Below are 69,824 nucleotides of genomic sequence, written 5' to 3' on the forward strand. Positions count from 1 at the left end.
GCACTTTCCCCCGAGAAACCGGGTTCCTGCCACGCTGGAGGAGAGATAATCCCGCAGACCCCGTTCAGCCTGGGAAAGCGCAAGGCCACCCTGAGCCTCAGGGTAGTGTCTAAGTTTTCACCTGGTAAGCTCTGCGTGCCTCACTTTCCATGAGGTCTCCACCGTTGTTGTGCTTCAGTGGAACGAGAGGATAGCTTTCAGGACTCCAAGCACTCTGGCCACCGCACCGTTTGCCTTGTAAGAAAACGGAGCCCCTCCACGTCTCCTCTCTGCCTCCTGAGCAACAAGCAGCCGTGTAGGCCCTTCAAAACACGTCTTGGCATGCAGAGCCCAGGCGGCACACTGCTCTCTCTCTTCTTGGAAACCTAGGTTGCCGCAGCTTGCCCCAGCTCACGAAGACAGTCCGAGCTGGTCTCATATGCTGGGCAACTTGGACTCAGTGAGGACAAGGGCCCTACCTGCACTGACACAAACACTCTGCTCAGCGTTCCTTCCAGGAGCTCACACCTGCCGGCTCGCTAGGTTAAGCAGGACGTCGATGGGAGATCCAAACTGAGCAAAAAGCACAATTCCTCACTTTACACTGCTAGGCCCCCGGAAGAGGCACTGCCAACCAGGCCTTGCTCAGGTCAGCCCTCCGTCAGGGATCTTGCCACACTTCGAGGCCTGCACAGTAAATGTACTTAAGGAAGTTCCCAGGGTTTCCCCATGCTCTCCCTCGGCAGCTCTACTAGCGCAGGGACTCATGTTTGCTGTGAACTAGGATAGGTGGATCTGCTTCGAAAAGCAGTCTTTTCCCCTTTGGATATCTAGATTCTTGTAGACTCGGAGCTGTTTGTGAAACCCTAGGAAGACCCAGCTTCTACTCACTGCAGGCACACCCGGGGAGGAAACGAGTATGTTCCCCCAGAGAAACAGGCTGCTTGCAAGTGTAGAGGAGAGCTTCTCAGGTGCCCAGTGTGTCCCATTTCTCTCCCTTCGCAGCTCCCATACTGCAGTAACTTACGCTGGCTGCTGACAAGGGTAGGTGGCTCTGCTGACAAAAGCAGCCTTTTCCCTTTGGAAGGTTGGATTCTAGTGTCCCAGGACCTGCCTGCCAAACCCTGAAGTTGCCCTGCTTCTAGCCTTGGCAGGTACGCTTGCGTAGGAAACGAGCACTTTCCCCCGAGAAACCGGGTCCCTGCCACGCTGGAGGAGAGATAATCCGGCAGACCTCGATCCGCCTCGGAAAGCGCAAGGCCACCCTGAGCCTCAGGGTAGTGTCTAAGTTTCCTAGGGGCAAGCTCTCCGTGCCTTGGTTTCCATGAGGTCTCCACCGTTGCTGTGCTTCAGTGGAACGCGAGGATAGCTTTCAGGACTCCAAGCACTCTGGCCAGCGTACCGTTTCCCTTGAAAGAAAACGAAGCCCCTCCATGTCTCCTCTCTGCCTCCTGACCAACAAGCAGCCGTGTAGGCCCTTCAAAACACGTCTTGGCATACAGAGCCCAGGCGGCACACTGCTCTCTCTCTTCTTGGAAAAATAGGTTGCCGCAGCTTGCCCCACCTCACGAAGACAGTCCGAGCCGGTCTCATGTGCTGGGCATTTTGGCCTCAGTGAGGACAAGGGCCCTACCTGCACTGAGACAAACACTCTGCTCAGCGTTCCTTCCGGGAGCTCACACATGCCAGCTCGCTAGGTTAAGCAGAACGTCGATGGGAGATCCAAACTGAGCAAAAAGCACAATTCCTCACTTTACACTGCTAGGCCCCCGGAAGAGGCACTGCCAACCAGGCCTTGCTCAGGTCAGCCCTCCGTCAGGAATCTTGCCACACTTCGACGTCTGCACAGTGAAAGGTACTTAGCGAAGTTCCCAGGGTTTCGCCATGCTCTCCCTCGGCAGCTCCACTAGCGCAGGGACTCATGTTTGCTGTGAACTAGGATAGGTGGATCTGCTTCGAAAAGCAGTCTTTTCCCCTTTGGATATCTAGATTCTTGGAGACTCGGAGCTGTTTGTGAAACCCTAGGAATGCCCAGCTTCTACTCACTGTAGGCACACCCGGGGAGGAAACGAGTATGTTCCCCCAGAGAAGCAGGCTGCTTGCAAGTGTCGAGGAGAGCTTCTCAGGTGCCCAGTGTGTCCCATTTCTCTCCCTTCGCAGCTCCCATACTGGAGTAACTTATGCTGGCTGCTGACAAGAGTAGGTGGCTCTGCTGAGAAAAGCAGCCTTTTCCCTTTGGAAAGTTGGATTCTAGTGTCCCAGGGCCTGCCTGCCAAACCCTGAAGTTGCCCTGCTTCTAGCCTCCGCAGGTACGCTTGCGTAGGAAACGAGCACTTTCCCCCGAGAAACCGGGTTCCTGCCACGCTGGAGGAGAGGTAATCCCGCAGACCCCGTTCAGCCTGGGAAAGCGCAAGGCCACCCTGGGCCTCAGGGTAGTGTCTAAGTTTCCACCGGGTAAGCTCTGCGTGCCTCACTTTCCATGAGGTCTCCACCGTTGTTGTGCTTCAGTGGAACGAGAGGATAGCTTTCAGGACTCCAAGCACTCTGGCCATGGCACCGTTTCCCTTGAAAGAAAACGAGGCCCTCCACGTCTCCTCTCTGCCTCCTGAGCAACAAGCAGCCGTGTAGGCCCTTCAAAACACGTCTTGGCATGCATAGCCCAGGCGGCACACTGCTCTCTCTCTTCTTGGAATCCTAGGTTGCTGCAGCTTGCCCCAGCTCACGAAGACAGTCCGAGCTGGTCTCATATGCTGGGCAACTTGGACTCAGTGAGGACAAGGGCCCTACCTGCAGTGAGACAAACACTCTGCTCAGTGTTCCTTCCGGGAGCTCACACCTGCCGTCTCGCTATGTTAAGCAGAACGACGACGTGAGATCCAAGCTGAGCAAAGAGCACAATTGCTCACTTTACACTGCTAGGCGCCCGGAAGAGGCACGGACAACTACGCCTCTCTCAGGCAAGCCCTCCGTCAGGAATCTTGCCACACTTCGACGCCTGCACAGTCAAAGATACTTAGCGAAGTTCCTAGGATTTCGCCATGCTCTCCCTCGGCAGCTCCACTAGCGCAGGGACTAATGTTTGCTGTGAACTAGGACAGGTGGATCTGCTTCGAAAAGCAGTCTTTTCCCCTTTGGATATCTGGATTCTTGTAGCCTCGGAGCTGTTTGTGAAAACCTAGGAAGGCCCAGCTTCTACTCACTGCAGGCACGCCCGGGGAGGAAACGAGTATGTTCCCCAAGAGAAACACGCTGCTTGCAGGTGTGGAGGGGAGCTTCTCAGGTACCCAGTGTGTCCCATTTCTCTCCCTTCGTAGCTCCCATACTGCAGTAACTTATTCTGGGTGCTGACAAGGGTTGGTGGCTCTGCTGACAAAAGCAGCCTTTTCCCTTTAGAAGGCTGGATTCTACTGTCCCAGGGCCTGCCTGCCAAACCCTGAAGGTGCCCTGCTTCTAGCCTCCGCAGGTACGCTTGCGTAGGAAACGAGCACTTTCCCCCGAGAAACCGGGTTCCTGCCACGCTGGAGGAGAGATAATCCCGCAGACCCCGTTCAGCCTGGGAAAGCGCAAGGCCACCCTGAGCCTCAGGGTAGTGTCTAAGTTTTCACCTGGTAAGCTCTGCATGCCTCACTTTCCATGAGGTCTCCACCGTTGTTGTGCTTCAGTGGAACGAGAGGATAGCTTTCAGGACTCCAAGCACTCTGGCCACCGCACCGTTTGCCTTGTAAGAAAACGGAGCCCCTCCACGTCTCCTCTCTGCCTCCTGAGCAACAAGCAGCCGTGTAGGCCCTTCAAAACACGTCTTGGCATGCAGAGCCCAGGCGGCACACTGCTCTCTCTCTTCTTGGAAACCTAGGTTGCCGCAGCTTGCCCCAGCTCACGAAGACAGTCCGAGCTGGTCTCATATGCTGGGCAACTTGGACTCAGTGAGGACAAGGGCCCTACCTGCACTGACACAAACACTCTGCTCAGCGTTCCTTCCAGGAGCTCACACCTGCCGGCTCGCTAGGTTAAGCAGGACGTCGATGGGAGATCCAAACTGAGCAAAAAGCACAATTCCTCACTTTACACTGCTAGGCCCCCGGAAGAGGCACTGCCAACCAGGCCTTGCTCAGGTCAGCCCTCCGTCAGGGATCTTGCCACACTTCGAGGCCTGCACAGTAAATGTACTTAAGGAAGTTCCCAGGGTTTCCCCATGCTCTCCCTCGGCAGCTCTACTAGCGCAGGGACTCATGTTTGCTGTGAACTAGGATAGGTGGATCTGCTTCGAAAAGCAGTCTTTTCCCCTTTGGATATCTAGATTCTTGTAGACTCGGAGCTGTTTGTGAAACCCTAGGAAGACCCAGCTTCTACTCACTGCAGGCACACCCGGGGAGGAAACGAGTATGTTCCCCCAGAGAAACAGGCTGCTTGCAAGTGTAGAGGAGAGCTTCTCAGGTGCCCAGTGTGTCCCATTTCTCTCCCTTCGCAGCTCCCATACTGCAGTAACTTACGCTGGCTGCTGACAAGGGTAGGTGGCTCTGCTGACAAAAGCAGCCTTTTCCCTTTGGAAGGTTGGATTCTAGTGTCCCAGGACCTGCTTGCCAAACCCTGAAGTTGCCCTGCTTCTAGCCTCGGCAGGTACGCTTGCGTAGGAAACGAGCACTTTCCCCCGAGAAACCGGGTCCCTGCCACGCTGGAGGAGAGATAATCCGGCAGACCTCGATCCGCCTCGGAAAGCGCAAGGCCACCCTGAGCCTCAGGGTAGTGTCTAAGTTTCCTAGGGGCAAGCTCTCCGTGCCTTGGTTTCCATGAGGTCTCCACCGTTGCTGTGCTTCAGTGGAACGCGAGGATAGCTTTCAGGACTCCAAGCACTCTGGCCAGCGTACCGTTTCCCTTGAAAGAAAACGAAGCCCCTCCATGTCTCCTCTCTGCCTCCTGACCAACAAGCAGCCGTGTAGGCCCTTCAAAACACGTCTTGGCATACAGAGCCCAGGCGGCACACTGCTCTCTCTCTTCTTGGAAAAATAGGTTGCCGCAGCTTGCCCCACCTCACGAAGACAGTCCGAGCCGGTCTCATGTGCTGGGCATTTTGGCCTCAGTGAGGACAAGGGCCCTACCTGCACTGAGACAAACACTCTGCTCAGCGTTCCTTCCGGGAGCTCACACATGCCAGCTCGCTAGGTTAAGCAGAACGTCGATGGGAGATCCAAACTGAGCAAAAAGCACAATTCCTCACTTTACACTGCTAGGCCCCCGGAAGAGGCACTGCCAACCAGGCCTTGCTCAGGTCAGCCCTCCGTCAGGAATCTTGCCACACTTCGACGTCTGCACAGTGAAAGGTACTTAGCGAAGTTCCCAGGGTTTCGCCATGCTCTCCCTCGGCAGCTCCACTAGCGCAGGGACTCATGTTTGCTGTGAACTAGGATAGGTGGATCTGCTTCGAAAAGCAGTCTTTTCCCCTTTGGATATCTAGATTCTTGGAGACTCGGAGCTGTTTGTGAAACCCTAGGAATGCCCAGCTTCTACTCACTGTAGGCACACCCGGGGAGGAAACGAGTATGTTCCCCCAGAGAAGCAGGCTGCTTGCAAGTGTCGAGGAGAGCTTCTCAGGTGCCCAGTGTGTCCCATTTCTCTCCCTTCGCAGCTCCCATACTGGAGTAACTTATGCTGGCTGCTGACAAGAGTAGGTGGCTCTGCTGAGAAAAGCAGCCTTTTCCCTTTGGAAAGTTGGATTCTAGTGTCCCAGGGCCTGCCTGCCAAACCCTGAAGTTGCCCTGCTTCTAGCCTCCGCAGGTACGCTTGCGTAGGAAACGAGCACTTTCCCCCGAGAAACCGGGTTCCTGCCACGCTGGAGGAGAGGTAATCCCGCAGACCCCGTTCAGCCTGGGAAAGCGCAAGGCCACCCTGGGCCTCAGGGTAGTGTCTAAGTTTCCACCGGGTAAGCTCTGCGTGCCTCACTTTCCATGAGGTCTCCACCGTTGTTGTGCTTCAGTGGAACGAGAGGATAGCTTTCAGGACTCCAAGCACTCTGGCCATGGCACCGTTTCCCTTGAAAGAAAACGAGGCCCTCCACGTCTCCTCTCTGCCTCCTGAGCAACAAGCAGCCGTGTAGGCCCTTCAAAACACGTCTTGGCATGCATAGCCCAGGCGGCACACTGCTCTCTCTCTTCTTGGAATCCTAGGTTGCTGCAGCTTGCCCCAGCTCACGAAGACAGTCCGAGCTGGTCTCATATGCTGGGCAACTTGGACTCAGTGAGGACAAGGGCCCTACCTGCAGTGAGACAAACACTCTGCTCAGTGTTCCTTCCGGGAGCTCACACCCGCCGTCTCGCTATGTTAAGCAGAACGTCGATGTTAGATCCAAGCTGAGCAAAGAGCACAATTGCTCACTTTACACTGCAAGGCACCCGGAAGAGGCACTGACAACTAGGCCTCGCTCAGGCAAGCCTTCCGTCAGGAATCTTGCCACACTTCGACGCCTGCACAGTCAAAGATACTTAGCGAAGTTCCTAGGATTTCGCCATGCTCTCCCTCGGCAGTTCCACTACTGCAGGGACTCATGTTTGCTTTGAACTAGGATAGGTGGATCTGCTTCGAAAAGCAGTCTTTTCCCCTTTGGATATCTGGATTCTTGTAGCCTCGGAGCTGTTTGTGAAAACCTAGGAAGGCCCAGCTTCTACTCACTGCAGGCACGCCCGGGGAGGAAACGAGTATGTTCCCCTAGAGAAACAGGCTGCTTGCAGGTGTCGAGGGGAGCTTCTCAGGTACCCAGTGTGTCCCATTTCTCTCCCTTCGTAGCTCCCATACTGCAGTAACTTATTCTGGGTGCTGACAAGGGTTGGTGGCTCTGCTGACAAAAGCAGCCTTTTCCCTTTAGAAGGCTGGATTCTACTGTCCCAGGGCCTGCCTGCCAAACCCTGAAGGTGCCCTGCTTCTAGCCTCCGCAGGTACGCTTGCGTAGGAAACGAGCACTTTCCCCCGAGAAACCGGGTCCCTGCCACGCTGGAGGAGAGATAACCCGGCAGACCTCGATCCGCCTCGGAAAGCGCAAGGCCACCCTGAGCCTCAGGGTAGTGTCTAAGTTTCCTAGGGGCAAGCTCTCCGTGCCTTGGTTTCCATGAGGTCTCCACAGTTGCTGTGCTTCAGAGGAACGCGAGGATAGCTTTCAGGACTCCAAGCACTCTGGCCAGCGTACCGTTTCCCTTGAAAGAAAACGAAGCCCCTCCATGTCTCCTCTCTGCCTCCTGACCAACAAGCAGCCGTGTAGGCCCTTCAAAACACGTCTTGGCATACAGAGCCCAGGCGGCACACTGCTCTCTCTCTTCTTGGAAAAATAGGTTGCCGCAGTTTGCCCCAGCTCACGAAGACAGTCCGAGCCAGTCTCATGTGCTGGGCATTTTGGCCTCAGTGAGGACAAGGGCCCTACCTGCACTGAGACAAACACTCTGCTCAGCGTTCCTTCCGGGAACTCACACCTGCCGGCTCGCTAGGTTAAGCAGAACGTCGATGGGAGATCCAAACTGAGCAAAAAGCACAATTCCTCACTTTACACTGCTAGGCTCCCGGAAGAGGCACTGCCAACCAGGCCTTGCTCAGGTCAGCCCTCCGTCAGGAATCTTGCCACACTTCGACACCTGCACAGTGAAAGGTACTTAGCGAAGTTCCCAGGGTTTCGCCATGCTCTCCCTCGGCAGCTCCACTAGCGCAGGGACTCATGTTTGCTGTGAACTAGGATAGGTGGATCTGCTTCGAAAAGCAGTCTTTTCCCCTTTGGATATCTAGATTCTTGGAGACTCGGAGCTGTTTGTGAAACCCTAGGAAGGCCCAGCTTCTACTCACTGCAGGCACGCCCGGGGAGGAAACGAGTATGTTCCCCCAGAGAAGCAGGCTGCTTGCAAGTGTCGAGGAGAGCTTCTCAGGTCCCCAGTGTGTCCCATTTCTCTCACTTCGCAGCTCCCATACTGCAGTAACTTATGCTGTCTGCTGACAAGAGTAGGTGGCTCTGCTGACAAAAGCAGCCTTTTCCCTTTGGAAAGTTGGATTCTAGTGTCCCAGGGCCTGCCTGCCAAACCCTGAAGTTGCCCTGCTTCTAGCCTCCGCAGGTACGCTTGCGTAGGAAACGAGCACTTTCCCCCGAGAAACCGGGTTCCTGCCACGCTGGCGGAGAGGTAATCCCGCAGACCCCGTTCAGCCTGGGAAAGCGCAAGGCCACCCTGAGCCTCAGGGTAGTGTCTAAGTTTCCATCGGGTAAGCTCTGCGTGCCTCACTTTCCATGAGGTCTCCACCGTTGTTGTGCTTCAGTGGAACGAGAGGATCGCTTTCAGGACTCCAAGCATTCTGGCCACCGCACCGTTTCCCTTGAAAGAAAACGGAGCCCCTCCACGTCTCCTCTCTGCCTCCTGAGCAACAAGCAGCAGTGTAGGCCCTTCAACACACGTCTTGGCATGCAGAGCCCAGGCGGCACAATGCTCTCTCTCTTCTTGGAAACCTAGATTGCCGCAGCTTGCCCCAGATCACGGAGACACTCCGAGCTGGTCTCATGTGCTGGGCAACTTGGACTCAGTGAGGATAAGGGCCCTACCTGCACTGAGACGAACACTCTGCTCAGCGTTCCTTCCGGGAGCTCACCCCTGCCGTCTCGCTATGTTAAGCAGAACGACGACGTGAGATCCAAGCTGAGCAAAGAGCAGAATTGCTCACTTTACACTGCTAGGCGCCCGGAAGAGGCACGGACAACTACGCCTCTCTCAGGCAAGCCCTCCGTCAGGAATCTTGCCACACTTCGACGCCTGCACAGTCAAAGATACTTAGCGAAGTTCCTAGGATTTCGCCATGCTCTCCCTCGGCAGCTCCACTAGCGCAGGGACTAATGTTTGCTGTGAACTAGGACAGGTGGATCTGCTTCGAAAAGCAGTCTTTTCCCCTTTGGATATCTGGATTCTTGTAGCCTCGGAGCTGTTTGTGAAAACCTAGGAAGGCCCAGCTTCTACTCACTGCAGGCACGCCCGGGGAGGAAACGAGTATGTTCCCCAAGAGAAACACGCTGCTTGCAGGTGTGGAGGGGAGCTTCTCAGGTACCCAGTGTGTCCCATTTCTCTCCCTTCGTAGCTCCCATACTGCAGGTACTTATGCTGGCTGCTGACAAGTGTAGGTGGCTCTGCTGACAAAAGCAGCCTTTTCCCTTTGGAAGGGTGGATTCTAGTGTCCCAGGGCCTGCCTGCCAAACCCTGAAGTTGCCCTGCTTCTAGCCTCCGCAGGTACGCTTGCGTAGGAAACGAGCACTTTCCCCCGAGCAACCGGGTTCCTGCCACGCTGGAGGAGAGATAATCCCGCAGACCCCGTTCAGCCTGGAAAGCGCAAGGCCACCCTGAGCCTCAGGGTAGTGTCTAAGTTTTCACCTGGTAAGCTCTGCGTGCCTCACTTTCCATGAGGTCTCCACCGTTGTTGTGCTTCAGTGGAACGAGAGGATAGCTTTCAGGACCCCAAGCACTCTGGCCTCCGCACCGTTTCCCTTGAAAGCAAACGGAGCCCCTCCACGTCTCTCTGCCTGCTGAGCAACAAGCAGCCGTGTAGGCCCTTCAACACACTTCTTGGCATGCAGAGACTAGGCGGCACACTGCTCTCTCTCTTCTTGGAAACCTATGTTGCCGCAGCTTACCCCAGTTCACGAAGACAGTCCGAGCTGGTCTCATGTGCTGGGCAAATTGGACTCAGTGAGGACAAGGGCCCTACCTGCACTGAGACAAACACTCTGCTCAGCGTTCCTTCCGGGAGCTCACACCTGCCGCCTCGCTAGGATAAGCAGAACGTCGATGTGAGACCCAAGCTGAGCAAAGAGCACAATTCCTCACTTTACACTGCTAGGCCCCCGGTAGAGGCACTGACAACTAGGCCTCGCTCAGGCAAGCCCTCCGTCAGGAATCTTGCCACACTTCGACGCCTGCACAAAGGTACTTATCGAAGTTCTTAGGGTTTCGCCATGCTGTCCCTCGGCTGCTCCACTACTGCAGGGACTCATGTTTGCTGTGAACTAGGATAGGTGGCCCTGCTTCGAAAAGCAGTCTTTTCCATTTTTATATCTGGATTCTTGTAGCCTCGGAGTTGTTTGTGAAAACCTAGGAAGGCCCAGTTTCTACTCTCTGCAGCCACGCCCGTGGAGGAAACGAGTATGTTCCCCCAGGGAAACAGGCTGCTTGCAGGTGTCCAGGGGAGTTTCTCAGGAACCCAGTGTGTCCATTTCGCTCCCTTCGTAGCTCCTATACTGCAGGTAGTTATGCTGGGTGCTGACAAGGGTAGGTGGCTGTGCTGACAAAAGCAGCCTTTTCTCTTTGGAAGTTTGGATTCTAGTGTCCCAGGGCCTGCCTACCAAACCCTGAAGTTGCCCTGCTTCTAGCCTCCGCAGGTACGCTTGCGTAGGAAACGAGCACTTTCCCCCGAGAAACCGGGTTCCTGCCACGCTGGAGGAGAGATCATCCCGCAGACCTCGTTCAGCCTGGGAAAGCGCAAGGCCACCCTGAGCCTCAGGGTAGTGTCTAAGTTTCCACCGGGCAAGCTCTGCGTGCCTCGCTTTCCATGAAGTCTTCATCGTTGTTACGCTTCAGTGGAACGAGAGGATAGCTTTTAGGACTCCAAGCACTCTGGCCTCCGCACCGTTTCCCTTGAAAGGAAACGGAGCCCCTCCACGTCTCCTCTCTGCCTGCTGAGCAACAAGCAGCCGTGTAGGCCCTTCAACACACGTCTTGGCATGCAGAGCCCAGGCGGCACAATGCTCTCTCTCTTCTTGGAAACCTAGGTTGCCGCAGCTTGCCCCAGATCACGGAGACCGTCCGAGCCCGTCTCATGTGCTGGGCAATTTGGGCTCAGTGAGGACAAGGGCCCTACCTGCAGTGAGACAAACACTCTGCTCAGCGTTCCTTCCGGGAGCTCACACCCGCCGTCTCGCTATGTTAAGCAGAACGTCGATGTGAGATCCAAGCTGAGCAAAGAGCACAATTGCTCACTTTACACTGCTAGGCGCCCGGAAGAGGCAGTGACAACTAGGCCTCGCTCAGGCAAGCCCTCCGTCAGGAATCTTGCCACACTTCGACGCCTGCACAGTCAAAGATACTTAGCGAAGTTCCTAGGATTTCGCCATGCTCTCCCTCGGCAGTTCCACTACTGCAGGGACTCATGTTTGCTTTGAACTAGGATAGGTGGATCTGCTTCGAAAAGCAGTCTTTTCCCCTTTGGATATCTGGATTCTTGTAGCCTCGGAGCTGTTTGTGAAAAAATAGGAAGGCCCAGCTTCTACTCACTGCAGGCACGGCCGGGGAGGAAACGAGTATGTTTCCCCAGAGAAACAGGCTGCTTGCAGGTGTCGAGGGGAGCTTCTCAGGTACCCAGTGTGTCCCATTTCTCTCCCTTCGTAGCTCCCATACTGCAGTAACTTATTCTGGGTGCTGACAAGGGTAGGTGGCTCTGCTGACAAAAGCAGCCTTTTCCCTTTAGAAGGTTGGATTCTACTGTCCCAGGGCCTGCCTGCCAAACCCTGAAGTTGCCCTGCTTCTAGCCTCCGCAGGTACGCTTGCGTAGGAAACGAGCACTTTCCCCCGAGAAACCGCGTTCCTGCCACGCTGGAGGAGAGATCATCCCGCAGACCCCGTTCAGCCTGGGAAAGCGCAAGGCCACCCTGAGCCTCAGGGTAGTGTCTAAGTTTTCACCTGGTAAGCTCTGCGTGCCTCACTTTCCATGAGGTCTCCACCGTTGTTGTGCTTCAGTGGAACGAGAGGATAGCTTTCAGGACTCCAAGCACTCTGGCCACCGCACCGTTTGCTTGAAAGAAAACGGAGCCCCTCCAGGTCTCCTCTCTGCCTCCTGAGCAACAAGCAGCCGTGTAGGCCCTTCAAAACACGTCTTGGCATGCAGAGCCCAGGCGGCACACTGCTCTCTCTCTTCTTGGAAACCTAGGTTGCCGCAGCTTGCCCCAGCTCACGAAGACAGTCCGAGCTGGTCTCATATGCTGGGCAACTTGGACTCAATGAGGACAAGGGCCCTACCTGCACTGAGACAAACACTCTGCTCAGTGTTCCTTCCGGGAGCTCACACCTGCCGGCTCGCTAGGTTAAGCAGGACGTCGATGGGAGATCCAAACTGAGCAAAAAGCACAATTCCTCACTTTACACTGCTAGGCCCCTGGAAGAGGCACTGCCAACCAGGCCTTGCTCAGGTCAGCCCTCCGTCAGGGATCTTGCCACACTTCGAGGCCTGCACAGTAAAGGTACTTAAGGAAGTTCCCAGGGTTTCCCCATGCTCTCCCTCGGCAGCTCCACTAGCGCAGGGACTCATGTTTGCTGTGAACTAGGATAGGTGGATCTGCTTCGAAAAGCAGTCTTTTCCCCTTTGGATATTTAGATTCTTGTAGACTCGGAGTTGTTCGTGAAACCCTAGGAAGGCCCAGCTTCTACTCACAGCAGGCACACCTGGGGAGGAAACGAGTATGTTCCCCCAGAGAAACAGGCTGCTTGCAAGTGTCGAGGAGAGCTTCTCAGGTGCCCAGTGTGTCCCATTTCTCTCCCTTCGCAGCTCCCATACTGCAGTAACTTATGCTGGCTGCTGACAAGGGTAGGTGGCTCTGCTGACAAAAACAGCCTTTTCCCTTTGAAAGGTTGGATTCTAGTGTCCCAGGGCCTGCCTGCCAAACCCTGAAGTTGCCGTGCTTCTAGCCTCCGCAGGTACGCTTGCGTAGGAAACGAGCACTTTCCCCCGAGAAACCGGGTTCCTGCCACGCTGGAGGAGAGATAATCCCGCAGACCTCGATCCGCCTCGGAAAGCACAAGGCCACCCTGAGCCTCAGGCTAGTGTCTAAGTTTCCACCGGGCAAGCTCTGCGTGCCTCGCTTTCCATGAGGTCTCCATCGTTGTTTGCTTCAGTGGTATGAGAGGATAGCTCTTAGGACTCCAAGCACACTGGCCTCCGCACCGTTTCCCTTGAAAGGAAACGGAGCCCCTCCTCGTCTCCTCTCTGCCTCCTGAGCAACAAGCAGCAGTGTAGGCCCTTCAACACACGTCTTGGCATGCAGAGCCCAGGCGGCACAATGCTCTCTCTCTTCTTGGAAACCTAGATTGCCGCAGCTTGCCCCAGATCACGGAGACACTCCGAGCTGGTCTCATGTGCTGGGCAACTTGGACTCAGTGAGGATAAGGGCCCTACCTGCACTGAGACGAACACTCTGCTCAGCGTTCCTTCCGGGAGCTCACACCTGCCGTCTCGCTATGTTAAGCAGAACGACGACGTGAGATCCAAGCTGAGCAAAGAGCACAATTGCTCACTTTACACTGCTAGTCGCCCGGAAGAGGCACGGACAACTACGCCTCTCTCAGGCAAGCCCTCCGTCAGGAATCTTGCCACACTTCGACGCCTGCACAGTCAAAGATACTTAGCGAAGTTCCTAGGATTTCGCCATGCTCTCCCTCGGCAGCTCCACTAGCGCAGGGACTAATGTTTGCTGTGAACTAGGACAGGTGGATCTGCTTCGAAAAGCAGTCTTTTCCCCTTTGGATATCTGGATTCTTGTAGCCTCGGAGCTGTTTGTGAAAACCTAGGAAGGCCCAGCTTCTACTCACTGCAGGCACGCCCGGGGAGGAAACGAGTATGTTCCCCAAGAGAAACACGCTGCTTGCAGGTGTGGAGGGGAGCTTCTCAGGTACCCAGTGTGTCCCATTTCTCTCCCTTCGTAGCTCCCATACTGCAGGTACTTATGCTGGCTGCTGACAAGTGTAGGTGGCTCTGCTGACAAAAGCAGCCTTTTCCCTTTGGAAGGGTGGATTCTAGTGTCCCAGGGCCTGCCTGCCAAACCCTGAAGTTGCCCTGCTTCTAGCCTCTGCAGGTACGCTTGCGTAGGAAACGAGCACTTTCCCCCGAGCAACCGGGTTCCTGCCACGCTGGAGGAGAGATAATCCCGCAGACCCCGTTCAGCCTGGAAAGCGCAAGGCCACCCTGAGCCTCAGGGTAGTGTCTAAGTTTTCACCTGGTAAGCTCTGCGTGCCTCACTTTCCATGAGGTCTCCACCGTTGTTGTGCTTCAGTGGAACGAGAGGATAGCTTTCAGGACCCCAAGCACTCTGGCCTCCGCACCGTTTCCCTTGAAAGCAAACGGAGCCCCTCCACGTCTCTCTGCCTGCTGAGCAACAAGCAGCCGTGTAGGCCCTTCAACACACTTCTTGGCATGCAGAGACTAGGCGGCACACTGCTCTCTCTCTTCTTGGAAACCTATGTTGCCGCAGCTTACCCCAGTTCACGAAGACAGTCCGAGCTGGTCTCATGTGCTGGGCAAATTGGACTCAGTGAGGACAAGGGCCCTACCTGCACTGAGACAAACACTCTGCTCAGCGTTCCTTCCGGGAGCTCACACCTGCCGCCTCGCTAGGATAAGCAGAACGTCGATGTGAGACCCAAGCTGAGCAAAGAGCACAATTCCTCACTTTACACTGCTAGGCCCCCGGTAGAGGCACTGACAACTAGGCCTCGCTCAGGCAAGCCCTCCGTCAGGAATCTTGCCACACTTCGACGCCTGCACAGTCAAAGATACTTAGCGAAGTTCCTAGGATTTCGCCATGCTCTCCCTCGGCAGTTCCACTACTGCAGGGACTCATGTTTGCTTTGAACTAGGATAGGTGGATCTGCTTCGAAAAGCAGTCTTTTCCCCTTTGGATATCTGGATTCTTGTAGCCTCGGAGCTGTTTGTGAAAAAATAGGAAGGCCCAGCTTCTACTCACTGCAGGCACGGCCGGGGAGGAAACGAGTATGTTTCCCCAGAGAAACAGGCTGCTTGCAGGTGTCGAGGGGAGCTTCTCAGGTACCCAGTGTGTCCCATTTCTCTCCCTTCGTAGCTCCCATACTGCAGTAACTTATTCTGGGTGCTGACAAGGGTAGGTGGCTCTGCTGACAAAAGCAGCCTTTTCCCTTTAGAAGGTTGGATTCTACTGTCCCAGGGCCTGCCTGCCAAACCCTGAAGTTGCCCTGCTTCTAGCCTCCGCAGGTACGCTTGCGTAGGAAACGAGCACTTTCCCCCGAGAAACCGCGTTCCTGCCACGCTGGAGGAGAGATCATCCCGCAGACCCCGTTCAGCCTGGGAAAGCGCAAGGCCACCCTGAGCCTCAGGGTAGTGTCTAAGTTTTCACCTGGTAAGCTCTGCGTGCCTCACTTTCCATGAGGTCTCCACCGTTGTTGTGCTTCAGTGGAACGAGAGGATAGCTTTCAGGACTCCAAGCACTCTGGCCACCGCACCGTTTGCTTGAAAGAAAACGGAGCCCCTCCAGGTCTCCTCTCTGCCTCCTGAGCAACAAGCAGCCGTGTAGGCCCTTCAAAACACGTCTTGGCATGCAGAGCCCAGGCGGCACACTGCTCTCTCTCTTCTTGGAAACCTAGGTTGCCGCAGCTTGCCCCAGCTCACGAAGACAGTCCGAGCTGGTCTCATATGCTGGGCAACTTGGACTCAATGAGGACAAGGGCCCTACCTGCACTGAGACAAACACTCTGCTCAGTGTTCCTTCCGGGAGCTCACACCTGCCGGCTCGCTAGGTTAAGCAGGACGTCGATGGGAGATCCAAACTGAGCAAAAAGCACAATTCCTCACTTTACACTGCTAGGCCCCTGGAAGAGGCACTGCCAACCAGGCCTTGCTCAGGTCAGCCCTCCGTCAGGGATCTTGCCACACTTCGAGGCCTGCACAGTAAAGGTACTTAAGGAAGTTCCCAGGGTTTCCCCATGCTCTCCCTCGGCAGCTCCACTAGCGCAGGGACTCATGTTTGCTGTGAACTAGGATAGGTGGATCTGCTTCGAAAAGCAGTCTTTTCCCCTTTGGATATTTAGATTCTTGTAGACTCGGAGTTGTTCGTGAAACCCTAGGAAGGCCCAGCTTCTACTCACAGCAGGCACACCTGGGGAGGAAACGAGTATGTTCCCCCAGAGAAACAGGCTGCTTGCAAGTGTCGAGGAGAGCTTCTCAGGTGCCCAGTGTGTCCCATTTCTCTCCCTTCGCAGCTCCCATACTGCAGTAACTTATGCTGGCTGCTGACAAGGGTAGGTGGCTCTGCTGACAAAAACAGCCTTTTCCCTTTGAAAGGTTGGATTCTAGTGTCCCAGGGCCTGCCTGCCAAACCCTGAAGTTGCCGTGCTTCTAGCCTCCGCAGGTACGCTTGCGTAGGAAACGAGCACTTTCCCCCGAGAAACCGGGTTCCTGCCACGCTGGAGGAGAGATAATCCCGCAGACCTCGATCCGCCTCGGAAAGCACAAGGCCACCCTGAGCCTCAGGGTAGTGTCTAAGTTTCCACCGGGCAAGCTCTGCGTGCCTCGCTTTCCATGAGGTCTCCATCGTTGTTTGCTTCAGTGGTATGAGAGGATAGCTCTTAGGACTCCAAGCACACTGGCCTCCGCACCGTTTCCCTTGAAAGGAAACGGAGCCCCTCCTCGTCTCCTCTCTGCCTGCTGAGCAACAAGCAGCCGTGTAGGCCCTTCAACACACGTCTTGGCATGCAGAGCCCAGGTGGCACAATGCTCTCTCTCTTCTTGGAAACCTAGGTTGCCGCAGCTTGCCCCAGATCACGGAGACACTCCGAGCTGGTCTCATGTGCTGGGCAACTTGGACTCAGTGAGGATAAGGGCCCTACCTGCACTGAGACTAACACTCTGCTCAGCGTTCCTTCCGGGAGCTCACACCTGCCGTCTCGCTATGTTAAGCAGAACGACGACGTGAGATCCAAGCTGAGCAAAGAGCACAATTGCTCACTTTAAACTGCTAGGCGCCCGGAAGAGGCACGGACAACTACGCCTCTGTCAGGCAAGCCCTCCGTCAGGAATCTTGCCACACTTCGACGCCTGCACAGTCAAAGATACTTAGCGAAGTTCCTAGGATTTCGCCATGCTCTCCCTCGGCAGCTCCACTAGCGCAGGGACTCATGTTTGCTGTGAACTAGGATAGGTGGATCTGCTTCGAAAAGCAGTCTTTTCCCCTTTGGATATCTGGATTCTTGTAGCCTCGGAGCTGTTTGTGAAAACCTAGGAAGGCCCAGCTTCTACTCACTGCAGGCACGCCCGGGGAGGAAACGAGTATGTTCCCAAAAGAGAAACACGCTGCTTGCAGGTGTCGAGGGGAGCTTCTCAGGTACCCAGTGTGTCCCATTTCTCTCCCTTCGTAGCTCCCATACTGCAGGTACTTATGCTGGCTGCTGACAAGTGTAGGTGGCTCTGCTGACAAAAGCAGCCTTTTCCCTTTGGAAGGGTGGATTCTAGTGTCCCAGGGCCTGCCTGCCAAACCCTGAAGTTGCCCTGCTTCTAGCCTCCGCAGGTACGCTTGCGTAGGAAACGAGCACTTTCCCCCGAGCAACCGGGTTCCTGCCACGCTGGAGGAGAGATAATCCCGCAGACCCCGTTCAGCCTGGAAAGCGCAAGGCCACCCTGAGCCTCAGGGTAGTGTCTAAGTTTTCACCTGGTAAGCTCTGCGTGCCTCACTTTCCATGAGGTCTCCACCGTTGTTGTGCTTCAGTGGAACGAGAGGATAGCTTTCAGGACCCCAAGCACTCTGGCCTCCGCACCGTTTCCCTTGAAAGCAAACGGAGCCCCTCCACGTCTCCTCTCTGCCTGCTGAGCATCAAGCAGCCGTGTAGGCCCTTCAACACACTTCTTGGCATGCAGAGACTAGGCGGCACACTGCTCTCTCTCTTCTTGGAAACCTATGTTGCCGCAGCTTACCCCAGTTCACGAAGACAGTCCGAGCTGGTCTCATGTGCTGGGCAAATTGGACTCAGTGAGGACAAGGGCCCTACCTGCAGTGAGACAAACACTCTGCTCAGCGTTCCTTCCGGGAGCTCACACCTGCCGCCTCGCTAGGATAAGCAGAACGTCGATGTGAGACCCAAGCTGAGCAAAGAGCACAATTCCTCACTTTACACTGCTAGGCCCCCGGTAGAGGCACTGACAACTAGGCCTCGCTCAGGCAAGCCCTCCGTCAGGAATCTTGCCACACTTCGACGCCTGCACAAAGGTACTTATCGAAGTTCTTAGGGTTTCGCCATGCTGTCCCTCGGCTGCTCCACTACTGCAGGGACTCATGTTTGCTGTGAACTAGGATAGGTGGCCCTGCTTCGAAAAGCAGTCTTTTCCATTTTTATATCTGGATTCTTGTAGCCTCGGAGTTGTTTGTGAAAACCTAGGAAGGCCCAATTTCTACTCTCTGCAGCCACGCCCGTGGAGGAAACGAGTATGTTCCCCCAGGGAAACAGGCTGCTTGCAGGTGTCCAGGGGAGTTTCTCAGGAACCCAGTGTGTCCATTTCGCTCCCTTCGTAGCTCCTATACTGCAGGTAGTTATGCTGGGTGCTGACAAGGGTAGGTGGCTGTGCTGACAAAAGCAGCCTTTTCTCTTTGGAAGTTTGGATTCTAGTGTCCCAGGGCCTGCCTACCAAACCCTGAAGTTGCCCTGCTTCTAGCCTCCGCAGGTACGCTTGCGTAGGAAACGAGCACTTTCCCCCGAGAAAACGGGTTCCTGCCACGCTGGAGGAGAGATCATCCCGCAGACCTCGTTCAGCCTGGGAAAGCGCAAGGCCACCCTGAGCCTCAGGGTAGTGTCTAAGTTTCCACCGGGCAAGCTCTGCGTGCCTCGCTTTCCATGAAGTCTTCATCGTTGTTACGCTTCAGTGGAACGAGAGGATAGCTTTTAGGACTCCAAGCACTCTGGCCTCCGCACCGTTTCCCTTGAAAGGAAACGGAGCCCCTCCACGTCTCCTCTCTGCCTGCTGAGCAACAAGCAGCCGTGTAGGCCCTTCAACACACGTCTTGGCATGCAGAGCCCAGGCGGCACACTGCTCTCTCTCTTCTTGGAAACCTAGGTTGCCGCAGCTTGCCCCAGATCACGGAGACCGTCCGAGCCCGTCTCATGTGCTGGGCAATTTGGGCTCAGTGAGGACAAGGGCCCTACCTGCAGTGAGACAAACACTCTGCTCAGCGTTCCTTCCGGGAGCTCACACCCGCCGTCTCGCTATGTTAAGCAGAACGTCGATGTGAGATCCAAGCTGAGCAAAGAGCACAATTGCTCACTTTACACTGCTAGGCGCCCGGAAGAGGCAGTGACAACTAGGCCTCGCTCAGGCAAGCCCTCCGTCAGGAATCTTGCCACACTTCGACGCCTGCACAGTCAAAGATACTTAGCGAAGTTCCTAGGATTTCGCCATGCTCTCCCTCGGCAGTTCCACTACTGCAGGGACTCATGTTTGCTTTGAACTAGGATAGGTGGATCTGCTTCGAAAAGCAGTCTTTTCCCCTTTGGATATCTGGATTCTTGTAGCCTCGGAGCTGTTTGTGAAAAAATAGGAAGGCCCAGCTTCTACTCACTGCAGGCACGGCCGGGGAGGAAACGAGTATGTTTCCCCAGAGAAACAGGCTGCTTGCAGGTGTCGAGGGGAGCTTCTCAGGTACCCAGTGTGTCCCATTTCTCTCCCTTCGTAGCTCCCATACTGCAGTAACTTATTCTGGGTGCTGACAAGGGTAGGTGGCTCTGCTGACAAAAGCAGCCTTTTCCCTTTAGAAGGTTGGATTCTACTGTCCCAGGGCCTGCCTGCCAAACCCTGAAGTTGCCCTGCTTCTAGCCTCCGCAGGTACGCTTGCGTAGGAAACGAGCACTTTCCCCCGAGAAACCGCGTTCCTGCCACGCTGGAGGAGAGATCATCCCGCAGACCCCGTTCAGCCGGGGAAAGCGCAAGGCCACCCTGAGCCTCAGGGTAGTGTCTAAGTTTTCACCTGGTAAGCTCTGCGTGCCTCACTTTCCATGAGGTCTCCACCGTTGTTGTGCTTCAGTGGAACGAGAGGATAGCTTTCAGGACTCCAAGCACTCTGGCCACCGCACCGTTTGCTTGAAAGAAAACGGAGCCCCTCCACGTCTCCTCTCTGCCTCCTGAGCAACAAGCAGCCGTGTAGGCCCTTCAAAACACGTCTTGGCATGCAGAGCCCAGGCGGCACACTGCTCTCTCTCTTCTTGGAAACCTAGGTTGCCGCAGCTTGCCCCAGCTCACGAAGACAGTCCGAGCTGGTCTCATATGCTGGGCAACTTGGACTCAATGAGGACAAGGGCCCTACCTGCACTGAGACAAACACTCTGCTCAGTGTTCCTTCCGGGAGCTCACACCTGCCGGCTCGCTAGGTTAAGCAGGACGTCGATGGGAGATCCAAACTGAGCAAAAAGCACAATTCCTCACTTTACACTGCAAGGCCCCTGGAAGAGGCACTGCCAACCAGGCCTTGCTCAGGTCAGCCCTCCGTCAGGGATCTTGCCACACTTCGAGGCCTGCACAGTAAAGGTACTTAAGGAAGTTCCCAGGGTTTCCCCATGCTCTCCCTCGGCAGCTCCACTAGCGCAGGGACTCATGTTTGCTGTGAACTAGGATAGGTGGATCTGCTTCGAAAAGCAGTCTTTTCCCCTTTGGATATTTAGATTCTTGTAGACTCGGAGTTGTTCGTGAAACCCTAGGAAGGCCCAGCTTCTACTCACAGCAGGCACACCTGGGGAGGAAACGAGTATGTTCCCCCAGAGAAACAGGCTGCTTGCAAGTGTCGAGGAGAGCTTCTCAGGTGCCCAGTGTGTCCCATTTCTCTCCCTTCGCAGCTCCCATACTGCAGTAACTTATGCTGGCTGCTGACAAGGGTAGGTGGCTCTGCTGACAAAAACAGCCTTTTCCCTTTGAAAGGTTGGATTCTAGTGTCCCAGGGCCTGCCTGCCAAACCCTGAAGTTGCCGTGCTTCTAGCCTCCGCAGGTACACTTGCGTAGGAAACGAGCACTTTCCCCCGAGAAACCGGGTTCCTGCCACGCTGGAGGAGAGATAATCCCGCAGACCTCGATCCGCCTCGGAAAGCACAAGGCCACCCTGAGCCTCAGGGTAGTGTCTAAGTTTCCACCGGGCAAGCTCTGCGTGCCTCGCTTTCCATGAGGTCTCCATCGTTGTTTGCTTCAGTGGTATGAGAGGATAGCTCTTAGGACTCCAAGCACACTGGCCTCCGCACCGTTTCCCTTGAAAGGAAACGGAGCCCCTCCTCGTCTCCTCTCTGCCTGCTGAGCAACAAGCAGCCGTGTAGGCCCTTCAACACACGTCTTGGCATGCAGAGCCCAGGTGGCACAATGCTCTCTCTCTTCTTGGAAACCTAGGTTGCCGCAGCTTGCCCCAGATCACGGAGACACTCCGAGCTGGTCTCATGTGCTGGGCAACTTGGACTCAGTGAGGATAAGGGCCCTACCTGCACTGAGACTAACACTCTGCTCAGCGTTCCTTCCGGGAGCTCACACCTGCCGTCTCGCTATGTTAAGCAGAACGACGACGTGAGATCCAAGCTGAGCAAAGAGCACAATTGCTCACTTTAAACTGCTAGGCGCCCGGAAGAGGCACGGACAACTACGCCTCTGTCAGGCAAGCCCTCCGTCAGGAATCTTGCCACACTTCGACGCCTGCACAGTCAAAGATACTTAGCGAAGTTCCTAGGATTTCGCCATGCTCTCCCTCGGCAGCTCCACTAGCGCAGGGACTCATGTTTGCTGTGAACTAGGATAGGTGGATCTGCTTCGAAAAGCAGTCTTTTCCCCTTTGGATATCTGGATTCTTGTAGCCTCGGAGCTGTTTGTGAAAACCTAGGAAGGCCCAGCTTCTACTCACTGCAGGCACGCCCGGGGAGGAAACGAGTATGTTCCCAAAGAGAAACACGCTGCTTGCAGGTGTCGAGGGGAGCTTCTCAGGTACCCAGTGTGTCCCATTTCTCTCCCTTCGTAGCTCCCATACTGCAGGTACTTATGCTGGCTGCTGACAAGTGTAGGTGGCTCTGCTGACAAAAGCAGCCTTTTCCCTTTGGAAGGGTGGATTCTAGTGTCCCAGGGCCTGCCTGCCAAACCCTGAAGTTGCCCTGCTTCTAGCCTCCGCAGGTACGCTTGCGTAGGAAACGAGCACTTTCCCCCGAGCAACCGGGTTCCTGCCACGCTGGAGGAGAGATAATCCCGCAGACCCCGTTCAGCCTGGAAAGCGCAAGGCCACCCTGAGCCTCAGGGTAGTGTCTAAGTTTTCACCTGGTAAGCTCTGCGTGCCTCACTTTCCATGAGGTCTCCACCGTTGTTGTGCTTCAGTGGAACGAGAGGATAGCTTTCAGGACCCCAAGCACTCTGGCCTCCGCACCGTTTCCCTTGAAAGCAAACGGAGCCCCTCCACGTCTCCTCTCTGCCTGCTGAGCATCAAGCAGCCGTGTAGGCCCTTCAACACACTTCTTGGCATGCAGAGACTAGGCGGCACACTGCTCTCTCTCTTCTTGGAAACCTATGTTGCCGCAGCTTACCCCAGTTCACGAAGACAGTCCGAGCTGGTCTCATGTGCTGGGCAAATTGGACTCAGTGAGGACAAGGGCCCTACCTGCAGTGAGACAAACACTCTGCTCAGCGTTCCTTCCGGGAGCTCACACCTGCCGCCTCGCTAGGATAAGCAGAACGTCGATGTGAGACCCAAGCTGAGCAAAGAGCACAATTCCTCACTTTACACTGCTAGGCCCCCGGTAGAGGCACTGACAACTAGGCCTCGCTCAGGCAAGCCCTCCGTCAGGAATCTTGCCACACTTCGACGCCTGCACAAAGGTACTTATCGAAGTTCTTAGGGTTTCGCCATGCTGTCCCTCGGCTGCTCCACTACTGCAGGGACTCATGTTTGCTGTGAACTAGGATAGGTGGCCCTGCTTCGAAAAGCAGTCTTTTCCCTTTGGATATCTGGATTCTTGTAGCTTCGGAGCTGTTTGTGAAAACCTAGGAAGGCCCAGTTTCTACTCTCTGCAGCCACGCCCGTGGAGGAAACGAGTATGTTCCCCCAGAGAAACAGGCTGCTTGCAGGTGTCCAGGGGAGCTTCTCAGGAACCCAGTGTGTCCATTTCGCTCCCTTCATAGCTCCTATACTGCAGGTAGTTATGCTGGGTGCTGACAAGGGTAGGTGGCTGTGCTGAAAAAAGCAGCCTTTTCTCTTTGGAAGTTTTGATTCTAGTGTCCCAGGGCCTGCCTACCAAACCCTGAAGTTGCCCTGCTTCTAGCCTCCGCAGGTACGCTTGCGTAGGAAACGAGCACTTTCCCCCGAGCAACCGGGTTCCTGCCACGCTGGAGGAGAGATAATCCCGCAGACCCCGTTCAGCCTGGGAAAGCGCAAGGCCACCATGAGCCTCAGGGTAGTGTCCAAGTTTCCACCGGGTAAACTCTGCGTGCCTCGCTTTCCATGAGGTCTCCACCGTTGTTGTGCTTCAGTGGAACGAGAGGATAGCTTTCAGGACTCCAAGCACTCTGGCCAGCGCACCGTTTCCCTTGAAAGAAAACGGAGCCCCTCCACGTCTCCTCTCTGCCTCCTGAGCAACAAGCAGCCGTGTAGGCCCTTCAAAACACGTCTTGGCATGCAGAGCCCAGGCGGCACACTGCTCTCTCTCTTCTTGGAAACCTAGGTTACCGCAGCTTGCCCCAGCTCACGAGGACATTCCGAGCTGGTCTCATATCCTGGGAAACTTGGACTCAGTGAGGACAAGGGCCCTACCTGCACTGAGACAAACACTCTGCTCAGCGTTCCTTCCGGGAGCTCACACCTGACGGCTCGCTAGGTTAAGCGGGACGTCGATGGGAGATCCAAACTGAGCAAAAAGCACAATTCCTCACTTTACACTGCTAGGCCCACGGAAGAGGCACTGCCAACCAGGCCTTGCTCAGGTCAGCCCTCCGTCAGGGATCTGGCCACACTTCGACGCCTGCACAGTGAAAGGTACTCAGCCAAGTTCCCAGGGTTTCGCCATGCTCTCCCTCGGCAGCTCCACTAGCGCGGGACTCATGTTTGCTGTGAACTAGGATAGGTGGATCTGCTTCGAAAAGCAGTCTTTTCCCCTTTGGATATCTAGATTCTTGTAGACTCGGAGCTGTTTGTGAAACCCTAGGAAGGCCCAGCTTCTACTCACTGCAGGCACACCCGGGGAGGAAACGAGTATGTTCCCCCAGAGAAACAGGCTGCTTGCAGGTTTCGAGGAGAGCTTCTCAGGTGCCCAGTGTGTCCCATTTCTCTCCCTTCGTAGCTCCCATACTGCAGGTATTTATGCAGGCTGCTGACAAGTGTAGGTGGCTCTGCTGACAAAAGCAGCCTTTTCCCTTTGGAAGGGTGGATTCTAGTGTCCCAGGGCCTGCCTGCCAAACCCTGAAGTTGCCCTGCTTCTAGCCTCCGCAGGTACGCTTGCGTAGGAAACGAGCACTTTCCCCCGAGCAACCGGGTTCCTGCCACGCTGGAGGAGAGATCATCCCGCTGACCCCGTTCAGCCTGGGAAAGCGCAAGGCCCCCCTGAGCCTCAGGGTAGTGTCTAAGTTTTCACCTGGTAAGCTCTGCGTGCCTCACTTTCCATGAGGTCTCCACCGTTGTTGTGCTTCAGTGGAACGAGAGGATAGCTTTCAGGACTCCAAGCACTCTGGCCACTGCACCGTTTGCCTTGAAAGAAAACGGAGCCCCTCCACGTCTCCTCTCTGCCTCCTGAGCAACAAGCAGCCGTGTAGGCCCTTCAAAACACGTCTTGGCATGCAGAGCCCAGGCGGCACACTGCTCTCTCTCTTCTTGGAAACCTAGGTTGCCGCAGCTTGCCCAGCTCAAGAAGACAGTCCGAGCTGGTCTCATATGCTGGGCAACTTGGACTCAGTGAGGACAAGGGCCCTACCTGCACTGACCAAACACTCTGCTCAGCGTTCCTTCCGGGAGCTCACACCTGCCGGCTCGCTAGGTTAAGCAGGACGTCGATGGGAGATCCAAACTGAGCAAAAAGCACAATTCCTCACTTTACACTCCTAGGCCCCTGGAAGAGGCACTGCCAACCAGGCCTTGCTCAGGTCAGCCCTCCGTCAGGGATCTTGCCACACTTCGAGGCCTGCACAGTAAAGGTACTTAAGGAAGTTCCCAGGGTTTCCCCATGCTCTCCCTCGGCAGCTCCACTAGCGCAGGGACTCATGTTTGCTGTGAACTAGGATAGGTGGATCTGCTTCGAAAAGCAGTCTTTTCCCCTTTGGATATCTAGATTCTTGGAGACTCGGAGCTGTTTGTGAAACCCTAGGAAGGCCCAGCTTCTACTCACTGCAGGCACACCCGGGGAGGAAACGAGTATGTTCCCCCAGAGAAACAGGCTGCTTGCAAGTGTCGAGGAGAGCTTCTCAGGTGCCCAGTGTGTCCCATTTCTCTCCCTTCGCAGCTCCCATACTGCAGTAACTTATGCTGGCTGCTGACAAGGGTAGGTGGCTCTGCTGAGAAAAGCAGCCTTGTCCTTTGGAAGGTTAGATTCTAGTGTCCCAGGACCTGCCTGCCAAACCCTGAAGTTGCCCTGCTTCTAGCCTCGGCAGGTACGCTTGCGTAGGAAACGAGCACTTTCCCCCGAGAAACCGGGTCCCTGCCACGCTGGAGGAGAGATAATCCGGCAGACCTCGATCCGCCTCGGAAAGCGCAAGGCCACCCTGAGCCTCAGGGTAGTGTCTAAGTTTCCTAGGGGCAAGCTCTCCGTGCCGTGGTTTCCAAGAGGTCTCCACCGTTGCTGTGCTTCAGTGGAACGCGAGGATAGCTTTCAGGACTCCAAGCACTCTGGCCAGCGTACCGTTTCCCTTGAAAGAAAACGAAGCCCCTCCATGTCTCCTCTCTGCCTCCTGACCAACAAGCAGCCGTGTAGGCCCTTCAAAACACGTCTTGGCATACAGAGCCCAGGCGGCACACTGCTCTCTCTCTTCTTGGAAAAATAGGTTGCCGCAGCTTGCCCCAGCTCACGAAGACAGTCCGAGCCGGTCTCATGTGCTACGCATTTTGGCCTCAGTGAGGACAAGGGCCCTACCTGCACTGAGACAAACACTCTGCTCAGCGTTCCTTCCGGGAGCTCACACCTGCCGGCTCGCTAGGTTAAGCAGAACGTCGATGGGAGATCCAAACTGAGCAAAAAGCACAATTCCTCACTTTACACTGCTAGGCCCCCGGAAGAGGCACTGCCAACCAGGCCTTGCTCAGGTCAGCCCTCCGTCAGGAATCTTGCCACACTTCGACGCCTGCACAGTGAAAGGTACTTAGCGAAGTTCCCAGGGTTTCGCCATGCTCTCCCTCGGCAGCCCCACTAGCGCAGGGACTCATGTTTGCTGTGAACTAGGATAGGTGGATCTGCTTCGAAAAGCAGTCTTTTCCCCTTTGGATATCTAGATTCTTGGAGACTCGGAGCTGTTTGTGAAACCCTAGGAAGGCCCAGCTTCTACTCACTGCAGGCACACCCGGGGAGGAAACGAGTATGTTCCCCCAGAGAAGCAGGCTGCTTGCAAGTGTCGAGGAGAGCTTCTCAGGTGCCCAGTGTGTCCCATTTCTCTCCCTTCGCAGCTCCCATACTGGAGTAACTTATGCTGGCTGCTGACAAGAGTAGGTGGCTCTGCTGACAAAAGCAGCCTTTCCCCTTTGGAAAGTTGGATTCTCGTGTCCCAGGGCCTGCCTGCCAAACCCTGAAGTTGCCCTGCTTCCAGCCTCTGCAGGTACGCTTGCGTAGGAAACGAGCACTTTCCCCCGAGAAACCGGGTTCCTGCCACGCTGGAGGAGAGGTAATCCCGCAGACCCCGTTCAGCCTGGGAAAGCGCAAGGCCACCCTGAGCCTCAGGGTAGTGTCTAATTTTCCACCGGGTAAGCTCTGCGTGCGTCACTTTCCATGAGGTCTCCACCGTTGTTGTGCTTCAGTGGAACGAGAGGATAGCTTTCAGGACCCCAAGCACTCTGGCCTCCGCACCGTTTCCCTTGAAAGCAAACGGAGCCCCTCCACGTCTCCTCTCTGCCTGCTGAGCATCAAGCAGCCGTGTAGGCCCTTCAACACACTTCTTGGCATGCAGAGACTAGGCGGCACACTGCTCTCTCTCTTCTTGGAAACCTATGTTGCCGCAGCTTACCCCAGTTCACGAAGACAGTCCGAGCTGGTCTCATGTGCTGGGCAAATTGGACTCAGTGAGGACAAGGGCCCTACCTGCAGTGAGACAAACACTCTGCTCAGCGTTCCTTCCGGGAGCTCACACCTGCCGCCTCGCTAGGATAAGCAGAACGTCGATGTGAGACCCAAGCTGAGCAAAGAGCACAATTCCTCACTTTACACTGCTAGGCCCCCGGTAGAGGCACTGACAACTAGGCCTCGCTCAGGCAAGCCCTCCGTCAGGAATCTTGCCACACTTCGACGCCTGCACAAAGGTACTTATCGAAGTTCTTAGGGTTTCGCCATGCTGTCCCTCGGCTGCTCCACTACTGCAGGGACTCATGTTTGCTGTGAACTAGGATAGGTGGCCCTGCTTCGAAAAGCAGTCTTTTCCATTTTTATATCTGGATTCTTGTAGCCTCGGAGTTGTTTGTGAAAACCTAGGAAGGCCCAGTTTCTACTCTCTGCAGCCACGCCCGTGGAGGAAACGAGTATGTTCCCCCAGGGAAACAGGCTGCTTGCAGGTGTCCAGGGGAGTTTCTCAGGAACCCAGTGTGTCCATTTCGCTCCCTTCGTAGCTCCTATACTGCAGGTAGTTATGCTGGGTGCTGACAAGGGTAGGTGGCTGTGCTGACAAAAGCAGCCTTTTCTCTTTGGAAGTTTGGATTCTAGTGTCCCAGGGCCTGCCTACCAAACCCTGAAGTTGCCCTGCTTCTAGCCTCCGCAGGTACGCTTGCGTAGGAAACGAGCACTTTCCCCCGAGCAACCGGGTTCCTGCCACGCTGGAGGAGAGATAATCCCGCAGACCCCGTTCAGCCTGGGAAAGCGCAAGGCCACCATGAGCCTCAGGGTAGTGTCCAAGTTTCCACCGGGTAAACTCTGCGTGCCTCGCTTTCCATGAGGTCTCCACCGTTGTTGTGCTTCAGTGGAACGAGAGGATAGCTTTCAGGACTCCAAGCACTCTGGCCAGCGCACCGTTTCCCTTGAAAGAAAACGGAGCCCCTCGACGTCTCCTCTCTGCCTCCTGAGCAACAAGCAGCCGTGTAGGCCCTTCAAAACACGTCTTGGCATGCAGAGCCCAGGCGGCACACTGCTCTCTCTCTTCTTGGAAACCTAGGTTACCGCAGCTTGCCCCAGCTCACGAGGACATTCCGAGCTGGTCTCATATCCTGGGAAACTTGGACTCAGTGAGGACAAGGGCCCTACCTGCACTGAGACAAACACTCTGCTCAGCGTTCCTTCCGGGAGCTCACACCTGACGGCTCGCTAGGTTAAGCGGGACGTCGATGGGAGATCCAAACTGAGCAAAAAGCACAATTCCTCACTTTACACTGCTAGGCCCACGGAAGAGGCACTGCCAACCAGGCCTTGCTCAGGTCAGCCCTCCGTCAGGGATCTGGCCACACTTCGACGCCTGCACAGTGAAAGGTACTCAGCCAAGTTCCCAGGGTTTCGCCATGCTCTCCCTCGGCAGCTCCACTAGCGCGGGACTCATGTTTGCTGTGAACTAGGATAGGTGGATCTGCTTCGAAAAGCAGTCTTTTCCCCTTTGGATATCTAGATTCTTGTAGACTCGGAGCTGTTTGTGAAACCCTAGGAAGGCCCAGCTTCTACTCACTGCAGGCACACCCGGGGAGGAAACGAGTATGTTCCCCCAGAGAAACAGGCTGCTTGCAGGTTTCGAGGAGAGCTTCTCAGGTGCCCAGTGTGTCCCATTTCTCTCCCTTCGTAGCTCCCATACTGCAGGTATTTATGCTGGCTGCTGACAAGTGTAGGTGGCTCTGCTGACAAAAGCAGCCTTTTCCCTTTGGAAGGGTGGATTCTAGTGTCCCAGGGCCTGCCTGCCAAACCCTGAAGTTGCCCTACTTCTAGCCTCCGCAGGTACGCTTGCGTAGGAAACGAGCACTTTCCCCCGAGCAACCGGGTTCCTGCCACGCTGGAGGAGAGATCATCCCGCTGACCCCGTTCAGCCTGGGAAAGCGCAAGGCCCCCCTGAGCCTCAGGGTAGTGTCTAAGTTTTCACCTGGTAAGCTCTGCGTGCCTCACTTTCCATGAGGTCTCCACCGTTGTTGTGCTTCAGTGGAACGAGAGGATAGCTTTCAGGACTCCAAGCACTCTGGCCACTGCACCGTTTGCCTTGAAAGAAAACGGAGCCCCTCCACGTCTCCTCTCTGCCTCCTGAGCAACAAGCAGCCGTGTAGGCCCTTCAAAACACGTCTTGGCATGCAGAGCCCAGGCGGCACACTGCTCTCTCTCTTCTTGGAAACCTAGGTTGCCGCAGCTTGCCCAGCTCAAGAAGACAGTCCGAGCTGGTCTCATATGCTGGGCAACTTGGACTCAGTGAGGACAAGGGCCCTACCTGCACTGACCAAACACTCTGCTCAGCGTTCCTTCCGGGAGCTCACACCTGCCGGCTCGCTAGGTTAAGCAGGACGTCGATGGGAGATCCAAACTGAGCAAAAAGCACAATTCCTCACTTTACACTCCTAGGCCCCTGGAAGAGGCACTGCCAACCAGGCCTTGCTCAGGTCAGCCCTCCGTCAGGGATCTTGCCACACTTCGAGGCCTGCACAGTAAAGGTACTTAAGGAAGTTCCCAGGGTTTCCCCATGCTCTCCCTCGGCAGCTCCACTAGCGCAGGGACTCATGTTTGCTGTGAACTAGGATAGGTGGATCTGCTTCGAAAAGCAGTCTTTTCCCCTTTGGATATCTAGATTCTTGGAGACTCGGAGCTGTTTGTGAAACCCTAGGAAGGCCCAGCTTCTACTCACTGCAGGCACACCCGGGGAGGAAACGAGTATGTTCCCCCAGAGAAACAGGCTGCTTGCAAGTGTCGAGGAGAGCTTCTCAGGTGCCCAGTGTGTCCCATTTCTCTCCCTTCGCAGCTCCCATACTGCAGTAACTTATGCTGGCTGCTGACAAGGGTAGGTGGCTCTGCTGAGAAAAGCAGCCTTGTCCTTTGGAAGGTTAGATTCTAGTGTCCCAGGACCTGCCTGCCAAACCCTGAAGTTGCCCTGCTTCTAGCCTCGGCAGGTACGCTTGCGTAGGAAACGAGCACTTTCCCCCGAGAAACCGGGTCCCTGCCACGCTGGAGGAGAGATAATCCGGCAGACCTCGATCCGCCTCGGAAAGCGCAAGGCCACCCTGAGCCTCAGGGTAGTGTCTAAGTTTCCTAGGGGCAAGCTCTCCGTGCCGTGGTTTCCAAGAGGTCTCCACCGTTGCTGTGCTTCAGTGGAACGCGAGGATAGCTTTCAGGACTCCAAGCACTCTGGCCAGCGTACCGTTTCCCTTGAAAGAAAACGAAGCCCCTCCATGTCTCCTCTCTGCCTCCTGACCAACAAGCAGCCGTGTAGGCCCTTCAAAACACGTCTTGGCATACAGAGCCCAGGCGGCACACTGCTCTCTCTCTTCTTGGAAAAATAGGTTGCCGCAGCTTGCCCCAGCTCACGAAGACAGTCCGAGCCGGTCTCATGTGCTACGCATTTTGGGCTCCGTGAGGACAAGGGCCCTACCTGCACTGAGACAAACACTCTGCTCAGCGTTCCTTCCGGGAGCTCACACCTGCCGGCTCGCTAGGTTAAGCAGAACGTCGATGGGAGATCCAAACTGAGCAAAAAGCACAATTCCTCACTTTACACTGCTAGGCCCCCGGAAGAGGCACTGCCAACCAGGCCTTGCTCAGGTCAGCCCTCCGTCAGGAATCTTGCCACACTTCGACGCCTGCACAGTGAAAGGTACTTAGCGAAGTTCCCAGGGTTTCGCCATGCTCTCCCTCGGCAGCCCCACTAGCGCAGGGACTCATGTTTGCTGTGAACTAGGATAGGTGGATCTGCTTCGAAAAGCAGTCTTTTCCCCTTTGGATATCTAGATTCTTGGAGACTCGGAGCTGTTTGTGAAACCCTAGGAAGGCCCAGCTTCTACTCACTGCAGGCACACCCGGGGAGGAAACGAGTATGTTCCCCCAGAGAAGCAGGCTGCTTGCAAGTGTCGAGGAGAGCTTCTCAGGTGCCCAGTGTGTCCCATTTCTCTCCCTTCGCAGCTCCCATACTGGAGTAACTTATGCTGGCTGCTGACAAGAGTAGGTGGCTCTGCTGACAAAAGCAGCCTTTCCCCTTTGGAAAGTTGGATTCTCGTGTCCCAGGGCCTGCCTGCCAAACCCTGAAGTTGCCCTGCTTCCAGCCTCTGCAGGTACGCTTGCGTAGGAAACGAGCACTTTCCCCCGAGAAACCGGGTTCCTGCCACGCTGGAGGAGAGGTAATCCCGCAGACCCCGTTCAGCCTGGGAAAGCGCAAGGCCACCCTGAGCCTCAGGGTAGTGTCTAATTTTCCACCGGGTAAGCTCTGCGTGCGTCACTTTCCATGAGGTCTCCACCGTTGTTGTGCTTCAGTGGAACGAGAGGATAGCTTTCAGGACCCCAAGCACTCTGGCCTCCGCACCGTTTCCCTTGAAAGCAAACGGAGCCCCTCCACGTCTCCTCTCTGCCTGCTGAGCATCAAGCAGCCGTGTAGGCCCTTCAACACACTTCTTGGCATGCAGAGACTAGGCGGCACACTGCTCTCTCTCTTCTTGGAAACCTATGTTGCCGCAGCTTACCCCAGTTCACGAAGACAGTCCGAGCTGGTCTCATGTGCTGGGCAAATTGGACTCAGTGAGGACAAGGGCCCTACCTGCAGTGAGACAAACACTCTGCTCAGCGTTCCTTCCGGGAGCTCACACCTGCCGCCTCGCTAGGATAAGCAGAACGTCGATGTGAGACCCAAGCTGAGCAAAGAGCACAATTCCTCACTTTACACTGCTAGGCCCCCGGTAGAGGCACTGACAACTAGGCCTCGCTCAGGCAAGCCCTCCGTCAGGAATCTTGCCACACTTCGACGCCTGCACAAAGGTACTTATCGAAGTTCTTAGGGTTTCGCCATGCTGTCCCTCGGCTGCTCCACTACTGCAGGGACTCATGTTTGCTGTGAACTAGGATAGGTGGCCCTGCTTCGAAAAGCAGTCTTTTCCATTTTTATATCTGGATTCTTGTAGCCTCGGAGTTGTTTGTGAAAACCTAGGAAGGCCCAGTTTCTACTCTCTGCAGCCACGCCCGTGGAGGAAACGAGTATGTTCCCCCAGGGAAACAGGCTGCTTGCAGGTGTCCAGGGGAGTTTCTCAGGAACCCAGTGTGTCCATTTCGCTCCCTTCGTAGCTCCTATACTGCAGGTAGTTATGCTGGGTGCTGACAAGGGTAGGTGGCTGTGCTGACAAAAGCAGCCTTTTCTCTTTGGAAGTTTGGATTCTAGTGTCCCAGGGCCTGCCTACCAAACCCTGAAGTTGCCCTGCTTCTAGCCTCCGCAGGTACGCTTGCGTAGGAAACGAGCACTTTCCCCCGAGAAAACGGGTTCCTGCCACGCTGGAGGAGAGATCATCCCGCAGACCTCGTTCAGCCTTTGAAAGCGCAAGGCCACCCTGAGCCTCAGGGTAGTGTCTAAGTTTCCACCGGGCAAGCTCTGCGTGCCTCGCTTTCCATGAAGTCTTCATCGTTGTTACGCTTCAGTGGAACGAGAGGATAGCTTTTAGGACTCCAAGCACTCTGGCCTCCGCACCGTTTCCCTTGAAAGGAAACGGAGCCCCTCCACGTCTCCTCTCTGCCTGCTGAGCAACAAGCAGCCGTGTAGGCCCTTCAACACACGTCTTGGCATGCAGAGCCCAGGCGGCACACTGCTCTCTCTCTTCTTGGAAACCTAGGTTGCCGCAGCTTGCCCCAGATCACGGAGACCGTCCGAGCCCGTCTCATGTGCTGGGCAATTTGGGCTCAGTGAGGACAAGGGCCCTACCTGCAGTGAGACAAACACTCTGCTCAGCGTTCCTTCCGGGAGCTCACACCCGCCGTCTCGCTATGTTAAGCAGAACGTCGATGTGAGATCCAAGCTGAGCAAAGAGCACAATTGCTCACTTTACACTGCTAGGCACCCGGAAGAGGCAGTGACAACTAGGCCTCGCTCAGGCAAGCCCTCCGTCAGGAATCTTGCCACACTTCGACGCCTGCACAGTCAAAGATACTTAGCGAAGTTCCTAGGATTTCGCCATGCTCTCCCTCGGCAGTTCCACTACTGCAGGGACTCATGTTTGCTTTGAACTAGGATAGGTGGATCTGCTTCGAAAAGCAGTCTTTTCCCCTTTGGATATCTGGATTCTTGTAGCCTCGGAGCTGTTTGTGAAAAAATAGGAAGGCCCAGCTTCTACTCACTGCAGGCACGGCCGGGGAGGAAACGAGTATGTTTCCCCAGAGAAACAGGCTGCTTGCAGGTGTCGAGGGGAGCTTCTCAGGTACCCAGTGTGTCCCATTTCTCTCCCTTCGTAGCTCCCATACTGCAGTAACTTATTCTGGGTGCTGACAAGGGTAGGTGGCTCTGCTGACAAAAGCAGCCTTTTCCCTTTAGAAGGTTGGATTCTACTGTCCCAGGGCCTGCCTGCCAAACCCTGAAGTTGCCCTGCTTCTAGCCTCCGCAGGTACGCTTGCGTAGGAAACGAGCACTTTCCCCCGAGAAACCGCGTTCCTGCCACGCTGGAGGAGAGATCATCCCGCAGACCCCGTTCAGCCTGGGAAAGCGCAAGGCCACCCTGAGCCTCAGGGTAGTGTCTAAGTTTTCACCTGGTAAGCTCTGCGTGCCTCACTTTCCATGAGGTCTCCACCGTTGTTGTGCTTCAGTGGAACGAGAGGATAGCTTTCAGGACTCCAAGCACTCTGGCCACCGCACCGTTTGCTTGAAAGAAAACGGAGCCCCTCCACGTCTCCTCTCTGCCTCCTGAGCAACAAGCAGCCGTGTAGGCCCTTCAAAACACGTCTTGGCATGCAGAGCCCAGGCGGCACACTGCTCTCTCTCTTCTTGGAAACCTAGGTTGCCGCAGCTTGCCCCAGCTCACGAAGACAGTCCGAGCTGGTCTCATATGCTGGGCAACTTGGACTCAATGAGGACAAGGGCCCTACCTGCACTGAGACAAACACTCTGCTCAGTGTTCCTTCCGGGAGCTCACACCTGCCGGCTCGCTAGGTTAAGCAGGACGTCGATGGGAGATCCAAACTGAGCAAAAAGCACAATTCCTCACTTTACACTGCTAGGCCCCTGGAAGAGGCACTGCCAACCAGGCCTTGCTCAGGTCAGCCCTCCGTCAGGGATCTTGCCACACTTCGAGGCCTGCACAGTAAAGGTACTTAAGGAAGTTCCCAGGGTTTCCCCATGCTCTCCCTCGGCAGCTCCACTAGCGCAGGGACTCATGTTTGCTGTGAACTAGGATAGGTGGATCTGCTTCGAAAAGCAGTCTTTTCCCCTTTGGATATTTAGATTCTTGTAGACTCGGAGTTGTTCGTGAAACCCTAGGAAGGCCCAGCTTCTACTCACAGCAGGCACACCTGGGGAGGAAACGAGTATGTTCCCCCAGAGAAACAGGCTGCTTGCAAGTGTCGAGGAGAGCTTCTCAGGTGCCCAGTGTGTCCCATTTCTCTCCCTTCGCAGCTCCCATACTGCAGTAACTTATGCTGGCTGCTGACAAGGGTAGGTGGCTCTGCTGACAAAAACAGCCTTTTCCCTTTGAAAGGTTGGATTCTAGTGTCCCAGGGCCTGCCTGCCAAACCCTGAAGTTGCCGTGCTTCTAGCCTCCGCAGGTACGCTTGCGTAGGAAACGAGCACTTTCCCCCGAGAAACCGGGTTCCTGCCACGCTGGAGGAGAGATAATCCCGCAGACCTCGATCCGCCTCGGAAAGCGCAAGGCCACCCTGAGCCTCAGGGTAGTGTCTAAGTTTCCACCGGGCAAGCTCTGCGTGCCTCGCTTTCCATGAGGTCTCCATCGTTGTTTGCTTCAGTGGTATGAGAGGATAGCTCTTAGGACTCCAAGCACACTGGCCTCCGCACCGTTTCCCTTGAAAGGAAACGGAGCCCCTCCTCGTCTCCTCTCTGCCTGCTGAGCAACAAGCAGCCGTGTAGGCCCTTCAACACACGTCTTGGCATGCAGAGCCCAGGTGGCACAATGCTCTCTCTCTTCTTGGAAACCTAGGTTGCCGCAGCTTGCCCCAGATCACGGAGACACTCCGAGCTGGTCTCATGTGCTGGGCAACTTGGACTCAGTGAGGATAAGGGCCCTACCTGCACTGAGACTAACTCTCTGCTCAGCGTTCCTTCCGGGAGCTCACACCTGCCGTCTCGCTATGTTAAGCAGAACGACGACGTGAGATCCAAGCTGAGCAAAGAGCACAATTGCTCACTTTAAACTGCTAGACGCCCGGAAGAGGCACGGACAACTACGCCTCTGTCAGGCAAGCCCTCCGTCAGGAATCTTGCCACACTTCGACGCCTGCACAGTCAAAGATACTTAGCGAAGTTCCTAGGATTTCGCCATGCTCTCCCTCGGCAGCTCCACTAGCGCAGGGACTCATGTTTGCTGTGAACTAGGATAGGTGGATCTGCTTCGAAAAGCAGTCTTTTCCCCTTTGGATATCTGGATTCTTGTAGCCTCGGAGCTGTTTGTGAAAACCTAGGAAGGCCCAGCTTCTACTCACTGCAGGCACGCCCGGGGAGGAAACGAGTATGTTCCCAAAGAGAAACACGCTGCTTGCAGGTGTCGAGGGGAGCTTCTCAGGTACCCAGTGTGTCCCATTTCTCTCCCTTCGTAGCTCCCATACTGCAGGTACTTATGCTGGCTGCTGACAAGTGTAGGTGGCTCTGCTGACAAAAGCAGCCTTTTCCCTTTGGAAGGGTGGATTCTAGTGTCCCAGGGCCTGCCTGCCAAACCCTGAAGTTGCCCTGCTTCTAGCCTCCGCAGGTACGCTTGCGTAGGAAACGAGCACTTTCCCCCGAGCAACCGGGTTCCTGCCACGCTGGAGGAGAGATAATCCCGCAGACCCCGTTCAGCCTGGAAAGCGCAAGGCCACCCTGAGCCTCAGGGTAGTGTCTAAGTTTTCACCTGGTAATCTCTGCGTGCCTCACTTTCCATGAGGTCTCCACCGTTGTTGTGCTTAAGTGGAACGAGAGGATAGCTTTCAGGACCCCAAGCACTCTGGCCTCCGCACCGTTTCCCTTGAAAGCAAACGGAGCCCCTCCACGTCTCCTCTCTGCCTGCTGAGCATCAAGCAGCCGTGTAGGCCCTTCAACACACTTCTTGGCATGCAGAGACTAGGCGGCACACTGCTCTCTCTCTTCTTGGAAACCTATGTTGCCGCAGCTTACCCCAGTTCACGAAGACAGTCCGAGCTGGTCTCATGTGCTGGGCAAATTGGACTCAGTGAGGACAAGGGCCCTACCTGCAGTGAGACAAACACTCTGCTCAGCGTTCCTTCCGGGAGCTCACACCTGCCGCCTCGCTAGGATAAGCAGAACGTCGATGTGAGACCCAAGCTGAGCAAAGAGCACAATTCCTCACTTTACACTGCTAGGCCCCCGGTAGAGGCACTGACAACTAGGCCTCGCTCAGGCAAGCCCTCCGTCAGGAATCTTGCCACACTTCGACGCCTGCACAAAGGTACTTATCGAAGTTCTTAGGGTTTCGCCATGCTGTCCCTCGGCTGCTCCACTACTGCAGGGACTCATGTTTGCTGTGAACTAGGATAGGTGGCCCTGCTTCGAAAAGCAGTCTTTTCCATTTTTATATCTGGATTCTTGTAGCCTCGGAGTTGTTTGTGAAAACCTAGGAAGGCCCAGTTTCTACTCTCTGGAGCCACGCCCGTGGAGGAAACGAGTATGTTCCCCCAGGGAAACAGGCTGCTTGCAGGTGTCCAGGGGAGTTTCTCAGGAACCCAGTGTGTCCATTTCGCTCCCTTCGTAGCTCCTATACTGCAGGTAGTTATGCTGGGTGCTGACAAGGGTAGGTGGCTGTGCTGACAAAAGCAGCCTTTTCTCTTTGGAAGTTTGGATTCTAGTGTCCCAGGGCCTGCCTACCAAACCCTGAAGTTGCCCTGCTTCTAGCCTCCGCAGGTACGCTTGCGTAGGAAACGAGCACTTTCCCCCGAGAAAACGGGTTCCTGCCACGCTGGAGGAGAGATCATCCCGCAGACCTCGTTCAGCCTGGGAAAGCGCAAGGCCACCCTGAGCCTCAGGGTAGTGTCTAAGTTTCCACCGGGCAAGCTCTGCGTGCCTCGCTTTCCATGAAGTCTTCATCGTTGTTACGCTTCAGTGGAACGAGAGGATAGCTTTTAGGACTCCAAGCACTCTGGCCTCCGCACCGTTTCCCTTGAAAGGAAACGGAGCCCCTCCACGTCTCCTCTCTGCCTGCTGAGCAACAAGCAGCCGTGTAGGCCCTTCAACACACGTCTTGGCATGCAGAGCCCAGGCGGCACACTGCTCTCTCTCTTCTTGGAAACCTAGGTTGCCGCAGCTTGCCCCAGATCACGGAGACCGTCCGAGCCCGTCTCATGTGCTGGGCAATTTGGGCTCAGTGAGGACAAGGGCCCTACCTGCAGTGAGACAAACACTCTGCTCAGCGTTCCTTCCGGGAGCTCACACCCGCCGTCTCGCTATGTTAAGCAGAACGTCGATGTGAGATCCAAGCTGAGCAAAGAGCACAATTGCTCACTTTACACTGCTAGGCGCCCGGAAGAGGCAGTGACAACTAGGCCTCGCTCAGGCAAGCCCTCCGTCAGGAATCTTGCCACACTTCGACGCCTGCACAGTCAAAGATACTTAGCGAAGTTCCTAGGATTTCGCCATGCTCTCCCTCGGCAGTTCCACTACTGCAGGGACTCATGTTTGCTTTGAACTAGGATAGGTGGATCTGCTTCGAAAAGCAGTCTTTTCCCCTTTGGATATCTGGATTCTTGTAGCCTCGGAGCTGTTTGTGAAAAAATAGGAAGGCCCAGCTTCTACTCACTGCAGGCACGGCCGGGGAGGAAACGAGTATGTTTCCCCAGAGAAACAGGCTGCTTGCAGGTGTCGAGGGGAGCTTCTCAGGTACCCAGTGTGTCCCATTTCTCTCCCTTCGTAGCTCCCATACTGCAGTAACTTATTCTGGGTGCTGACAAGGGTAGGTGGCTCTGCTGACAAAAGCAGCCTTTTCCCTTTAGAAGGTTGGATTCTACTGTCCCAGGGCCTGCCTGCCAAACCCTGAAGTTGCCCTGCTTCTAGCCTCCGCAGGTACGCTTGCGTAGGAAACGAGCACTTTCCCCCGAGAAACCGCGTTCCTGCCACGCTGGAGGAGAGATCATCCCGCAGACCCCGTTCAGCCTGGGAAAGCGCAAGGCCACCCTGAGCCTCAGGGTAGTGTCTAAGTTTTCACCTGGTAAGCTCTGCGTGCCTCACTTTCCATGAGGTCTCCACCGTTGTTGTGCTTCAGTGGAACGAGAGGATAGCTTTCAGGACTCCAAGCACTCTGGCCACCGCACCGTTTGCTTGAAAGAAAACGGAGCCCCTCCACGTCTCCTCTCTGCCTCCTGAGCAACAAGCAGCCGTGTAGGCCCTTCAAAACACGTCTTGGCATGCAGAGCCCAGGCGGCACACTGCTCTCTCTCTTCTTGGAAACCTAGGTTGCCGCAGCTTGCCCCAGCTCACGAAGACAGTCCGAGCTGGTCTCATATGCTGGGCAACTTGGACTCAATGAGGACAAGGGCCCTACCTGCACTGAGACAAACACTCTGCTCAGTGTTCCTTCCGGGAGCTCACACCTGCCGGCTCGCTAGGTTAAGCAGGACGTCGATGGGAGATCCAAACTGAGCAAAAAGCACAATTCCTCACTTTACACTGCTAGGCCCCTGGAAGAGGCACTGCCAACCAGGCCTTGCTCAGGTCAGCCCTCCGTCAGGGATCTTGCCACACTTCGAGGCCTGCACAGTAAAGGTACTTAAGGAAGTTCCCAGGGTTTCCCCATGCTCTCCCTCGGCAGCTCCACTAGCGCAGGGACTCATGTTTGCTGTGAACTAGGATAGGTGGATCTGCTTCGAAAAGCAGTCTTTTCCCCTTTGGATATTTAGATTCTTGTAGACTCGGAGTTGTTCGTGAAACCCTAGGAAGGCCCAGCTTCTACTCACAGCAGGCACACCTGGGGAGGAAACGAGTATGTTCCCCCAGAGAAACAGGCTGCTTGCAAGTGTCGAGGAGAGCTTCTCAGGTGCCCAGTGTGTCCCATTTCTCTCCCTTCGCAGCTCCCATACTGCAGTAACTTATGCTGGCTGCTGACAAGGGTAGGTGGCTCTGCTGACAAAAACAGCCTTTTCCCTTTGAAAGGTTGGATTCTAGTGTCCCAGGGCCTGCCTGCCAAACCCTGAAGTTGCCGTGCTTCTAGCCTCCGCAGGTACGCTTGCGTAGGAAACGAGCACTTTCCCCCGAGAAACCGGGTTCCTGCCACGCTGGAGGAGAGATAATCCCGCAGACCTCGATCCGCCTCGGAAAGCACAAGGCCACCCTGAGCCTCAGGGTAGTGTCTAAGTTTCCACCGGGCAAGCTCTGCGTGCCTCGCTTTCCATGAGGTCTCCATCGTTGTTTGCTTCAGTGGTATGAGAGGATAGCTCTTAGGACTCCAAGCACACTGGCCTCCGCACCGTTTCCCTTGAAAGGAAACGGAGCCCCTCCTCGTCTCCTCTCTGCCTGCTGAGCAACAAGCAGCCGTGTAGGCCCTTCAACACACGTCTTGGCATGCAGAGCCCAGGTGGCACAATGCTCTCTCTCTTCTTGGAAACCTAGGTTGCCGCAGCTTGCCCCAGATCACGGAGACACTCCGAGCTGGTCTCATGTGCTGGGCAACTTGGACTCAGTGAGGATAAGGGCCCTACCTGCACTGAGACTAACACTCTGCTCAGCGTTCCTTCCGGGAGCTCACACCTGCCGTCTCGCTATGTTAAGCAGAACGACGACGTGAGATCCAAGCTGAGCAAAGAGCACAATTGCTCACTTTAAACTGCTAGGCGCCCGGAAGAGGCACGGACAACTACGCCTCTGTCAGGCAAGCCCTCCGTCAGGAATCTTGCCACACTTCGACGCCTGCACAGTCAAAGATACTTAGCGAAGTTCCTAGGATTTCGCCATGCTCTCCCTCGGCAGCTCCACTAGCGCAGGGACTCATGTTTGCTGTGAACTAGGATAGGTGGATCTGCTTCGAAAAGCAGTCTTTTCCCCTTTGGATATCTGGATTCTTGTAGCCTCGGAGCTGTTTGTGAAAACCTAGGAAGGCCCAGCTTCTACTCACTGCAGGCACGCCCGGGGAGGAAACGAGTATGTTCCCAAAGAGAAACACGCTGCTTGCAGGTGTCGAGGGGAGCTTCTCAGGTACCCAGTGTGTCCCATTTCTCTCCCTTCGTAGCTCCCATACTGCAGGTACTTATGCTGGCTGCTGACAAGTGTAGGTGGCTCTGCTGACAAAAGCAGCCTTTTCCCTTTGGAAGGGTGGATTCTAGTGTCCCAGGGCCTGCCTGCCAAACCCTGAAGTTGCCCTGCTTCTAGCCTCCGCAGGTACGCTTGCGTAGGAAACGAGCACTTTCCCCCGAGCAACCGGGTTCCTGCCACGCTGGAGGAGAGATAATCCCGCAGACCCCGTTCAGCCTGGAAAGCGCAAGGCCACCCTGAGCCTCAGGGTAGTGTCTAAGTTTTCACCTGGTAAGCTCTGCGTGCCTCACTTTCCATGAGGTCTCCACCGTTGTTGTGCTTCAGTGGAACGAGAGGATAGCTTTCAGGACCCCAAGCACTCTGGCCTCCGCACCGTTTCCCTTGAAAGCAAACGGAGCCCCTCCACGTCTCCTCTCTGCCTGCTGAGCATCAAGCAGCCGTGTAGGCCCTTCAACACACTTCTTGGCATGCAGAGACTAGGCGGCATACTGCTCTCTCTCTTCTTGGAAACCTATGTTGCCGCAGCTTACCCCAGTTCACGAAGACAGTCCGAGCTGGTCTCATGTGCTGGGCAAATTGGACTCAGTGAGGACAAGGGCCCTACCTGCAGTGAGACAAACACTCTGCTCAGCGTTCCTTCCGGGAGCTCACACCTGCCGCCTCGCTAGGATAAGCAGAACGTCGATGTGAGACCCAAGCTGAGCAAAGAGCACAATTCCTCACTTTACACTGCTAGGCCCCCGGTAGAGGCACTGACAACTAGGCCTCGCTCAGGCAAGCCCTCCGTCAGGAATCTTGCCACACTTCGACGCCTGCACAAAGGTACTTATCGAAGTTCTTAGGGTTTCGCCATGCTGTCCCTCGGCTGCTCCACTACTGCAGGGACTCATGTTTGCTGTGAACTAGGATAGGTGGCCCTGCTTCGAAAAGCAGTCTTTTCCATTTTTATATCTGGATTCTTGTAGCCTCGGAGTTGTTTGTGAAAACCTAGGAAGGCCCAGTTTCTACTCTCTGCAGCCACGCCCGTGGAGGAAACGAGTATGTTCCCCCAGGGAAACAGGCTGCTTGCAGGTGTCCAGGGGAGTTTCTCAGGAACCCAGTGTGTCCATTTCGCTCCCTTCGTAGCTCCTATACTGCAGGTAGTTATGCTGGGTGCTGACAAGGGTAGGTGGCTGTGCTGACAAAAGCAGCCTTTTCTCTTTGGAAGTTTGGATTCTAGTGTCCCAGGGCCTGCCTACCAAACCCTGAAGTTGCCCTGCTTCTAGCCTCCGCAGGTACGCTTGCGTAGGAAACGAGCACTTTCCCCCGAGAAAACGGGTTCCTGCCACGCTGGAGGAGAGATCATCCCGCAGACCTCGTTCAGCCTGGGAAAGCGCAAGGCCACCCTGAGCCTCAGGGTAGTGTCTAAGTTTCCACCGGGCAAGCTCTGCGTGCCTCGCTTTCCATGAAGTCTTCATCGTTGTTACGCTTCAGTGGAACGAGAGGATAGCTTTTAGGACTCCAAGCACTCTGGCCTCCGCACCGTTTCCCTTGAAAGGAAACGGAGCCCCTCCACGTCTCCTCTCTGCCTGCTGAGCAACAAGCAGCCGTGTAGGCCCTTCAACACACGTCTTGGCATGCAGAGCCCAGGCGGCACACTGCTCTCTCTCTTCTTGGAAACCTAGGTTGCCGCAGCTTGCCCCAGATCACGGAGACCGTCCGAGCCCGTCTCATGTGCTGGGCAATTTGGGCTCAGTGAGGACAAGGGCCCTACCTGCAGTGAGACAAACACTCTGCTCAGCGTTCCTTCCGGGAGCTCACACCCGCCGTCTCGCTATGTTAAGCAGAACGTCGATGTGAGATCCAAGCTGAGCAAAGAGCACAATTGCTCACTTTACACTGCTAGGCGCCCGGAAGAGGCAGTGACAACTAGGCCTCGCTCAGGCAAGCCCTCCGTCAGGAATCTTGCCACACTTCGACGCCTGCACAGTCAAAGATACTTAGCGAAGTTCTTAGGATTTCGCCATGCTCTCCCTCGGCAGTTCCACTACTGCAGGGACTCATGTTTGCTTTGAACTAGGATAGGTGGATCTGCTTCGAAAAGCAGTCTTTTCCCCTTTGGATATCTGGATTCTTGTAGCCTCGGAGCTGTTTGTGAAAAAATAGGAAGGCCCAGCTTCTACTCACTGCAGGCACGGCCGGGGAGGAAACGAGTATGTTTCCCCAGAGAAACAGGCTGCTTGCAGGTGTCGAGGGGAGCTTCTCAGGTACCCAGTGTGTCCCATTTCTCTCCCTTCGTAGCTCCCATACTGCAGTAACTTATTCTGGGTGCTGACAAGGGTAGGTGGCTCTGCTGACAAAAGCAGCCTTTTCCCTTTAGAAGGTTGGATTCTACTGTCCCAGGGCCTGCCTGCCAAACCCAGAAGTTGCCCTGCTTCTAGCCTCCGCAGGTACGCTTGCGTAGGAAACGAGCACTTTCCCCCGAGAAACCGCGTTCCTGCCACGCTGGAGGAGAGATCATCCCGCAGACCCCGTTCAGCCTGGGAAAGCGCAAGGCCACCCTGAGACTCAGGGTAGTGTCTAAGTTTTCACCTGGTAAGCTCTGCGTGCCTCACTTTCCATGAGGTCTCCACCGTTGTTGTGCTTCAGTGGAACGAGAGGATAGCTTTCAGGACTCCAAGCACTCTGGCCACCGCACCGTTTGCTTGAAAGAAAACGGAGCCCCTCCACGTCTCCTCTCTGCCTCCTGAGCAACAAGCAGCCGTGTAGGCCCTTCAAAACACGTCTTGGCATGCAGAGCCCAGGCGGCACACTGCTCTCTCTCTTCTTGGAAACCTAGGTTGCCGCAGCTTGCCCCAGCTCACGAAGACAGTCCGAGCTGGTCTCATATGCTGGGCAACTTGGACTCAATGAGGACAAGGGCCCTACCTGCACTGAGACAAACACTCTGCTCAGTGTTCCTTCCGGGAGCTCACACCTGCCGGCTCGCTAGGTTAAGCAGGACGTCGATGGGAGATCCAAACTGAGCAAAAAGCACAATTCCTCACTTTACACTGCTAGGCCCCTGGAAGAGGCACTGCCAACCAGGCCTTGCTCAGGTCAGCCCTCCGTCAGGGATCTTGCCACACTTCGAGGCCTGCACAGTAAAGGTACTTAAGGAAGTTCCCAGGGTTTCCCCATGCTCTCCCTCGGCAGCTCCACTAGCGCAGGGACTCATGTTTGCTGTGAACTAGGATAGGTGGATCTGCTTCGAAAAGCAGTCTTTTCCCCTTTGGATATTTAGATTCTTGTAGACTCGGAGTTGTTCGTGAAACCCTAGGAAGGCCCAGCTTCTACTCACAGCAGGCACACCTGGGGAGGAAACGAGTATGTTCCCCCAGAGAAACAGGCTGCTTGCAAGTGTCGAGGAGAGCTTCTCAGGTGCCCAGTGTGTCCCATTTCTCTCCCTTCGCAGCTCCCATACTGCAGTAACTTATGCTGGCTGCTGACAAGGGTAGGTGGCTCTGCTGACAAAAACAGCCTTTTCCCTTTGAAAGGTTGGATTCTAGTGTCCCAGGGCCTGCCTGCCAAACCCTGAAGTTGCCGTGCTTCTAGCCTCCGCAGGTACGCTTGCGTAGGAAACGAGCACTTTCCCCCGAGAAACCGGGTTCCTGCCACGCTGGAGGAGAGATAATCCCGCAGACCTCGATCCGCCTCGGAAAGCACAAGGCCACCCTGAGCCTCAGGGTAGTGTCTAAGTTTCCACCGGGCAAGCTCTGCGTGCCTCGCTTTCCATGAGGTCTCCATCGTTGTTTGCTTCAGTGGTATGAGAGGATAGCTCTTAAGACTCCAAGCACACTGGCCTCCGCACCGTTTCCCTTGAAAGGAAACGGAGCCCCTCCTCGTCTCCTCTCTGCCTGCTGAGCAACAAGCAGCCGTGTAGGCCCTTCAACACACGTCTTGGCATGCAGAGCCCAGGTGGCACAATGCTCTCTCTCTTCTTGGAAACCTAGGTTGCCGCAGCTTGCCCCAGATCACGGAGACACTCCGAGCTGGTCTCATGTGCTGGGCAACTTGGACTCAGTGAGGATAAGGGCCCTACCTGCACTGAGACTAACACTCTGCTCAGCGTTCCTTCCGGGAGCTCACACCTGCCGTCTCGCTATGTTAAGCAGAACGACGACGTGAGATCCAAGCTGAGCAAAGAGCACAATTGCTCACTTTAAACTGCTAGGCGCCCGGAAGAGGCACGGACAACTACGCCTCTGTCAGGCAAGCCCTCCGTCAGGAATCTTGCCACACTTCGACGCCTGCACAGTCAAAGATACTTAGCGAAGTTCCTAGGATTTCGCCATGCTCTCCCTCGGCAGCTCCACTAGCGCAGGGACTCATGTTTGCTGTGAACTAGGATAGGTGGATCTGCTTCGAAAAGCAGTCTTTTCCCCTTTGGATATCTGGATTCTTGTAGCCTCGGAGCTGTTTGTGAAAACCTAGGAAGGCCCAGCTTCTACTCACTGCAGGCACACCCGGGGAGGAAACGAGTATGTTCCCCCAGAGAAACAGGCTGCTTGCAAGTGTCGAGGAGAGCTTCTCAGGTGCCCAGTGTGTCCCATTTCTCTCCCTTCGCAGCTCCCATACTGCAGTAACTTATGCTGGCTGCTGACAAGGGTAGGTGGCTCTGCTGAGAAAAGCAGCCTTGTCCTTTGGAAGGTTAGATTCTAGTGTCCCAGGACCTGCCTGCCAAACCCTGAAGTTGCCCTGCTTCTAGCCTCGGCAGGTACGCTTGCGTAGGAAACGAGCACTTTCCCCCGAGAAACCGGGTCCCTGCCACGCTGGAGGAGAGATAATCCGGCAGACCTCGATCCGCCTCGGAAAGCGCAAGGCCACCCTGAGCCTCAGGGTAGTGTCTAAGTTTCCTAGGGGCAAGCTCTCCGTGCCGTGGTTTCCAAGAGGTCTCCACCGTTGCTGTGCTTCAGTGGAACGCGAGGATAGCTTTCAGGACCCCAAGCACTCTGGCCAGCGTACCGTTTCCCTTGAAAGAAAACGAAGCCCCTCCACGTCTCCTCTCTGCCTGCTGAGCATCAAGCAGCCGTGTAGGCCCTTCAACACGCTTCTTGGCATGCAGAGACTAGGCGGCACACTGCTCTCTCTCTTCTTGGAAACCTATGTTGCCGCAGCTTACCCCAGTTCACGAAGACAGTCCGAGCTGGTCTCATGTGCTGGGCAAATTGGACTCAGTGAGGACAAGGGCCCTACCTGCAGTGAGACAAACACTCTGCTCAGCGTTCCTTCCGGGAGCTCACACCTGCCGCCTCGCTAGGATAAGCAGAACGTCGATGTGAGACCCAAGCTGAGCAAAGAGCACAATTCCTCACTTTACACTGCTAGGCCCCCGGTAGAGGCACTGACAACTAGGCCTCGCTCAGGCAAGCCCTCCGTCAGGAATCTTGCCACACTTCGACGCCTGCACAAAGGTACTTATCGAAGTTCTTAGGGTTTCGCCATGCTGTCCCTCGGCTGCTCCACTACTGCAGGGACTCATGTTTGCTGTGAACTAGGATAGGTGGCCCTGCTTCGAAAAGCAGTCTTTTCCCTTTGGATATCTGGATTCTTGTAGCTTCGGAGCTGTTTGTGAAAACCTAGGAAGGCCCAGTTTCTACTCTCTGCAGCCACGCCCGTGGAGGAAACGAGTATGTTCCCCCAGAGAAACAGGCTGCTTGCAGGTGTCCAGGGGAGCTTCTCAGGAACCCAGTGTGTCCATTTCGCTCCCTTCATAGCTCCTATACTGCAGGTAGTTATGCTGGGTGCTGACAAGGGTAGGTGGCTGTGCTGACAAAAGCAGCCTTTTCTCTTTGGAAGTTTTGATTCTAGTGTCCCAGGGCCTGCCTACCAAACCCTGAAGTTGCCCTGCTTCTAGCCTCCGCAGGTACGCTTGCGTAGGAAACGAGCACTTTCCCCCGAGCAACCGGGTTCCTGCCACGCTGGAGGAGAGATAATCCCGCAGACCCCGTTCAGCCTGGGAAAGCGCAAGGCCACCATGAGCCTCAGGGTAGTGTCCAAGTTTCCACCGGGTAAACTCTGCGTGCCTCGCTTTCCATGAGGTCTCCACCGTTGTTGTGCTTCAGTGGAACGAGAGGATAGCTTTCAGGACTCCAAGCACTCTGGCCACCGCACCGTTTCCCTTGAAAGAAAACGGAGCCCCTCCACGTCTCCTCTCTGCCTCCTGAGCAACAAGCAGCCGTGTAGGCCCTTCAAAACACGTCTTGGCATGCAGAGCCCAGGCGGCACACTGCTCTCTCTCTTCTTGGAAACCTAGGTTACCGCAGCTTGCCCCAGCTCACGAGGACATTCCGAGCTGGTCTCATATGCTGGGAAACTTGGACTCAGTGAGGACAAGGGCCCTACCTGCACTGAGACAAACACTCTGCTCAGCGTTCCTTCCGGGAGCTCACACCTGACGGCTCGCTAGGTTAAGCGGGACGTCGATGGGAGATCCAAACTGAGCAAAAAGCACAATTCCTCACTTTACACTGCTAGGCCCACGGAAGAGGCACTGCCAACCAGGCCTTGCTCAGGTCAGCCCTCCGTCAGGGATCTGGCCACACTTCGACGCCTGCACAGTGAAAGGTACTCAGCCAAGTTCCCAGGGTTTCGCCATGCTCTCCCTCGGCAGCTCCACTAGCGCGGGACTCATGTTTGCTGTGAACTAGGATAGGTGGATCTGCTTCGAAAAGCAGTCTTTTCCCCTTTGGATATCTAGATTCTTGTAGACTCGGAGCTGTTTGTGAAACCCTAGGAAGGCCCAGCTTCTACTCACTGCAGGCACACCCGGGGAGGAAACGAGTATGTTCCCCCAGAGAAACAGGCTGCTTGCAGGTTTCGAGGAGAGCTTCTCAGGTGCCCAGTGTGTCCCATTTCTCTCCCTTCGTAGCTCCCATACTGCAGGTATTTATGCTGGCTGCTGACAAGTGTAGGTGGCTCTGCTGACAAAAGCAGCCTTTTCCCTTTGGAAGGGTGGATTCTAGTGTCCCAGGGCCTGCCTGCCAAACCCTGAAGTTGCCCTACTTCTAGCCTCCGCAGGTACGCTTGCGTAGGAAACGAGCACTTTCCCCCGAGCAACCGGGTTCCTGCCACGCTGGAGGAGAGATAATCCCGCAGACCCCGTTCAGCCTGGGAAAGCGCAAGGCCCCTCTGAGCCTCAGGGTAGTGTCTAAGTTTTCACCTGGTAAGCTCTGCGTGCCTCACTTTCCATGAGGTCTCCACCGTTGTTGTGCTTCAGTGGAACGAGAGGATAGCTTTCAGGACTCCAAGCACTCTGGCCACTGCACCGTTTGCCTTGAAAGAAAACGGAGCCCCTCCACGTCTCCTCTCTGCCTCCTGAGCAACAAGCAGCCGTGTAGGCCCTTCAAAACACGTCTTGGCATGCAGAGCCCAGGCGGCACACTGCTCTCTCTCTTCTTGGAAACCTAGGTTGCCGCAGCTTGCCCAGCTCAAGAAGACAGTCCGAGCTGGTCTCATATGCTGGGCAACTTGGACTCAGTGAGGACAAGGGCCCTACCTGCACTGACCAAACACTCTGCTCAGCGTTCCTTCCGGGAGCTCACACCTGCCGGCTCGCTAGGTTAAGCAGGACGTCGATGGGAGATCCAAACTGAGCAAAAAGCACAATTCCTCACTTTACACTGCTAGGCCCCTGGAAGAGGCACTGCCAACCAGGCCTTGCTCAGGTCAGCCCTCCGTCAGGGATCTTGCCACACTTCGAGGCCTGCACAGTAAAGGTACTTAAGGAAGTTCCCAGGGTTTCCCCATGCTCTCCCTCGGCAGCTCCACTAGCGCAGGGACTCATGTTTGCTGTGAACTAGGATAGGTGGATCTGCTTCGAAAAGCAGTCTTTTCCCCTTTGGATATCTAGATTCTTGGAGACTCGGAGCTGTTTGTGAAACCCTAGGAAGGCCCAGCTTCTACTCACTGCAGGCACACCCGGGGAGGAAACGAGTATGTTCCCCCAGAGAAACAGGCTGCTTGCAAGTGTCGAGGAGAGCTTCTCAGGTGCCCAGTGTGTCCCATTTCTCTCCCTTCGCAGCTCCCATACTGCAGTAACTTATGCTGGCTGCTGACAAGGGTAGGTGGCTCTGCTGAGAAAAGCAGCCTTGTCCTTTGGAAGGTTAGATTCTAGTGTCCCAGGACCTGCCTGCCAAACCCTGAAGTTGCCCTGCTTCTAGCCTCGGCAGGTACGCTTGCGTAGGAAAGGAGCACTTTCCCCCGAGAAACCGGGTCCCTGCCACGCTGGAGGAGAGATAATCCGGCAGACCTCGATCCGCCTCGGAAAGCGCAAGGCCACCCTGAGCCTCAGGGTAGTGTCTAAGTTTCCTAGGGGCAAGCTCTCCGTGCCGTGGTTTCCAAGAGGTCTCCACCGTTGCTGTGCTTCAGTGGAACGCGAGGATAGCTTTCAGGACTCCAAGCACTCTGGCCAGCGTACCGTTTCCCTTGAAAGAAAACGAAGCCCCTCCATGTCTCCTCTCTGCCTCCTGACCAACAAGCAGCCGTGTAGGCCCTTCAAAACACGTCTTGGCATACAGAGCCCAGGCGGCACACTGCTCTCTCTCTTCTTGGAAAAATAGGTTGCCGCAGCTTGCCCCAGCTCACGAAGACAGTCCGAGCCGGTCTCATGTGCTACGCATTTTGGCCTCAGTGAGGACAAGGGCCCTACCTGCACTGAGACAAACACTCTGCTCAGCGTTCCTTCCGGGAGCTCACACCTGCCGGCTCGCTAGGTTAAGCAGAACGTCGATGGGAGATCCAAACTGAGCAAAAAGCACAATTCCTCACTTTCCACTGCTAGGCCCCCGGAAGAGGCACTGCCAACCAGGCCTTGCTCAGGTCAGCCCTCCGTCAGGAATCTTGCCACACTTCGACGCCTGCACAGTGAAAGGTACTTAGCGAAGTTCCCAGGGTTTCGCCATGCTCTCCCTCGGCAGCCCCACTAGCGCAGGGACTCATGTTTGCTGTGAACTAGGATAGGTGGATCTGCTTCGAAAAGCAGTCTTTTCCCCTTTGGATATCTAGATTCTTGGAGACTCGGAGCTGTTTGTGAAACCCTAGGAAGGCCCAGCTTCTACTCACTGCAGGCACACCCGGGGAGGAAACGAGTATGTTCCCCCAGAGAAGCAGGCTGCTTGCAAGTGTCGAGGAGAGCTTCTCAGGTGCCCAGTGTGTCCCATTTCTCTCCCTTCGCAGCTCCCATACTGGAGTAACTTATGCTGGCTGCTGACAAGAGTAGGTGGCTCTGCTGACAAAAGCAGCCTTTCCCCTTTGGAAAGTTGGATTCTCGTGTCCCAGGGCCTGCCTGCCAAACCCTGAAGTTGCCCTGCTTCCAGCCTCTGCAGGTACGCTTGCGTAGGAAACGAGCACTTTCCCCCGAGAAACCGGGTTCCTGCCACGCTGGAGGAGAGGTAATCCCGCAGACCCCGTTCAGCCTGGGAAAGCGCAAGGCCACCCTGAGCCTCAGGGTAGTGTCTAATTTTCCACCGGGTAAGCTCTGCGTGCGTCACTTTCCATGAGGTCTCCACAGTTGTTGTGCTTCAGTGGAACGAGAGGATAGCTTTCAGGACTCCAAGCACTCTGGCCATCGCACCGTTTCCCTTGAAAGAAAACGAGGCCCTGCACGTCTCCTCTCTGCCTCCTGAGCAACAAGCAGCCGTGTAGGCCCTTCAAAACACGTCTTGGCATGCATAGCCCAGGCGGCACACTGCTCTCTCTCTTCTTGGAAACCTAGATTGCTGCAGCTTGCCACAGCTCACGAAGACAGTCCGAGCTGGTCTCATATGCTGGGCAACTTGGACTCAGTGAGGACAATGGCCCTACCTGCAGTGAGACAAACACTCTGCTCAGCGTTCCTTCCGGGAGCTCACACCTGCCGGCTCGCTAGGTTAAGCAGGACGTCGAAGGGAGATCCAAACTGAGCAAAAAGCACAATTCCTCACTTTACACTGCTAGGCTCCCGGAAGAGGCACTGCCAACCAGACCTTGCTCATGTCAGCCCTCCGTCAGGGATCTGGCCACACTTCGACGCCTGCACAGTCAAAGGTACTTAGCGAAGTTCCTAGGGTTTCGCCATGCTCTCCCTCGGCTGTTCCACTACTGCAGGGACTCATGTTTGCTATGAACTAGGATAGGTGACCCTGCTTCGAAAAGCAGTCTTTTCCCTTTGGATATCTGGATTCTTGTAGCCTAGGAGCTGTTTGTGAAAACCTAGGAAGGCCCAATTTCTACTCACTGCAGGCACGCCCGTGGAGGAAACGAGTATGTTCCCCCAGAGAAACAGGCTGCTTGCAGGTGTCGAGGGGAGCTTCTCAGGTACCCAGTGTGTCCCATTTCTCTCCCTTCGTAGCTCCCATACTGCAGGTACTTATGCTGTGTGCTGACAAGTGTAGGTGGCTCTGCTGACAAAAGCAGCCTTTTCTCTTTGGAAGTTTGGATTCTAGTGTCCCAGGGCCTGCCTGCCAAACCCTGAAGTTGCCCTGCTTCTAGCCTCCGCAGGTACGCTTCCTTAGGAAACGAGCAATTTCCCCCGAGCAACCGGGTTCTTGCCATGCTGGAGGAGAGATAATCCCGCAGACCTCGTTCAGCCTGGGAAAGCACAAGGCCACCCTGAGCCTCAGGGTAGTGTCTAAGTTTCCACCAGGCAAGCTCTCCGTGCCTCGCTTTCCATGAGGTCTCCACCGTTGTTGTGTTTCAGTGGAACGAGAGGATAGTTTTCAGGACCCCAAGCACTCTGGCCGCCGCACCGTTTACCTTGAAAGAAAACGAGGCCCTCCATGTCTCCTCTCAGCCTCTTGAGCAATAAGCAGCCGTGTAGGCCCTTAAAAACACGTCTTGGCATGCAGAGACCAGGCGGCACACTGCTCTCTTTCTTCTTGGAAACCTAGGTTGCCGCAGCTTGCCGCAGCTCAAGAAGACAGTCCGAGCCGGTCTCACGTGCTGGGCATTTTGGCCTCAGTGAGGACAAGGGCCCTACCTGCACTGAGACAAACACTCTGCTCAGCGTTCCTTCCGGGAACTCACACCTGCCGGCTCGCTAGGTTAAGCAGAACGTCGATGGGAGATCCAAACTGAGCAAAAAGCACAATTCCTCACTTTACACTGCTAGGCCCCCGGAAGAGGCACTGCCAACCAGGCCTTGCTCAGGTCAGCCCTCCGTCAGGAATCTTGCCACACTTCGACGCCTGCACAGTGAATGGTACTTAGCGAAGTTCCCAGGGTTTCGCCATGCTCTCCCTCGGGAGCTCCACTAGCGCAGGGACTCATGTTTGCTGTGAACTAGGATAGGTGGAACTGCTTCGAAAAGCAGTCTTTTCCCCTTTGAATATCTAGATTCTTGGAGACTCGGAGCTGTTTGTGAAACCCTAGGAAGGCCCAGCTTCTACTCACTGCAGGCACACCCGGGGAGGAAACGAGTATGTTCCCCAAGAGAAACACGCTGCTTGCAGGTGTCGAGGGGAGCTTCTCAGGTACCCAGTGTGTCCCATTTCTCTCCCTTCGTAGCTCCCATACTGCAGGTACTTATGCTGGCTGCTGACAAGTGTAGGTGGCTCTGCTGACAAAAGCAGCCTTTTCCCTTTGGAAGGTAGGATTCTAGTGTCACAGGGCCTGCCTGCCAAACCCTGAAGTTGCCCTGCTTCTAGCCTCCGCAGGTACGCTTGCGTAGGAAACGAGCACTTTCCCCCGAGCAACCGGGTTGCTGCCACGCTGGAGGAGAGATCATCCCGCAGACCTCGTTCAGCCTGGGAAAGCGCAAGGCCACCCTGAGCCTCAGGGTAGTGTCTAAGTTTTCACCTGGTAAGCTCTGCGTGCCTCACTTTCCATGAGGTCTCCACCGTTGTTGTGCTTCAGTGGAACGAGAGGATAGCTTTCAGGACCCCAAGCACTCTGGCCTCCGCACTGTTTCCCTTGAAAGGAAACGGAGCCCCTCCACGTCTCCTCTCTGCCTGCTGAGCAACAAGCAGCCGTGTAGGCCCTTCAACACACGTCTTGGCATGCAGAGCCCAGGCGGCACACTGCTCTCTCTCTTCTTGGAAACCTAGGTTGCCGCAGCTTGCCCCAGATCACGGAGAACGTCCGAGCCCGTCTCATGTGCTGGGCAATTTGGGCTCAGTGAGGACAAGGGCCCTACCTGCAGTGAGACAAACACTCTGCTCAGCGTTCTTTCCGGGAGCTCACACCCGCCGTCTCGCTATGTTAAGCAGAACGTCGGTGTGAGATCCAAGCTGAGCAAAGAGCACAATTGCTCACTTTACACTGCAAGGCGCCCGGAAGAGGCACTGACAACTAGGTCTCGCTCAGGCAAGCCTTCCGTCAGGAATCTTGCCACACTTCGACGCCTCCACAGTCAAAGATACTTAGCGAAGTTCCTAGGATTTCGCCATGCTCTCCCTCGGCAGTTCCACTACTGCAGGGACTCATGTTTGCTTTGAACTAGGATAGGTGGATCTGCTTCGAAAAGCAGTCTTTTCCCCTTTGGATATCTGGATTCTTGTAGCCTCGGAGCTGTTTGTGAAAACCTAGGAAGGCCCAGCTTCTACTCACTGCAGGCACGCCCGGGGAGGAAACGCGTATGTTCCCCCAGAGAAACAGGCTGCTTGCAGGTGTCGAGGGGAGCTTCTCAGGTACCCAGTGTGTCCCATTTCTCTCCCTTCGTAGCTCCCATACTGCAGTAACTTATTCTGGGTGCTGACAAGGGTTGGTGGCTCTGCTGACAAAAGCAGCCTTTTCCCTTTAGAAGGTTGGATTCTACTGTCCCAGGGCCTGCCTGCCAAACCCTGAAGGTGCCCTGCTTCTAGCCTCCGCAGGTACGCTTGCGAAGGAAACGAGCACTTTCCCCCGAGCAACCGGGTTCCTGCCACGCTGGAGGAGAGATCATCCCGCAGACCCCGTTCAGCCTGGGAAAGCGCAAGGCCACCCTGAGCCTCAGGGTAGTGTCTAATTTTCCACCGGGTAAGCTCTGCGTGCGTCACTTTCCATGAGGTCTCCACCGTTGTTGTGCTTCAGTGGAACGAGAGGATAGCTTTCAGGACCCCAAGCACTCTGGCCTCCGCACCGTTTCCCTTGAAAGCAAACGGAGCCCCTCCACGTCTCCTCTCTGCCTGCTGAGCATCAAGCAGCCGTGTAGGCCCTTCAACACACTTCTTGGCATGCAGAGACTAGGCGGCACACTGCTCTCTCTCTTCTTGGAAACCTATGTTGCCGCAGCTTACCCCAGTTCACGAAGACAGTCCGAGCTGGTCTCATGTGCTGGGCAAATTGGACTCAGTGAGGACAAGGGCCCTACCTGCAGTGAGACAAACACTCTGCTCAGCGTTCCTTCCGGGAGCTCACACCTGCCGCCTCGCTAGGATAAGCAGAACGTCGATGTGAGACCCAAGCTGAGCAAAGAGCACAATTCCTCACTTTACACTGCTAGGCCCCCGGTAGAGGCACTGACAACTAGGCCTCGCTCAGGCAAGCCCTCCGTCAGGAATCTTGCCACACTTCGACGCCTGCACAAAGGTACTTATCGAAGTTCTTAGGGTTTCGCCATGCTGTCCCTCGGCTGCTCCACTACTGCAGGGACTCATGTTTGCTGTGAACTAGGATAGGTGGCCCTGCTTCGAAAAGCAGTCTTTTCCATTTTTATATCTGGATTCTTGTAGCCTCGGAGTTGTTTGTGAAAACCTAGGAAGGCCCAGTTTCTACTCTCTGCAGCCACGCCCGTGGAGGAAACGAGTATGTTCCCCCAGGGAAACAGGCTGCTTGCAGGTGTCCAGGGGAGTTTCTCAGGAACCCAGTGTGTCCATTTCGCTCCCTTCGTAGCTCCTATACTGCAGGTAGTTATGCTGGGTGCTGACAAGGGTAGGTGGCTGTGCTGACAAAAGCAGCCTTTTCTCTTTGGAAGTTTGGATTCTAGTGTCCCAGGGCCTGCCTACCAAACCCTGAAGTTGCCCTGCTTCTAGCCTCCGCAGGTACGCTTGCGTAGGAAACGAGCACTTTCCCCCGAGCAACCGGGTTCCTGCCACGCTGGAGGAGAGATAATCCCGCAGACCCCGTTCAGCCTGGGAAAGCGCAAGGCCACCATGAGCCTCAGGGTAGTGTCCAAGTTTCCACCGGGTAAACTCTGCGTGCCTCGCTTTCCATGAGGTCTCCACCGTTGTTGTGCTTCAGTGGAACGAGAGGATAGCTTTCAGGACTCCAAGCACTCTGGCCAGCGCACCGTTTCCCTTGAAAGAAAACGGAGCCCCTCCACGTCTCCTCTCTGCCTCCTGAGCAACAAGCAGCCGTGTAGGCCCTTCAAAACACGTCTTGGCATGCAGAGCCCAGGCGGCACACTGCTCTCTCTCTTCTTGGAAACCTAGGTTACCGCAGCTTGCCCCAGCTCACGAGGACATTCCGAGCTGGTCTCATATCCTGGGAAACTTGGACTCAGTGAGGACAAGGGCCCTACCTGCACTGAGACAAACACTCTGCTCAGCGTTCCTTCCGGGAGCTCACACCTGACGGCTCGCTAGGTTAAGCGGGACGTCGATGGGAGATCCAAACTGAGCAAAAAGCACAATTCCTCACTTTACACTGCTAGGCCCACGGAAGAGGCACTGCCAACCAGGCCTTGCTCAGGTCAGCCCTCCGTCAGGGATCTGGCCACACTTCGACGCCTGCACAGTGAAAGGTACTCAGCCAAGTTCCCAGGGTTTCGCCATGCTCTCCCTCGGCAGCTCCACTAGCGCGGGACTCATGTTTGCTGTGAACTAGGATAGGTGGATCTGCTTCGAAAAGCAGTCTTTTCCCCTTTGGATATCTAGATTCTTGTAGACTCGGAGCTGTTTGTGAAACCCTAGGAAGGCCCAGCTTCTACTCACTGCAGGCACACCCGGGGAGGAAACGAGTATGTTCCCCCAGAGAAACAGGCTGCTTGCAGGTTTCGAGGAGAGCTTCTCAGGTGCCCAGTGTGTCCCATTTCTCTCCCTTCGTAGCTCCCATACTGCAGGTATTTATGCTGGCTGCTGACAAGTGTAGGTGGCTCTGCTGACAAAAGCAGCCTTTTCCCTTTGGAAGGGTGGATTCTAGTGTCCCAGGGCCTGCCTGCCAAACCCTGAAGTTGCCCTACTTCTAGCCTCCGCAGGTACGCTTGCGTAGGAAACGAGCACTTTCCCCCGAGCAACCGGGTTCCTGCCACGCTGGAGGAGAGATCATCCCGCTGACCCCGTTCAGCCTGGGAAAGCGCAAGGCCCCCCTGAGCCTCAGGGTAGTGTCTAAGTTTTCACCTGGTAAGCTCTGCGTGCCTCACTTTCCATGAGGTCTCCACCGTTGTTGTGCTTCAGTGGAACGAGAGGATAGCTTTCAGGACTCCAAGCACTCTGGCCACTGCACCGTTTGCCTTGAAAGAAAACGGAGCCCCTCCACGTCTCCTCTCTGCCTCCTGAGCAACAAGCAGCCGTGTAGGCCCTTCAAAACACGTCTTGGCATGCAGAGCCCAGGCGGCACACTGCTCTCTCTCTTCTTGGAAACCTAGGTTGCCGCAGCTTGCCCAGCTCAAGAAGACAGTCCGAGCTGGTCTCATATGCTGGGCAACTTGGACTCAGTGAGGACAAGGGCCCTACCTGCACTGACCAAACACTCTGCTCAGCGTTCCTTCCGGGAGCTCACACCTGCCGGCTCGCTAGGTTAAGCAGGACGTCGATGGGAGATCCAAACTGAGCAAAAAGCACAATTCCTCACTTTACACTCCTAGGCCCCTGGAAGAGGCACTGCCAACCAGGCCTTGCTCAGGTCAGCCCTCCGTCAGGGATCTTGCCACACTTCGAGGCCTGCACAGTAAAGGTACTTAAGGAAGTTCCCAGGGTTTCCCCATGCTCTCCCTCGGCAGCTCCACTAGCGCAGGGACTCATGTTTGCTGTGAACTAGGATAGGTGGATCTGCTTCGAAAAGCAGTCTTTTCCCCTTTGGATATCTAGATTCTTGGAGACTCGGAGCTGTTTGTGAAACCCTAGGAAGGCCCAGCTTCTACTCACTGCAGGCACACCCGGGGAGGAAACGAGTATGTTCCCCCAGAGAAACAGGCTGCTTGCAAGTGTCGAGGAGAGCTTCTCAGGTGCCCAGTGTGTCCCATTTCTCTCCCTTCGCAGCTCCCATACTGCAGTAACTTATGCTGGCTGCTGACAAGGGTAGGTGGCTCTGCTGAGAAAAGCAGCCTTGTCCTTTGGAAGGTTAGATTCTAGTGTCCCAGGACCTGCCTGCCAAACCCTGAAGTTGCCCTGCTTCTAGCCTCGGCAGGTACGCTTGCGTAGGAAACGAGCACTTTCCCCCGAGAAACCGGGTCCCTGCCACGCTGGAGGAGAGATAATCCGGCAGACCTCGATCCGCCTCGGAAAGCGCAAGGCCACCCTGAGCCTCAGGGTAGTGTCTAAGTTTCCTAGGGGCAAGCTCTCCGTGCCGTGGTTTCCAAAAGGTCTCCACCGTTGCTGTGCTTCAGTGGAACGCGAGGATATCTTTCAGGACTCCAAGCACTCTGGCCAGCGTACCGTTTCCCTTGAAAGAAAACGAAGCCCCTCCATGTCTCCTCTCTGCCTCCTGACCAACAAGCAGCCGTGTAGGCCCTTCAAAACACGTCTTGGCATACAGAGCCCAGGCGGCACACTGCTCTCTCTCTTCTTGGAAAAATAGGTTGCCGCAGCTTGCCCCAGCTCACGAAGACAGTCCGAGCCGGTCTCATGTGCTACGCATTTTGGCCTCAGTGAGGACAAGGGCCCTACCTGCACTGAGACAAACACTCTGCTCAGCGTTCCTTCCGGGAGCTCACACCTGCCGGCTCGCTAGGTTAAGCAGAACGTCGATGGGAGATCCAAACTGAGCAAAAAGCACAATTCCTCACTTTACACTGCTAGGCCCCCGGAAGAGGCACTGCCAACCAGGCCTTGCTCAGGTCAGCCCTCCGTCAGGAATCTTGCCACACTTCGACGCCTGCACAGTGAAAGGTACTTAGCGAAGTTCCCAGGGTTTCGCCATGCTCTCCCTCGGCAGCCCCACTAGCGCAGGGACTCATGTTTGCTGTGAACTAGGATAGGTGGATCTGCTTCGAAAAGCAGTCTTTTCCCCTTTGGATATCTAGATTCTTGGAGACTCGGAGCTGTTTGTGAAACCCTAGGAAGGCCCAGCTTCTACTCACTGCAGGCACACCCGGGGAGGAAACGAGTATGTTCCCCCAGAGAAGCAGGCTGCTTGCAAGTGTCGAGGAGAGCTTCTCAGGTGCCCAGTGTGTCCCATTTCTCTCCCTTCGCAGCTCCCATACTGGAGTAACTTATGCTGGCTGCTGACAAGAGTAGGTGGCTCTGCTGACAAAAGCAGCCTTTCCCCTTTGGAAAGTTGGATTCTCGTGTCCCAGGGCCTGCCTGCCAAACCCTGAAGTTGCCCTGCTTCCAGCCTCTGCAGGTACGCTTGCGTAGGAAACGAGCACTTTCCCCCGAGAAACCGGGTTCCTGCCACGCTGGAGGAGAGGTAATCCCGCAGACCCCGTTCAGCCTGGGAAAGCGCAAGGCCACCCTGAGCCTCAGGGTAGTGTCTAATTTTCCACCGGGTAAGCTCTGCGTGCGTCACTTTCCATGAGGTCTCCACCGTTGTTGTGCTTCAGTGGAACGAGAGGATAGCTTTCAGGACCCCAAGCACTCTGGCCTCCGCACCGTTTCCCTTGAAAGCAAACGGAGCCCCTCCACGTCTCCTCTCTGCCTGCTGAGCATCAAGCAGCCGTGTAGGCCCTTCAACACACTTCTTGGCATGCAGAGACTAGGCGGCACACTGCTCTCTCTCTTCTTGGAAACCTATGTTGCCGCAGCTTACCCCAGTTCACGAAGACAGTCCGAGCTGGTCTCATGTGCTGGGCAAATTGGACTCAGTGAGGACAAGGGCCCTACCTGCAGTGAGACAAACACTCTGCTCAGCGTTCCTTCCGGGAGCTCACACCTGCCGCCTCGCTAGGATAAGCAGAACGTCGATGTGAGACCCAAGCTGAGCAAAGAGCACAATTCCTCACTTTACACTGCTAGGCCCCCGGTAGAGGCACTGACAACTAGGCCTCGCTCAGGCAAGCCCTCCGTCAGGAATCTTGCCACACTTCGACGCCTGCACAAAGGTACTTATCGAAGTTCTTAGGGTTTCGCCATGCTGTCCCTCGGCTGCTCCACTACTGCAGGGACTCATGTTTGCTGTGAACTAGGATAGGTGGCCCTGCTTCGAAAAGCAGTCTTTTCCATTTTTATATCTGGATTCTTGTAGCCTCGGAGTTGTTTGTGAAAACCTAGGAAGGCCCAGTTTCTACTCTCTGCAGCCACGCCCGTGGAGGAAACGAGTATGTTCCCCCAGGGAAACAGGCTGCTTGCAGGTGTCCAGGGGAGTTTCTCAGGAACCCAGTGTGTCCATTTCGCTCCCTTCGTAGCTCCTATACTGCAGGTAGTTATGCTGGGTGCTGACAAGGGTAGGTGGCTGTGCTGACAAAAGCAGCCTTTTCTCTTTGGAAGTTTGGATTCTAGTGTCCCAGGGCCTGCCTACCAAACCCTGAAGTTGCCCTGCTTCTAGCCTCCGCAGGTACGCTTGCGTAGGAAACGAGCACTTTCCCCCGAGAAAACGGGTTCCTGCCACGCTGGAGGAGAGATCATCCCGCAGACCTCGTTCAGCCTTTGAAAGCGCAAGGCCACCCTGAGCCTCAGGGTAGTGTCTAAGTTTCCACCGGGCAAGCTCTGCGTGCCTCGCTTTCCATGAAGTCTTCATCGTTGTTACGCTTCAGTGGAACGAGAGGATAGCTTTTAGGACTCCAAGCACTCTGGCCTCCGCACCGTTTCCCTTGAAAGGAAACGGAGCCCCTCCACGTCTCCTCTCTGCCTGCTGAGCAACAAGCAGCCGTGTAGGCCCTTCAACACACGTCTTGGCATGCAGAGCCCAGGCGGCACACTGCTCTCTCTCTTCTTGGAAACCTAGGTTGCCGCAGCTTGCCCCAGATCACGGAGACCGTCCGAGCCCGTCTCATGTGCTGGGCAATTTGGGCTCAGTGAGGACAAGGGCCCTACCTGCAGTGAGACAAACACTCTGCTCAGCGTTCCTTCCGGGAGCTCACACCCGCCGTCTCGCTATGTTAAGCAGAACGTCGATGTGAGATCCAAGCTGAGCAAAGAGCACAATTGCTCACTTTACACTGCTAGGCACCCGGAAGAGGCAGTGACAACTAGGCCTCGCTCAGGCAAGCCCTCCGTCAGGAATCTTGCCACACTTCGACGCCTGCACAGTCAAAGATACTTAGCGAAGTTCCTAGGATTTCGCCATGCTCTCCCTCGGCAGTTCCACTACTGCAGGGACTCATGTTTGAACTAGGATAGGTGGATCTGCTTCGAAAAGCAGTCTTTTCCCCTTTGGATATCTGGATTCTTGTAGCCTCGGAGCTGTTTGTGAAAAAATAGGAAGGCCCAGCTTCTACTCACTGCAGGCACGGCCGGGGAGGAAACGAGTATGTTTCCCCAGAGAAACAGGCTGCTTGCAGGTGTCGAGGGGAGCTTCTCAGGTACCCAGTGTGTCCCATTTCTCTCCCTTCGTAGCTCCCATACTGCAGTAACTTATTCTGGGTGCTGACAAGGGTAGGTGGCTCTGCTGACAAAAGCAGCCTTTTCCCTTTAGAAGGTTGGATTCTACTGTCCCAGGGCCTGCCTGCCAAACCCTGAAGTTGCCCTGCTTCTAGCCTCCGCAGGTACGCTTGCGTAGGAAACGAGCACTTTCCCCCGAGAAACCGCGTTCCTGCCACGCTGGAGGAGAGATCATCCCGCAGACCCCGTTCAGCCTGGGAAAGCGCAAGGCCACCCTGAGCCTCAGGGTAGTGTCTAAGTTTTCACCTGGTAAGCTCTGCGTGCCTCACTTTCCATGAGGTCTCCACCGTTGTTGTGCTTCAGTGGAACGAGAGGATAGCTTTCAGGACTCCAAGCACTCTGGCCACCGCACCGTTTGCTTGAAAGAAAACGGAGCCCCTCCACGTCTCCTCTCTGCCTCCTGAGCAACAAGCAGCCGTGTAGGCCCTTCAAAACACGTCTTGGCATGCAGAGCCCAGGCGGCACACTGCTCTCTCTCTTCTTGGAAACCTAGGTTGCCGCAGCTTGCCCCAGCTCACGAAGACAGTCCGAGCTGGTCTCATATGCTGGGCAACTTGGACTCAATGAGGACAAGGGCCCTACCTGCACTGAGACAAACACTCTGCTCAGTGTTCCTTCCGGGAGCTCACACCTGCCGGCTCGCTAGGTTAAGCAGGACGTCGATGGGAGATCCAAACTGAGCAAAAAGCACAATTCCTCACTTTACACTGCTAGGCCCCTGGAAGAGGCACTGCCAACCAGGCCTTGCTCAGGTCAGCCCTCCGTCAGGGATCTTGCCACACTTCGAGGCCTGCACAGTAAAGGTACTTAAGGAAGTTCCCAGGGTTTCCCCATGCTCTCCCTCGGCAGCTCCACTAGCGCAGGGACTCATGTTTGCTGTGAACTAGGATAGGTGGATCTGCTTCGAAAAGCAGTCTTTTCCCCTTTGGATATTTAGATTCTTGTAGACTCGGAGTTGTTCGTGAAACCCTAGGAAGGCCCAGCTTCTACTCACAGCAGGCACACCTGGGGAGGAAACGAGTATGTTCCCCCAGAGAAACAGGCTGCTTGCAAGTGTCGAGGAGAGCTTCTCAGGTGCCCAGTGTGTCCCATTTCTCTCCCTTCGCAGCTCCCATACTGCAGTAACTTATGCTGGCTGCTGACAAGGGTAGGTGGCTCTGCTGACAAAAACAGCCTTTTCCCTTTGAAAGGTTGGATTCTAGTGTCCCAGGGCCTGCCTGCCAAACCCTGAAGTTGCCGTGCTTCTAGCCTCCGCAGGTACGCTTGCGTAGGAAACGAGCACTTTCCCCCGAGAAACCGGGTTCCTGCCACGCTGGAGGAGAGATAATCCCGCAGACCTCGATCCGCCTCGGAAAGCGCAAGGCCACCCTGAGCCTCAGGGTAGTGTCTAAGTTTCCACCGGGCAAGCTCTGCGTGCCTCGCTTTCCATGAGGTCTCCATCGTTGTTTGCTTCAGTGGTATGAGAGGATAGCTCTTAGGACTCCAAGCACACTGGCCTCCGCACCGTTTCCCTTGAAAGGAAACGGAGCCCCTCCTCGTCTCCTCTCTGCCTGCTGAGCAACAAGCAGCCGTGTAGGCCCTTCAACACACGTCTTGGCATGCAGAGCCCAGGTGGCACAATGCTCTCTCTCTTCTTGGAAACCTAGGTTGCCGCAGCTTGCCCCAGATCACGGAGACACTCCGAGCTGGTCTCATGTGCTGGGCAACTTGGACTCAGTGAGGATAAGGGCCCTACCTGCACTGAGACTAACACTCTGCTCAGCGTTCCTTCCGGGAGCTCACACCTGCCGTCTCGCTATGTTAAGCAGAACGACGACGTGAGATCCAAGCTGAGCAAAGAGCACAATTGCTCACTTTAAACTGCTAGACGCCCGGAAGAGGCACGGACAACTACGCCTCTGTCAGGCAAGCCCTCCGTCAGGAATCTTGCCACACTTCGACGCCTGCACAGTCAAAGATACTTAGCGAAGTTCCTAGGATTTCGCCATGCTCTCCCTCGGCAGCTCCACTAGCGCAGGGACTCATGTTTGCTGTGAACTAGGATAGGTGGATCTGCTTCGAAAAGCAGTCTTTTCCCCTTTGGATATCTGGATTCTTGTAGCCTCGGAGCTGTTTGTGAAAACCTAGGAAGGCCCAGCTTCTACTCACTGCAGGCACGCCCGGGGAGGAAACGAGTATGTTCCCAAAGAGAAACACGCTGCTTGCAGGTGTCGAGGGGAGCTTCTCAGGTACCCAGTGTGTCCCATTTCTCTCCCTTCGTAGCTCCCATACTGCAGGTACTTATGCTGGCTGCTGACAAGTGTAGGTGGCTCTGCTGACAAAAGCAGCCTTTTCCCTTTGGAAGGGTGGATTCTAGTGTCCCAGGGCCTGCCTGCCAAACCCTGAAGTTGCCCTGCTTCTAGCCTCCGCAGGTACGCTTGCGTAGGAAACGAGCACTTTCCCCCGAGCAACCGGGTTCCTGCCACGCTGGAGGAGAGATAATCCCGCAGACCCCGTTCAGCCTGGAAAGCGCAAGGCCACCCTGAGCCTCAGGGTAGTGTCTAAGTTTTCACCTGGTAAGCTCTGCGTGCCTCACTTTCCATGAGGTCTCCACCGTTGTTGTGCTTCAGTGGAACGAGAGGATAGCTTTCAGGACCCCAAGCACTCTGGCCTCCGCACCGTTTCCCTTGAAAGCAAACGGAGCCCCTCCACGTCTCCTCTCTGCCTGCTGAGCATCAAGCAGCCGTGTAGGCCCTTCAACACACTTCTTGGCATGCAGAGACTAGGCGGCACACTGCTCTCTCTCTTCTTGGAAACCTATGTTGCCGCAGCTTACCCCAGTTCACGAAGACAGTCCGAGCTGGTCTCATGTGCTGGGCAAATTGGACTCAGTGAGGACAAGGGCCCTACCTGCAGTGAGACAAACACTCTGCTCAGCGTTCCTTCCGGGAGCTCACACCTGCCGCCTCGCTAGGATAAGCAGAACGTCGATGTGAGACCCAAGCTGAGCAAAGAGCACAATTCCTCACTTTACACTGCTAGGCCCCCGGTAGAGGCACTGACAACTAGGCCTCGCTCAGGCAAGCCCTCCGTCAGGAATCTTGCCACACTTCGACGCCTGCACAAAGGTACTTATCGAAGTTCTTAGGGTTTCGCCATGCTGTCCCTCGGCTGCTCCACTACTGCAGGGACTCATGTTTGCTGTGAACTAGGATAGGTGGCCCTGCTTCGAAAAGCAGTCTTTTCCATTTTTATATCTGGATTCTTGTAGCCTCGGAGTTGTTTGTGAAAACCTAGGAAGGCCCAGTTTCTACTCTCTGCAGCCACGCCCGTGGAGGAAACGAGTATGTTCCCCCAGGGAAACAGGCTGCTTGCAGGTGTCCAGGGGAGTTATTCAGGAACCCAGTGTGTCCATTTCGCTCCCTTCGTAGCTCCTATACTGCAGGTAGTTATGCTGGGTGCTGACAAGGGTAGGTGGCTGTGCTGACAAAAGCAGCCTTTTCTCTTTGGAAGTTTGGATTCTAGTGTCCCAGGGCCTGCCTACCAAACCCTGAAGTTGCCCTGCTTCTAGCCTCCGCAGGTACGCTTGCGTAGGAAACGAGCACTTTCCCCCGAGAAAACGGGTTCCTGCCACGCTGGAGGAGAGATCATCCCGCAGACCTCGTTCAGCCTGGGAAAGCGCAAGGCCACCCTGAGCCTCAGGGTAGTGTCTAAGTTTCCACCGGGCAAGCTCTGCGTGCCTCGCTTTCCATGAAGTCTTCATCGTTGTTACGCTTCAGTGGAACGAGAGGATAGCTTTTAGGACTCCAAGCACTCTGGCCTCCGCACCGTTTCCCTTGAAAGGAAACGGAGCCCCTCCACGTCTCCTCTCTGCCTGCTGAGCAACAAGCAGCCGTGTAGGCCCTTCAACACACGTCTTGGCATGCAGAGCCCAGGCGGCACACTGCTCTCTCTCTTCTTGGAAACCTAGGTTGCCGCAGCTTGCCCCAGATCACGGAGACCGTCCGAGCCCGTCTCATGTGCTGGGCAATTTGGGCTCAGTGAGGACAAGGGCCCTACCTGCAGTGAGACAAACACTCTGCTCAGCGTTCCTTCCGGGAGCTCACACCCGCCGTCTCGCTATGTTAAGCAGAACGTCGATGTGAGATCCAAGCTGAGCAAAGAGCACAATTGCTCACTTTACACTGCTAGGCGCCCGGAAGAGGCAGTGACAACTAGGCCTCGCTCAGGCAAGCCCTCCGTCAGGAATCTTGCCACACTTCGACGCCTGCACAGTCAAAGATACTTAGCGAAGTTCTTAGGATTTCGCCATGCTCTCCCTCGGCAGTTCCACTACTGCAGGGACTCATGTTTGCTTTGAACTAGGATAGGTGGATCTGCTTCGAAAAGCAGTCTTTTCCCCTTTGGATATCTGGATTCTTGTAGCCTCGGAGCTGTTTGTGAAAAAATAGGAAGGCCCAGCTTCTACTCACTGCAGGCACGGCCGGGGAGGAAACGAGTATGTTTCCCCAGAGAAACAGGCTGCTTGCAGGTGTCGAGGGGAGCTTCTCAGGTACCCAGTGTGTCCCATTTCTCTCCCTTCGTAGCTCCCATACTGCAGTAACTTATTCTGGGTGCTGACAAGGGTAGGTGGCTCTGCTGACAAAAGCAGCCTTTTCCCTTTAGAAGGTTGGATTCTACTGTCCCAGGGCCTGCCTGCCAAACCCTGAAGTTGCCCTGCTTCTAGCCTCCGCAGGTACGCTTGCGTAGGAAACGAGCACTTTCCCCCGAGAAACCGCGTTCCTGCCACGCTGGAGGAGAGATCATCCCGCAGACCCCGTTCAGCCTGGGAAAGCGCAAGGCCACCCTGAGACTCAGGGTAGTGTCTAAGTTTTCACCTGGTAAGCTCTGCGTGCCTCACTTTCCATGAGGTCTCCACCGTTGTTGTGCTTCAGTGGAACGAGAGGATAGCTTTCAGGACTCCAAGCACTCTGGCCACCGCACCGTTTGCTTGAAAGAAAACGGAGCCCCTCCACGTCTCCTCTCTGCCTCCTGAGCAACAAGCAGCCGTGTAGGCCCTTCAAAACACGTCTTGGCATGCAGAGCCCAGGCGGCACACTGCTCTCTCTCTTCTTGGAAACCTAGGTTGCCGCAGCTTGCCCCAGCTCACGAAGACAGTCCGAGCTGGTCTCATATGCTGGGCAACTTGGACTCAATGAGGACAAGGGCCCTACCTGCACTGAGACAAACACTCTGCTCAGTGTTCCTTCCGGGAGCTCACACCTGCCGGCTCGCTAGGTTAAGCAGGACGTCGATGGGAGATCCAAACTGAGCAAAAAGCACAATTCCTCACTTTACACTGCTAGGCCCCTGGAAGAGGCACTGCCAACCAGGCCTTGCTCAGGTCAGCCCTCCGTCAGGGATCTTGCCACACTTCGAGGCCTGCACAGTAAAGGTACTTAAGGAAGTTCCCAGGGTTTCCCCATGCTCTCCCTCGGCAGCTCCACTAGCGCAGGGACTCATGTTTGCTGTGAACTAGGATAGGTGGATCTGCTTCGAAAAGCAGTCTTTTCCCCTTTGGATATTTAGATTCTTGTAGACTCGGAGTTGTTCGTGAAACCCTAGGAAGGCCCAGCTTCTACTCACAGCAGGCACACCTGGGGAGGAAACGAGTATGTTCCCCCAGAGAAACAGGCTGCTTGCAAGTGTCGAGGAGAGCTTCTCAGGTGCCCAGTGTGTCCCATTTCTCTCCCTTCGCAGCTCCCATACTGCAGTAACTTATGCTGGCTGCTGACAAGGGTAGGTGGCTCTGCTGACAAAAACAGCCTTTTCCCTTTGAAAGGTTGGATTCTAGTGTCCCAGGGCCTGCCTGCCAAACCCTGAAGTTGCCGTGCTTCTAGCCTCCGCAGGTACGCTTGCGTAGGAAACGAGCACTTTCCCCCGAGAAACCGGGTTCCTGCCACGCTGGAGGAGAGATAATCCCGCAGACCTCGATCCGCCTCGGAAAGCACAAGGCCACCCTGAGCCTCAGGGTAGTGTCTAAGTTTCCACCGGGCAAGCTCTGCGTGCCTCGCTTTCCATGAGGTCTCCATCGTTGTTTGCTTCAGTGGTATGAGAGGATAGCTCTTAAGACTCCAAGCACACTGGCCTCCGCACCGTTTCCCTTGAAAGGAAACGGAGCCCCTCCTCGTCTCCTCTCTGCCTGCTGAGCAACAAGCAGCCGTGTAGGCCCTTCAACACACGTCTTGGCATGCAGAGCCCAGGTGGCACAATGCTCTCTCTCTTCTTGGAAACCTAGGTTGCCGCAGCTTGCCCCAGATCACGGAGACACTCCGAGCTGGTCTCATGTGCTGGGCAACTTGGACTCAGTGAGGATAAGGGCCCTACCTGCACTGAGACTAACACTCTGCTCAGCGTTCCTTCCGGGAGCTCACACCTGCCGTCTCGCTATGTTAAGCAGAACGACGACGTGAGATCCAAGCTGAGCAAAGAGCACAATTGCTCACTTTAAACTGCTAGGCGCCCGGAAGAGGCACGGACAACTACGCCTCTGTCAGGCAAGCCCTCCGTCAGGAATCTTGCCACACTTCGACGCCTGCACAGTCAAAGATACTTAGCGAAGTTCCTAGGATTTCGCCATGCTCTCCCTCGGCAGCTCCACTAGCGCAGGGACTCATGTTTGCTGTGAACTAGGATAGGTGGATCTGCTTCGAAAAGCAGTCTTTTCCCCTTTGGATATCTGGATTCTTGTAGCCTCGGAGCTGTTTGTGAAAACCTAGGAAGGCCCAGCTTCTACTCACTGCAGGCACACCCGGGGAGGAAACGAGTATGTTCCCCCAGAGAAACAGGCTGCTTGCAAGTGTCGAGGAGAGCTTCTCAGGTGCCCAGTGTGTCCCATTTCTCTCCCTTCGCAGCTCCCATACTGCAGTAACTTATGCTGGCTGCTGACAAGGGTAGGTGGCTCTGCTGAGAAAAGCAGCCTTGTCCTTTGGAAGGTTAGATTCTAGTGTCCCAGGACCTGCCTGCCAAACCCTGAAGTTGCCCTGCTTCTAGCCTCGGCAGGTACGCTTGCGTAGGAAACGAGCACTTTCCCCCGAGAAACCGGGTCCCTGCCACGCTGGAGGAGAGATAATCCGGCAGACCTCGATCCGCCTCGGAAAGCGCAAGGCCACCCTGAGCCTCAGGGTAGTGTCTAAGTTTCCTAGGGGCAAGCTCTCCGTGCCGTGGTTTCCAAGAGGTCTCCACCGTTGCTGTGCTTCAGTGGAACGCGAGGATAGCTTTCAGGACCCCAAGCACTCTGGCCAGCGTACCGTTTCCCTTGAAAGAAAACGAAGCCCCTCCACGTCTCCTCTCTGCCTGCTGAGCATCAAGCAGCCGTGTAGGCCCTTCAACACGCTTCTTGGCATGCAGAGACTAGGCGGCACACTGCTCTCTCTCTTCTTGGAAACCTATGTTGCCGCAGCTTACCCCAGTTCACGAAGACAGTCCGAGCTGGTCTCATGTGCTGGGCAAATTGGACTCAGTGAGGACAAGGGCCCTACCTGCAGTGAGACAAACACTCTGCTCAGCGTTCCTTCCGGGAGCTCACACCTGCCGCCTCGCTAGGATAAGCAGAACGTCGATGTGAGACCCAAGCTGAGCAAAGAGCACAATTCCTCACTTTACACTGCTAGGCCCCCGGTAGAGGCACTGACAACTAGGCCTCGCTCAGGCAAGCCCTCCGTCAGGAATCTTGCCACACTTCGACGCCTGCACAAAGGTACTTATCGAAGTTCTTAGGGTTTCGCCATGCTGTCCCTCGGCTGCTCCACTACTGCAGGGACTCATGTTTGCTGTGAACTAGGATAGGTGGCCCTGCTTCGAAAAGCAGTCTTTTCCCTTTGGATATCTGGATTCTTGTAGCTTCGGAGCTGTTTGTGAAAACCTAGGAAGGCCCAGTTTCTACTCTCTGCAGCCACGCCCGTGGAGGAAACGAGCATGTTCCCCCAGAGAAACAGGCTGCTTGCAGGTGTCCAGGGGAGCTTCTCAGGAACCCAGTGTGTCCATTTCGCTCCCTTCATAGCTCCTATACTGCAGGTAGTTATGCTGGGTGCTGACAAGGGTAGGTGGCTGTGCTGACAAAAGCAGCCTTTTCTCTTTGGAAGTTTTGATTCTAGTGTCCCAGGGCCTGCCTACCAAACCCTGAAGTTGCCCTGCTTCTAGCCTCCGCAGGTACGCTTGCGTAGGAAACGAGCACTTTCCCCCGAGCAACCGGGTTCCTGCCACGCTGGAGGAGAGATAATCCCGCAGACCCCGTTCAGCCTGGGAAAGCGCAAGGCCACCATGAGCCTCAGGGTAGTGTCCAAGTTTCCACCGGGTAAACTCTGCGTGCCTCGCTTTCCATGAGGTCTCCACCGTTGTTGTGCTTCAGTGGAACGAGAGGATAGCTTTCAGGACTCCAAGCACTCTGGCCACCGCACCGTTTCCCTTGAAAGAAAACGGAGCCCCTCCACGTCTCCTCTCTGCCTCCTGAGCAACAAGCAGCCGTGTAGGCCCTTCAAAACACGTCTTGGCATGCAGAGCCCAGGCGGCACACTGCTCTCTCTCTTCTTGGAAACCTAGGTTACCGCAGCTTGCCCCAGCTCACGAGGACATTCCGAGCTGGTCTCATATGCTGGGAAACTTGGACTCAGTGAGGACAAGGGCCCTACCTGCACTGAGACAAACACTCTGCTCAGCGTTCCTTCCGGGAGCTCACACCTGACGGCTCGCTAGGTTAAGCGGGACGTCGATGGGAGATCCAAACTGAGCAAAAAGCACAATTCCTCACTTTACACTGCTAGGCCCACGGAAGAGGCACTGCCAACCAGGCCTTGCTCAGGTCAGCCCTCCGTCAGGGATCTGGCCACACTTCGACGCCTGCACAGTGAAAGGTACTCAGCCAAGTTCCCAGGGTTTCGCCATGCTCTCCCTCGGCAGCTCCACTAGCGCGGGACTCATGTTTGCTGTGAACTAGGATAGGTGGATCTGCTTCGAAAAGCAGTCTTTTCCCCTTTGGATATCTAGATTCTTGTAGACTCGGAGCTGTTTGTGAAACCCTAGGAAGGCCCAGCTTCTACTCACTGCAGGCACACCCGGGGAGGAAACGAGTATGTTCCCCCAGAGAAACAGGCTGCTTGCAGGTTTCGAGGAGAGCTTCTCAGGTGCCCAGTGTGTCCCATTTCTCTCCCTTCGTAGCTCCCATACTGCAGGTATTTATGCTGGCTGCTGACAAGTGTAGGTGGCTCTGCTGACAAAAGCAGCCTTTTCCCTTTGGAAGGGTGGATTCTAGTGTCCCAGGGCCTGCCTGCCAAACCCTGAAGTTGCCCTACTTCTAGCCTCCGCAGGTACGCTTGCGTAGGAAACGAGCACTTTCCCCCGAGCAACCGGGTTCCTGCCACGCTGGAGGAGAGATAATCCCGCAGACCCCGTTCAGCCTGGGAAAGCGCAAGGCCCCTCTGAGCCTCAGGGTAGTGTCTAAGTTTTCACCTGGTAAGCTCTGCGTGCCTCACTTTCCATGAGGTCTCCACCGTTGTTGTGCTTCAGTGGAACGAGAGGATAGCTTTCAGGACTCCAAGCACTCTGGCCACTGCACCGTTTGCCTTGAAAGAAAACGGAGCCCCTCCACGTCTCCTCTCTGCCTCCTGAGCAACAAGCAGCCGTGTAGGCCCTTCAAAACACGTCTTGGCATGCAGAGCCCAGGCGGCACACTGCTCTCTCTCTTCTTGGAAACCTAGGTTGCCGCAGCTTGCCCAGCTCAAGAAGACAGTCCGAGCTGGTCTCATATGCTGGGCAACTTGGACTCAGTGAGGACAAGGGCCCTACCTGCACTGACCAAACACTCTGCTCAGCGTTCCTTCCGGGAGCTCACACCTGCCGGCTCGCTAGGTTAAGCAGGACGTCGATGGGAGATCCAAACTGAGCAAAAAGCACAATTCCTCACTTTACACTGCTAGGCCCCTGGAAGAGGCACTGCCAACCAGGCCTTGCTCAGGTCAGCCCTCCGTCAGGGATCTTGCCACACTTCGAGGCCTG

Source organism: Eschrichtius robustus, chromosome 13 (genome assembly GCF_028021215.1).
Source record: "Eschrichtius robustus isolate mEscRob2 chromosome 13, mEscRob2.pri, whole genome shotgun sequence".
In the NCBI taxonomy this organism is placed as follows: Eukaryota; Metazoa; Chordata; class Mammalia; order Artiodactyla; family Eschrichtiidae; genus Eschrichtius; species Eschrichtius robustus.